Raw genomic sequence first — 61726 nt, 5'->3', positions numbered from 1 at the left:
TGATCCTTATGTGTTGACTGACCGCTCTGGTATCCTCAATGTGTTGACGACCTGCCCTCTGGTATCCTCAATGTGTGTGACGACGCGCCCTCTGGTATCCTCAATGGTGTTGACGACCGCCTCTGGTAATCCTCATGTGTTGACGAATCGCCCTCTGGTATCCTCATGTGTTTGACGACCGCCCTCTGGTATCCTCATTGGTTGACGACTGCCCTGCTGGTATCTCAATGTGTTGACGACGCCCTCCTGTAATCCTCAATGTGTTGACGACCGCCTCTGTGATCCTCAATGTGTTGGACGACGCCCTCTGGTATCCTCAATGTGTTTGATCTCTCTCTCTCCCTGTCTCTCCTCTTTCTCCCTACTCTCTCCCCTCCTCGCTCTACCTCCCTACACCACAGACACGTCAGCCAGTCCCATCAGCTACTGCCATCTCTGACAGAGCACCAAGCCAATAATTTGGCTGTGGCCCAGCCATCGATCGGGACACAAAGGGAGATTGTGTTGCCATCAATAACCCAGGAATCCTTTACAGCCAGCCGCCCCAACCATTTATGGCCTGCTTTCTTAGGAAGTGTGCCGCTATGCAATAACACACCCAGGTTCACACACACGTGCATACAAACATGCATACACCCACATACACAGGTGTACACACACACACCCAAACACATGCATACACACATGCACGTGCAGTCCGTGTACACACAGCCACATGCAGTGCAGTCCGTGTACACACAGCCACATGCAGTGCAGTCCTTGTACAGACAGCCACATGCAGTGCAGTCCGTGTACACACAGCCACATGCAGTGCAGACCGTGTACACACAGCCACATGCAGTGCAAGCACACACACACAAACACACCTCTAGTTTCCCATTTCTATGTGTGAGGTGAGAGAGGAAGCATTAAGTAAACAAACAAATGCAGTCAATCTGAGTGTTCTTTACCAAGGGAGTCTGGGTAATGAAGTAGCAGAGGCTATGATAATGTTAATGAGATCAGATGCCCAGGAAGACCTAACGAGAGCTTTGGAGTCTCAAATGCTTGGCAGATCTGAGAACGGCTGTCTTCTGTCAAGGATGTGATGCAGAAACAGAAACCAATTAGTTGGACAATAGTGTATGTGTGTGGGGTGGGTGTAGTATAGGTTGTGCATGTGTGTGCAGGTGAGTGTCTGTGTGTGCCTGCGTGCGTGCATGTCAGGGTTTCCGTTAGCCATATATTTTTTTAAAGCCGATATAAACATTAATTAACGTAACCAAATTAGAGATTAACGATTAATTTACTACTGGTGACATGTAATGGGGAATATATTTTTTTAAATGTTTCATCAAAGGGCAAACCATTCATACAATGAAACGATGAATGTACAAGTATAGACAGCTGAGCCATTGTGGAGCCATTTCCGCCTGACTGATGTGCCCAAAGTAAACTGCCTGTTGCTCAGGCCCTGGAGCCAGGATATGCATATAATTGGTACCATTGGAAAGAAAACACTTTGAAGTTTGTAGAAATGTTAAAATATTGTAGGTGAATATAACAATAGATATGGTAGGAGAAAATCCAAAGAAAAACTAACTGGATATTTGTTTTTTTTGAGAGACCATCCTCTTACAATGGCAAGTATAAGGTCATACTGAAAATTAGCTCCCTGGATGCAATTCCTATGGCTTCCACGGGGTATCAGCAGTCTATGTTCAAGGTTTCAGGCTTGTAACTTCAAAAACGAATTAGAAATAACAGTTTTAGTAGAAATACACAGTCTTGGAAATTCGTGTTTGCGTGCGCCAAGAAGACAGAACGCACCTGCTAAAATCAGTTTCCTATTGAACATACTACTTTCCGTAAGAAATATTATAGTTTGATTACATTTTAGGGTATCTGAGGAGTAAATAGAAACATATTTTGATTTGTTGAAACAAAGTTTAGGGGTAGATTTTCAGATTCCTTTCTCTACATGTTGAACGAGTGGATAACTCAAATCGATGGCGCCAACTAAACTTTTTGGGATATAAAGAAGGATTTTATCTAACAAAACGACACTACCTGTATAGYTGGGACCCTTTGGATGACAAATCAGAGGAAGATTTTCAAAAAGTATGYAACGGTGTTCCTCCTCCCCTTCATACGAAGAGGAGGAGTAGTGATTCGACCAAAATGCAGCGGGTTTTGAATACATAATGATTTATTAAATCAATCGACGAGACACGAAAACAAACACTGGGAAGGATTACAAAATAACAAAAAACGAATGTAGACTGACCTACACTATGAGTACTTACATAAAACACGAAGCACGTAGGAACAGGTACAGACTATAACAAAAGAACGAACAAACGCTACAGTCCCGTGTGGTACACAGACACGGAAGACAATCACCCACAAACAAACAGTGAGAACAACCTACCTTAATATGACTCTCAATTAGAGGAAAACGCAAAACACCTGCCTCTAATTAAGAGCCATACCAGGCAACCCAAAACCAACATAGAAACAGCAAACATAGACTGCCCACCCAAAACTCACGCCCTGACCATCACACACATACAAAACAACAGAAAACAGGTCAGGAACGTGACAAAGTAAGTGAATATTTCAGCGCTATTTGTTAATTTATGAAACCAGTGCCAGTGGAAAAATATTTTGATGTGGTGCGCCGTCCTCAAACAATCTCATTGCATGTTTTCGCTGTAAGAGCTACTGTAAAACGGACCATGCAGTTAGATTAACAGGAATTTAAGCTTTCAACCGTTATAAGACACTTACATGTACCTAAATGTTTAGTATCCATATTTTGTATGATTATTTATTCAGTTTCACCGGAAGTTGTCCCGCTACCGGGACGCCTAGCCCTAAATGCATTACCATAATCCAAATGTGATTTCTGTCATTAGGAGCACTGTGGGAGTAGGGAGGGAGTAATCTGAATATACTGCACACTGGTATTTTTCCTTTAATTCACAACCAACCACGCCCTAACGTAGAAGAATCTGGTAGTTTTCTGAAATGGCAGGTAAATTAAATTCACATTTTCCTAAGGGAAACCCTGGTGCATGTGTAAAAGACAAGCTGAAGCCTGGTGTGTCTGAGTGGATAAATTCACACAATATTTCAGGAAATGCTATTTTCAAAGAACAGCGGTCATCCTACACATTGGTGTGAGACACTACACATTCTTGTCACTTTGGTTGAATTACAGCAGCAATTTACCCAAACGGATGACCCTGTAGATCCCTCCTGGCCCAGCAAAGAATCTTTCTTTTCGTGGCGTTCTCATTGAAAATACTCTCATTTCTCAAACTGTCATGTGTCCTCCCTCTGGCACAGCCGTCGTTTGCCAAGCTGCTGAGAGAGAGACACACTTGGGCTGTGAATTCAGCTTTCAAAACAAGGTGACATTTTAGATCACTGCATACATCTGTTGGCCTATTACTTAGTTGGTTACAAACATTTATATTGGGACCCACCAAATGGAAATGTGGACATGTCATTTAACATTTCTTACTTCAGTAAAGCAAGAAACTTTGGTGAAAGGCTCCCATGTTCAAAGTGGAAAACAATGAAACATTGGAAGAAAAATGTCTGCATTCATCACTCATTCAAGTCATTCAGGACAGTATGTACCAGGGAGTAATCTGAATATACTGCACACTGGTATTTTTCCTTTAATTCACAACCAGCAGCATACCACCCTGCATACCACTGCTGGCTTGCTTCTGAAGCTAAGCAGGGTTGGTCCTGGTCAGTCCCTGGATGGGAGACCAGGTGCTGCTGGAAGTGGTGTTGGAGGGCCAGTAGGAGGCACTCTTTCCTCTGGTCTAAACAAAGATCCCAATGCCCCAGGGCAGTGATTGGGGACACTGCTCTGTGTAGGGTGCCGTCTTGCAGATTGGGACGTTAAACGTGTCCTGACTCTCTGAGGTCATTAAAGATTCCCATGGCACATATCGTAAAGAGTAGGGGTGTAACCCCGGTGTCCTGGCTAAATTCCCAATCTGGGCCCTCAACCATCACGGTCACCTAATAATCCCCAGTTTACAATTGGCTCATTCATCCCCCTCGTCTCCCCTGTAACTATTCCCCAGGTCGTTGCTGCAAAATCGAGAATGTGTTCTCAGTCAACTTACCTGGTAAAAAATAAAAAATATATATATTTTTTTTTAAAATAAAAAAATAAAAAAATACAGGTGAGTTTCCCCTGTGTCTGAGGCCATTCAAATCAGTAAAATTGAGGCTGCTGTGCTTAGCTAGAATGATGAATATGTGCCGAAAAGGCCCACTGACAGCATTTTCAGGCAAGTTTTTGCTTACCATATGTCTGGATTTGAAGAATAACTTCTGTTCTGCAAGGTTTTCCAGACACACCTGCCTCAACCTGGTGTTCCGAGTGCGCAGCAGTGTAAGGCACTGCATCTCAGTGCAGGAGGCTCACTGCAGTCCCTGGTTCAAATCCAGGCTGCATCATATTGGAGTCCCAAGGTCAGCACACAATTATCCCAGTGTTGGCTGGGTAGGCTGTCATTGCAAATTAGAATTTGTTCTAAACTGGCTTGCCTAGTTACATATTTTTTTTTTTTTTTTTACAAAAACCTCTTTTGATGAGGCCAAAACATGTCAACGTCAAGTTTCCACCACAAAGTCTTCTGCATTGGAACTAATTGATGCACTATTGCTGTAGCCCATCTGAATTGAAGCCCTCAATTATGTTTTATCATATTGTGGTAAATGCTGAGCACCCCAGAAGATTAAAGTGTCTTCCATCTGCAATGAAAAACATGTTGTTATTTAAAAATCTGTTAGGAACTCGGGTCTCTTCTAGAGCTCCGACCTGAGATCACTGACGTCATCATCAAATCAAATCAAATATATTTATAAAGCCCTTCGTACATCAGCTATATCTCAAAGTGCTGTACAGAAACCCAGCCTAAAACCTCAAACAGCAAGCAATGCAGGTGTAGAAGCACGGTGGCTAGGAAAAACTCCCTAGAAAGCCCAAACCTAGGAAGAAACCTAGAGAGAACCAGGCTATGAGGGGTGGCCAGTCCTCTTCTGGCTGTGCCGGGTGGAGATTATAACAGAACATGGCCAAGATGTTCAAATGTTCATAAATAAATTACCAGCATGGTCAATAATAATAAATCACAGTAGTTGTCGAGGGTGCAGCAAGTCAGCACCTCAGGATAATGTCAGTTGGCTTGTTCATAGCCGATCATTAAGAGTATCTCTACCGCTCCTGCGGTCTCAGAGAGTTGAAACATCAGGTCTGGACAGGGTAGCACATCCGGTGAACAGGTCAGGGTTCCATAGCCGCAGGCAGAACAGTTGAAACTGGAGCAGCAGCACAGCCAGGGTGACTGGGGACAGCAAGGAGTCATCATGCCAGGTAGTCCTGAGGCATGGTGCTAGGGCTCAGGTTCCTCCGAAGAGAGAAGAAAGAGAGAAAGAGAGAGAATTAGAGAGAGCATACTTAAATTCACACAGGACACCGGATAAGACAGGAGAAATACTCCAGATATAACAAACTGACCCTAGCCTCCCGACACATAAACTACTGCAGCATAAATACTAGAGGCTGAGACAGGAGGGTCAGGAGACACTGTGGCCCCATCCGATGATACCCCCGGACAGGGCCAAACAGGAAGGATATAACCCCACCCACTTTGCCAAAGCACAGCCCCCACACCACTAGAGGGATATCTTCAACCACCAACTTACCATCCTGAGACAAGGTCGAGTATAGCCCACAAAGATCTCCGCCACGGCACAACCCAAGGGGGGGGCGCCAACCCAGACGGGAAGATCACGTCAGTGACTCAACCCACTCAAGTGACGCACCCCTCCTAGGGACGGCATGAAAGAGCACCAGTAAGCCAGTGACTCAGCCCCTGTAATAGGGTTAGAGGCAGAGAATCCCAGTGGATTCAACCTTGTTTATTTCCCGAGTTCCCAGTTGTTTTGAAAGCACCATAAATCCAGAGAATGACAGACTTTGATGACAAAGTTTCATGACAAAATTTGCCCACGAAGGACTGCCTCGCCACCTTCCTGTTCAAGTGAGCACAGCACAACAAGGTGAGTCCAAAAATGTMTTGTATGCTGCTGCATATGCCAGGGAGATAAGTATACTGCAGCTCATAAAGTAATACTAAGTGTATGTTGTGTAGTAAGCTGTAAGTAGCCCATGTGTCTCACCCTAATAATTTGGTCCCTTTTCCCCTCATAATTTTGTGTACTGTTCAGACTTGGTGGTGTTGTGTATAGCCTGTTTTATAGAAATGTAATCATTGAATATTGTAAGAGCTTTCATTGTCTGCTTATATGCCCCCTTTATTTATCCTACGGTTCTGACTTGGTGTACAGGGAGGATACTGTAAGAGGTCACATGTTCTGAATTCTCTCGCTGTACATTTCAAAAGTCCTGAACAAATAGTTATATTGACTACGTCCGTCCTAGCTTGCTCATTAATGTCTTAATCGAAAAGACGGATTGCCTCTTATCTGCTCATTGTCCCCTTATGCCATAGTTTGTACATCTCAACTGTCAGTAGAAACCACATTTGTTTCAGCAAGTCAGCAAGTCAGCCACATCAGCTATGTGTTTTAAAAAGGCAGTAAATGAGGCTGAATGAACTGTTTAGCTGCCAGACAAGGCTCCGCTGATAGCAGTGGTGGAAAAAGTACACAATTGTCATATTTGAGTAAAAGTAAAGATAACTTCATTGAAAATAACTCAAGTAAAAATGAAAGTCACCCCAAAAAATACTACTTGAGTAAAAGTCTAAAAATATTTGATTTTAAATATACTTAAGTATCAAAAGTAAATGTATTTGCAAAAATAATTTGTAAGTCGCTCTGGATAAGAGCGTCTGCTAAATGACTTAAATGTAAATGTAAATGTAAAAATATACTTAAGTATCTAAAGTAAAAGTATAAATCATTTCAAATTGCTTATAATAAGAAAATCAGATGGCACAAATGTGTTTTTTTTTTTTACAGACAGCCAGGGGCACACTACAACACAGACATCATTTTACAGACAGCCAGGGGCACACTACGACACTCAGACATCATTTACAGACAGCCAGGGGCACACTACAACACAGACATCGTTTTACAGACAGCCAGGGGCACACTACAACACAGACATATTTTACAGACAGCCAGGGGCACACTATGACACTCAGACATCATTTACAGACAGCCAGGGGCACACTACAACACAGACATCTTTTACAGACAGCCAGGGGCACACTACAACACAGACATCATTTACAGACAGCCAGGGGCACACTACAACACTCAGACATCATTTACAAACGAAACATCAGAGGCGGTAGGGATAACCAGGGATGTTTGTGAGTGAATTGGACCTCTTTACTGTCCTGCTAAGCATTGAAAATGTAATGAGTACTTTTGGATGTTGGGGAAAATGTATAGAGTAAAAAGTACATTATTTTCTTTAGGAACGTAGTCAAGTAAAACTAGTCAAAGCTATAAATAGTAAAGTAAAGTACAGGTACCTAAAAAACGACTTAAGTAGTACTTTAAAGTATTTTTACTTAAGTACTTTACACCACTGGCTGATAGCCAGGTGTAGCAGCGGTAAGGTGTTGGAACTGCTGTAGAGACAGCTTTATGTAGGCCCTAATAGTTTGTGGGCACTGTTTGTCACCGTTATAGTGCAATTAATGTATTGTTTAGTGTTGTGTTGTATAATGACTTTGCTGGCATGCATCTTAAACAGTTTTATTTTTTTTGCCCCACCAAGATTTACATTTGCCACTGATGTAAACATAGACTAGTATGCAGTGCCTGTGCCTCAAAGTAACCCCTCACCTTCCATCGGTCAGTATGTATTAAATGACTGCCCTCTGGTGGAATTTATCTACAACTGGCCAACGTCTGAGCCACTGTAGGTGCATTATCCACAGGTGACACTAGACATGCCAGGGACAGCAAGACATATAGCAGAGTATGATAAGATATGAACTATGCACATTGTCCCATCATTCAAATAACGAAATGTCCTCCTATTCAAGGCCAGGTAAGACATACGCCAACTGACTACACATACTGTTGTATTTAAGTCCCTGGGCACTGTAAGCTCACTCTAACAACTCTCTATTGCAAGGATGGGCATCATACTGGCTCTACAAATCTGTCATGTCATGTCATCAACTTCAAGGATCCGATGCCTCAAATAATAATGGTTTGTAATGAATGCATTTTACAGTAGGCAACATACGTTTCTTGGAGAGGCAAGCTGTTATGCTCTATGGCCTTGATATTTCTCAAAGGCTGTTAATGTCATTTTTTATGTCCATAGTGGAGAATGTTGCATTGTAAATCGCAACCCTGGGGGCATGTTCTCTGCCTATGTTCTGACATGCCTGTGAGCACATCAATCAATCTTTATAAAGCCTGATTATAGAGTTGGCATTGCACAAAGGAAGTATTACTTTACACAGTGGATTCGAATTTCCCCAGAGCTGTCTGAATCCATGGCAATGTGGTGTCTTTTTAAAACGTATATAATACTGCTAAATTTWAAAATATAATTCGTATAGGTCAACATCTTGCCATTTTATGAGTACCTTAATCACATATACAGATAGGAAATATAGAAACATGAAAAATCTAGATTTAACAATATTAAAAATGAATTCCAACCTCTTACACTCCAGTATCATGTAATTATTTTTAACAATTTTCCGGTTTCATTTCAGCAGTAGAGTGAAACACGCCCACAATACTGTTTCAACGTCACTATTGGCCAAAGAGGAAGCTAATTTATGTTTTATTGGTCGATATCGTACGGGTCCTACATACTAACCAATGACATTTGTGTATGGAAGACACGATTTTTACTGCGTTGGAGGGAGGGGTACACTTGTTGTTGTACCATTGAAAGTTGGGGGTGAAAGTGGCGCTATCGGGGTGCAAAGACGTCGGATCTCCCATTCAAAAGTTGTATTCGAAGAAATCACTGGTAAGTGTAAGTGACCRGTCAACTTTTAAAAACCGTTTTGTGGCTAATAAAGAAACGATAGTGGCTGAAAATGGTAGGCAACGTTAGCGACGCAGAATCATTCACCGTCAAGCGRGTTCACATGGATTGAATAAGCCGCAGGTAGTGATATTGCTAACTTAGCTAGCCTACTCGTGTTAGCCCAAATCTGATTTCATGCATGGTGCGTTAGCTAGTTAGCTACCTTAGTCCATTAACTAACACTTGCCAAACTACAATTTCAATGTATCAAATAATAATCATAAAACTTCCAAATACGGAGTTATTTTCTGCAATTAAATGGTTCTGGTCATGAGCGTGACATGAGTGCCGCTAACTCATTCATCGATAACTGAACCTGCTGTATCTGTGCGTTAAGTATTAACGCCCCGAAAGCTCTGCAAGCTTATAACGTCAACATACTTTCGTTGATCACCAAATATGGAGTTTCGCTGAGCAACTAACTTAATTTACTCCCGTTATGGCCGGTATATACTTCCAAAAAAGGTCTAAATACAAATGTACAACCAACCAACACCGGGGGGTACTAAGCTAACGTACGGAATTGTTTTACGTTGGTCGTACCATGGCTCATTTAGCTATTTGATTTTGAATTTTAGGACCCCTTTAGGTATCCCAAAAAATCTTTGATAAAATATTGAATTTGGCCCTTACTACTATAACCCATAGAGAAGCATCGAAAAACAAATTCATAGATGGCAAATAATAATAAATCACAAGTAATAAGATATTGAAGTGTCCAATATCTAGGAGATGTAAGAAAGCTCAGGAAATATATATGTGTATGTATGTATATATATATATATATATATATATATATATATATATATATATATATAATTTTTTTACCCATTTAACCTCATATTGTTGTTGGCACAACTTCCGCTATACTTCAATTCGTTTGTATGGGTTACCTTCAGATGAGTCCCGTGACACTTGTAGGGGTCTCACGAACTCGGTCGTGTTCGTTAGTCTCCCATTTTCATAGAGTGGTTCATAAGTTTGTAGGCCAAACCGTTCATACACTACAGACATTTTGAAGGAAAAGTATTGGTGCAGGTACAGCCAACTAAGCGCATAAATAATATTGTGATATATTTTGAGTCCTCTATTAATGGCCTGTTCAAACTAGGCTTGGGTGATATACTGTACACCGGGGTATTTAGACATGCCAACGGTATGATTTCCTCTCTTAATGGGGGTTGTGGGCACCACGCCTTGCGGGGTGCATGCTACTCCACTGCTTATAAGTTAATTTATTTGGCACATCTATAGTTATGTCCAGCTCAGGGCTCAAGCTTTTAATTTGTTTTGTGAACTTTCTAGCTAAGTGGCTAGATGACAAGATCAAGCTTCTTGTCTCTKCTGTAACCAATCAATCCCTGCCTGGATCAAGATCCATGCTGCCTAAATTGTTTTGTGCATAAAWWWTTTTATMAAATAAATAATAGTGCCTCTTGTGTGTACTTCCAGTAATACCGTATACTCCGGTATGGTACAGAAACGGTATGAAAATCTGGATACTGCCCAACCCTAGTTCACACGTATCTGCCCTCATTGGCTAGAAGGGTCCCACCTGTTCTCGCCTCCTCCTGCTTGCCTTCCATCTTTGAGGACATTTATTTCCATTGTTAGAGGGGTCACTTGACTATATTGTCAATAACCACTGAGAAAGGTTTTCAAAGCTAAAGTGCTACTATTGAGTGAGCCAGACAACTAGCTAGCTATTGTGCTAACTAGTAGTTAGCGAGATAATTTGCTAATTGATATAGGTGCTAGCTAATGTTATTTAGCTGGCTGCTTAATCCCGACCTTTGCATGTTCATAAACTCAGCAAAAAAAGAAACGTCCTCACTGTCAACTGCGTTTTATTTTCAGCAAACTTAACATGTGTAAATGTTTGTATGAACATAAGATTCAACAACTGAGACATAAACTGAACAAGTTCTACAGACATGTGACTAACAGAAATTGAATAATGTGTCCCTGAACAAAGGGGGGGGGGGGGTCAAAATCAAAAATAACAGTCAGTATCTGGTGTGGCCACCAGCTGCATTAAGTACTGCAGTGCATCTCCTCATGGTTTGCCAGTTCTTGCTGTGAGATGTTACCCCACTCTTCCACCAAGGCACCTGCATGTTCCCGAACATTTCTGGGGGGAATGGCCCTAGCCCTCACCCTCTGATCCAACAGGTCCCAGACGTGCTCAATGGGATTGAGATCCGGGCTCTTCGCTGGCCATGGCAGAACACTGACATTCCTGTCTTGCAGGAAATCACGCACAGAACGAGCAGTATGGCTCATGGCATTGTCATGTCAGGATGAGCCTGCAGGAACGGTACCACATGAGGGAGGAGGATGTCTTCCCTGTAACGCACAGCGTTGAGATTGCCTGCTGACAACAAGCTCAGTCCGATGATGCTGTGACACACCACCCCAGACCATGACGGATCCTCCAGCTCCAAACTGATCCMGCTCCAGAGTACAGGCCTCGGTGTAACGCTCAATCCTTCGACGATAAACGCGAATCCGACCATCACCCCTGGTGAGACAAAACCGYGACTCGTCAGTGAAGAGCACTTTTTGCCAGTCTTGTCTAGTCCAGCGACGATGGGTTTGTGCTCATAGGCAACGCTGTTGCCGGTGATGKCTGGTGAGGACCTGCCTTACAACAGGCCTACAAGCCCTCAGTCCAGGCTCTCTCAGCCTATTGCGGACAGTCTGAGCACTGATGGAGGGATTGTGCATTCCTGGTGTAACTCGGGCAGTTGTTGTTGCCATCTTGTACCTGTCCTGCAGGTGTGATGTTCAGATGTACCGATCCTGTGCAGGTGTTGTTACACGTGGTCTGCCACTGCGAGGACGATCAGCTGTCCATCCTGTAGTGCTGTCTTAGGCGTCTCACAGTACGGTCATTGCAATTTATTGCCCTGGCCACATCTGCAGTCCTYATGCCTCCTTGCAGCATGCCTAAGGCACGTTCACGCAGATGAGCAGGGACCCTGGGCATCTTTCTTTTGGTGTTTTTCAGATTCAGTAGAAGGGCCTCTTTAGTGTCCTAAGTTTTCATAACTGTGACCTTAATTGCCTACCTTCTGTAAGCTGTTAGTGTCTTAACGATCGTTCCACAGGTGAATGTTCATTAATTGTTCACAATGAAGAACTGAAGTTATTTGGATTTTTATGAATTAATGGGATGGTTCTTTTTTTGCTGAGTTTAAATCTACCCTACTCCAAAATAACGACACGCTACTTTCAAAATAGTTTTTGATAACCTGTTGAATTCAAACAGCTCTCCGTTTAGCACGGGCATTGCGCTAACCCTTATTCATGACTTAAATTCCATTGCTTTCAAAGTTGTATTGTCACATATACCAGATAGGTGCAGTGAAATGTGTTGTTTTACAGGGTCAGCCATAGTACAGTGTCCCTGGAGCAAATTGGGATTAAATGCCTTGCTCAAGGGCACATCGACAGATTTGTCAGCTCAGGTATTCGAACCAGCGACCTTTCGGTTACTGGCCCAAGGCTCTAACCGCTGTGTTTACCTGCCACCCTATACATTACATTTACGGATAGCCAGGGGCACACTCCAACACTCACACATCTTTACAAAAAGCATTTGTGTTTAGTGAGTCCACCAAATCAGTAGTAGTAGGGATGACCAGGGATAATCTCCTGATAAGTGTGTGAATTGGACCATTTTACTGTCCTGCTAAGCATTCAAAATGTAACGAGTGCTTTTGGGTGTCGGAGAAAATGTATGGAGTAAAATGTACATTATTTTCGTGATGAATGTAGTGGAGTAAAAGTTGTCAGAAATAAAAAAAATAGTGAAGTACAAATGGGAACATAAGTAGCTGACTGGACCACCTGAAAACTTGGCATTTTTATGTTGTGCCCAGACCAGCCTGAGATATTCCTTCATCCCCTGATCCATTACTGTCCCTGATCCATTACTGTCCCTGATCCATTGTGAAACGATGCCTGTTGTTAGATATACGTGGACAGCTGGGAGCGGGGCATTTTGATGTCTGCCTGTGTGCTTTGTTTCAGTTGGAATGCAAGGCATCTTGTTGCAGCATTTCTTCAGTCAGTGCGGTCACTGTTATGGCAGATGGGTTTTGTGAATATGGACCATTTATACCTGGAAATGACTGAACCGAGTAGGCTAAACTTCCTCTTGACCCTTGTTTGGCCTCAGGCAGTTTGAAAAGCTAAAGAATCATACCTACAATTCTGTAGCCTAATTGGAGCAATGCATGATATTGTTTCCTGTAGAGCGGTTGCTGAACCATGACTAATCAATTACTCTGAGAACTTTGTTAAACATTCCATAGAAGCCATATATTATGCTGAGTAATGTTTGACCTTATTAACATGTAGCTTTAGGCTTTATGGACAGAGTGCAAAAGACAATTTGAAGTAAACTATTGTCTCATCGCAAACAATATCGGCATAGTTTTCCCGCCCAAAATTCTCCCCTTGCCGCTCCAGCTGGCAGAAAAGGGACTGGGGTGGGGTGTGTAAAGTCTTAGCTAATCCACAAACGTCCTCCGCTCAGTTTTGTACTACATCTGACTAGGGCTGGGCGATATATCAATAATTATCGAGGTAATTACTTCCCTCAATATTGATATAAAAACGTTTAGATTCATTTCGATAATGTCGATATAGAATAATTAGATACTGCAGTCCATTTCACCTCTGTGACGCAGCAGGAACGTGCGGAGAAGTGACAATATGCACGTGGAGAGGTATACGCCCACTAAAAACCACTTAGCACCTCGAGTGATGGAGGAGCCATTATTGACCACTAAATGAGTGATGTAGGCGATAACAGTGGCAGTGATAGCCATGGAGAAGGAGCAGCTTCCAGCAAAGAAATGATTGATTAAAAAGGCTTAAACTATTTCAGTAATTTGGAAGTTGTTTGGCATTTTGAAGTCCGACAGAGAGCAGAGAAATGTTCGGTGCAAATTGTGCCGTAAACAGGTGGCTACGAAGTCTGGTAATCATATCGCCCAGCCCTACATCTGACTGTCTGAGAAACAGGATGCGTTTGCTTGCCACTTCCATAACCAGTGAGGGTTGCTGTTTGTGTTTTTCAGCCTCTGCTATAGGGTGAATTAACAATCAGCAGTAGCAAAAGCATACCTTACACATTGTCTGATTTTGATATTTTAGCACAAAAGTGCTTTATGTGTTTTAGCTGCCCTAAACCTTTGCCAGAATTATTGTATGATTTGTTGGTTATTTTAGTCTTTATCATGTTTCATTAAAACCCATTCTTTATAAAACAGCTTTTTTTATAGAGAGAGAGCCTACATTTGGCTTTGGTAGTCATTCGTTCAAGTCTAAATCGAGCTTTGCGTCACAAGCTTCTTTGGAGCATAAAATTCATTATTCCACAGGATTTCCTCCAATAGCCTAAATAATATTTTATTTTGGTAATAGGCCAAACTAACAAAGTAGCCTAATTCCTCTGAGCTTTATTCAAGACATATGCTTAAGGGTTGCAATCACAGTTGTGCTGTTCAGGTGATCAGATCATTCAACGCCTAGAGAAGTGTTTAACAACCATCTCAGTAACACGTTAACACACCATTCTAGAAAGCGTACAGTATTATATAAAKCCATTATTGCATGGAACTCCGTTCCATCTCATATTGCTCAAATAAACAGCAAACCAGGTTTCAAAAAACAGATAAAGCAACACCTCACAACACCTCTCCCCTAGTTCACCTAGATGGTGTGTGTAGGCTACTTGTGCCAAAAAAAAAAAAAAAAGTTCTGTCCTTGAGCTGTTCTTGTCTATTTAATGTTCTGTATTATGTATTGTGTTTCATGTTCTGTGTGGACCCCAGGAAGAGTAGCTGCTGCTTTTGCAACAGCTCATGGGGATCCTCATGAAATACCAAATAAAGCCCTATCCTATGATATATTGGCCTAGCAAACTTATCATATAGCCTAGCGACTGCTGTCTGCTTTAGCCTAAAGCGTGACTTCCATAAGGACGGGTAGCAACATCACCACGTTTTAAACCCTCTCAGATGTCCTCTACAGATGATCAGGCAGTTTGCCATGGTGCAGCAACATGCTGAGTCAGCTAAAGGGCCACCTGGAATCGCTTCAGACAGCAGCAGCACACACCAGAGCCTCATTGTTCAGACTGCGATGAGCAGCTTGTGTTGCCCTCTGGATAGGCCTAGATAGGTTGACTGAACACTTTAATCTGTGAACCAGCCTTTGGGCTACCTCAGAACCACCGTATATAGATCTGTATAGCTCTATGGCTACCTTGTTCATAGACAGCTAAAGTCCATATCCACCAACTTACGATGGGCTATTCTTTGGGTGCTGACCTTTCTTTTCTTTTTCTTTTTTCAGCACCCAAAGAATAGCCCACAATTACACAGACCAATGCTGAAATCAGTGGACCAATGTCGTGTGTAATTACAGGCTGTTCTTTGGATGCTGAAATCAGTCGTTTTTGATAACTTCATTTTGTTACGTCGGCGCTCCTGTCCACCCACTCTAGTCGCCGCTCAACTCCATCGTACATTGTGGAGTTGAGTTGTTCAATGTCAAACTGTTACATTAGGTGATGCATGTTGGTAATGCTGGGAAGTGTCCCTAAAGCATGTCTGTGACATTAGGTGATGAATCCTGGGAAGTGTCCCTAAAGCATGTCAAACTGTGACATTAGGTGATGAATCCTGGGAAGTGTCCCTAAAGCATGTCAAACTGACATTAGGTGATGAATCCTGGGAAGTGTCCCTAAAGCATGTCAAACTGACATTAGGTGATGAATCCTGGGAAGGGTCCCTAAAGCAGAAGACTAGCCTTAGCCTACATGCTATAGTAGCCATTTTTCAGATTTTTACTTGTTTTCAATATTGCCATTCCAAGATTAAATTTTTTCACTTAACTCATTTCCTGTCTGGGAGAAATGATTTGTATATGACCTGATTTGTATATGACCTGTACTGCTGCTATGTAAATCATCACCTAGCAGTTCCTGTTGCACCCAACCTTTCTGTCTGGGAAACAAGTGTTTTGAACTGAACTGCCCCGGTTCTATGGCTGCTCTCTGTTAGCACACACACTTCCTGCTCCGGTTTTATTTTTCTTATTGATATCCGGAGAGTAGAAGACTGTAAGGCTTTTTGTTGAAATCTAAGAGGGAGGTTCCAGTGTGTTGTGTGGAAGGAAGTGGTCCTAGAAATGTGGAGAAATGGACAAACATTCGGCCTACTACTTACAATAGTAGCCTATTTTAAAATAAAATGACACATTCTGCAATGAAGTTCAAGCCAGAGCTGAGACATGAATCATGTTGGGAAAAAGTARGCCTATACTGAACTCATATCAATTTGTACATATCTGTGGTTGAAAACGCCTTTAAACAGTCTTTGTCATAAGTCTATTTATAGAGCCTATTTCTCTGTAAGCCTCTGAATGTTTTCAAATGACAGTTTCCTTATCCTAGTCATAGACCTAGGCTTGCCTTCCAATCCATCTCCCCTGCCGTATACACAGGAACTGTTCAGTCGTTAGTCCCTTGTGTTTTAAATTATGACATGTCAATGATGACCCAAAACCCTGGTTTATTCAGGCATGTCAGTTAGCCCTGCACTGCCAAATAATGTCAAACAGTTCACTCGTTAGCTTCCGTATGATTTTAATAGACGGGTCAGTGATATAGCCTAGACATAATCCTGGAGAGTTAGCTCGCTGCCGCCTGTTTTCCTCTGGTTGCCTGCGTGGCTGCCTGTCTGAGCTCCGCAGCGTGCTCATTGATTTCAGCAGCTGCTGGAAAAGGAGGGAGATTTCTGCTGTTTTGGTCCATGAGAACAGTCTGGAATAGGAGGGCGATTCCTGCTGTTTTGGTCCATGAGAACAGTCTGGAATAGGAGGGCGATTCCTGCTGTTTTGGTCCATGGCAACAGTCTGGAATAGGAGGGAGATTTCTCCTGTTTTGGTTCATGGGAACAGTCTGTGAAAGCACTGGGGATATTATTTGGGCAGGAAAGAAGCGCAGTCACGCTTTTGAGTACTATAGCTTTAGTAACAGAGTGGAGCCAAAAAAGACCAGGGATCAGGAGCAGCATTCAGGAATTGATCTAGTGAGCGAGCGTGCTCGCTTTGACAGCAGTGTGAAAGAGGTCCTGAAACTAACTACAGCGTTAAGAAGAAATCATAACATGACCACAGAGATCCTAATTCTAGGAACATGACACTCATTAAGCGTTATTGTTTGACTCTTTTGCAGATATCTTGTTATGTTTTGATTTGACTCCTCCCTCATACTTTTTCTATGACTTCTATTATAACCTGGGTGATTCGAAGCCCTGAGTGTTGCTTGGCTGACATGGGTATGACAAAACATTTATTTTTACTCTAATTATGTTGGTAACCAGTTTAGCATTAAGGCACCACAAGGATTTGTAATGTATGGCCAATATACCACGGCTAAAGGCTGTGTCCTAGCACTCCGCGTTGCGTTGTGCCGTGGTATATCAGACCGTATACCCACGTCTGTAAACACTATTTTGATGCAAAATGGTGCCGACAGAGATGGTCGCCTCGCTGCCAGTCCTTAGGAAACAATGTAGTATTTCGATTTTTTATGTATTATTTCTAACATTGTTACCCCAGGAATTCTAAAGTCTTATTACATACAGCCTGGAAGAACTATTGGATATAAGAGCGACGTCAACTTACCAACATTACGATCAGGAATACGACTTTCCCGAAGCGGATCCTCTGTTGGTACCACCACCCAGGACATGGATCTAATCCCAGAAGCCGATCCTAAACAACGGCTCCGCACACGGAGCGGCCTCCTGGTCAGGCTCCGTAGACGTGCACATCGCCCACCGCTCCCGAGTATACTACTCGCCAATGTCCAGTCTCTTGACAACAAGGTAGACGAAATTTGAGCAAGGGTTGCCTTCCAGAGAGACATCAGAGATTGTAACATTCTCTGTTTCACGGAAGCATGGCTCTCTCGGGATATGTTGTCGGAATCGGTTCAGCCACCGGGCTTCTCCATGCATCGCGCTGACAGAGATAAACACCTCTCTGGGAAGAGGAAGGGCGGTGGTGTATGCGTCATGATTAACGACTCATTGTGTAATCATAACAACATACAGGAACTCAAGTCCTTCTGCTCACCCGACCTAGAATTCTTTACAACCAAATGCTGGTCATTTTACCTCCCAAGAGAATTCTCGTCAGTTATCGTCACAGCTGTGTACATTCCCCCACAATCAGACACCACAACGGCCCTCGAGGAACTAAACTGGACTTGATGTAAACTGATAACCATATATCCTGAGGCTGCATTTATTGTATCTGGGGATTTTAACAAAGCAAATTTGAGAACAAGGCTACCTAAATTCTATCAGCATATTGACTGCAGTACTYGCAGGGGTAATACACTTGATCACTGCTACTCTAACTTCCACGATGCATACAAAGCCCTCCCCCGCCCTCCCTTCAGCAAATCCGACCACGGCGCCATCTTGCTCCTACCGTCTCATAGGCAGAAACTCAAACAGGATGTACCAGTAAATCGAACCATTCAACGCTGGCCTGACCAATCAGATCCACGCTTCAAGATTTTGATCATGCGGACTGGGATATGTTCCGGTCAGCCTCGGAGAACAACATCGATCTATACGCTAACTCTGTGAGTGAGTTTATAAGGAAGTGCATTGGAGATGTGACTGACTTAAAATCTACCCTAACCAGAAACCGTGGATGGACGGCGGCATTCGCACAAAACTGAAAGCCCGAACCACCGCATTTAACCATGGAAAGAGGTCTGGGAATATTGCTCAATATGAACAGTGTAGTTATTCCCTCCGCAAGGCAATCAAACAAGTGTAATGCCGGTACAGGGACAAAGTGGAGTCGCAATTCAACGACCCAGAGACAAGACGTATGTGGCATGGTCTACAGGAAATCATAGACTACAAAAAGAAATCCAGCCACGTCACGGACACCGTCACGCTTCCAGAAAAACTAAACACCTTCTTTGCCCGCTTTGAGGATAATACAGTGCCACCGTCGTAGCCCGCTAACAAGGACTCTCCCCCCCCCCCCTTGCCTTCTCTGTGGTTGACGTGAGTAAAACATTTAAATGTGTTAACCCTCGCAAGGCTCCTGGCCCAGACGGCATTCCTAGCCGCGTCCTCAGAGCATGCGCAGACCAGCTGGCTTGTGTTTTTACGGACATATTGAATTGCTCCCTATCCCAGTCTGTTGTCCCCACATGCTTCAAGATGGCCACCATTGTTCCTGTACTCAAGAAGGCAAAGATAACTGAACTAAATGACTACTTCCCGTAGCACTCACTTCTGTCATCATGAAGTGCTTCGAGAGACTAGTCAAGGATCATATCACCTCCACCTTACCGGCCACTCTAGACCCACTTCAGTTTGCATACCGCCCCACCAGGCCCACAGACGATGCTATCGCCATCACACTGCCCTATCCCATCTAGACAAGAGGAATGCCTATGTAAGAATGCTGTTCATTGACTACAGCTAAGCATTCAACACCATAGTACCCTCCAAGCTCATCAAGCTGGAGGCCCTGGGTCTCAACCCCGCCCTGTGCAATTGGATCCTGGACTTTGAGGGGCCGCCCCCAGGTGATGAAGGTAGGAAACAACATCTCCACTCCGCTGACACCGCAAACCTGGGGCCCCACAAGGGTGCGTGCTCAGCCCTCTCCTGTACTCCCTGTTCACCCATGACTGCGTGACCATGCACGTCTCCAACTCAATCATCAAGTTTGCTGACGACACAACAGTAGTGGGCTTGATTACCAACAACGACGAGACAGCCTAGGTGAGGGCCCTCGGAGTGTGGTGTCAGGAAAACAACCTCTCACTCAACAAAACAAAGGAGATGATCGTGGACTTCTGGAAACAGCAGAGGGAGCACCCCCCCGCATTGACGGATATGCAGTGGAGAAGTTTTAAGTTCCTCAGCATATGCATCACAGACAAACTGAAATGGTCCACCCACACAGACCGTGTGGTGAAGAAGGCGGCTGAAGAAATTTGGCTCGTCACCCAAAACCCTGACAAACTTTTAGATGCACAATTGAGAGCAGCCTGTAGGGCTGTATCATAGCCTGGTACTGCAACTGCACCGCCCTCAGCTGCATGGCTCTCCAGAGGGTGGTGTGGTCTGCAAGACGCATCACCCGATGTCACAGGAAGGCCAAAAAGATCGTCAAGGACAACAACTACCCGTGCCACTGCCAGTTCACCCCGCTATCATCCAGAAGGCGAGGTCAGTACAGGTGCATCAGAGCAGGGACCGAGAGACTGTTTTTCAGTCTCTATCTCAAGGCCATCAGACTGTTAAACAGCAATCACTAACATAGAGTGGCTGCTGCCTACATACAGACTCAAATCTCTTGCCACTTTAATAAATGGATCACTAGTCACTTTAAACATTGCCACTTTAATAATGTTTACTTATCTTACTCATCTCATATGTATATACTGTATTTTTTACCATCTATTGCACCTTGCCTATGCCGCACGGCCATCGCTAATCCATATTTGTATATATACATATTCTCATTCACCCCTTTAGATTTGTGTGTATTAGGTAATTGTTGGGTAATTGTTAGATATTACTTCATGGTCGGAACTAGAAGCACAAGTATTTCGCTATACTCGCATTAACATCTGCTAACCATGTGTATGTGACCAATACATTTGATTTGCTTAAACAGCCTTTAGCCGTGATATATTGGCCATATACCAGACCCCCTCGGGCCTGATTGCTTAAATATACACTACCATTCAAAAGTTTGGGGCACTTAGACATTTCCCTGTTTTTGAAGGAAAAGCTAATTTTATGTAAATTATAAAATAACATCAAATTGATCARAAATACAGTGTAGACATTGTTAATGTTGTAAATGACTATTGTAGCTAGAAATGGCAGATTTTTATTTTATGGAATATCTACGTAGCCGTACAGAGACCTATTATCAGCAACCATCACTCCTGTGTTCCAATGGCACGTTGTGTTAGCTAATCCAAGTTTATCATTTTAAAAGGCTAATTGATCATTAGAAAACCCTTTTGTAATTATGTTAGCACAGCTGAAAACTGTTGTGCTGATTTAAAGAAGCAATAATGTTGACGTTGAGACTGGTGTTTTTGCTGGTACTAATTTAATGAAGCTGCCTGTTGAGGAATTGTGAGGCTTCTGTTTCTCAAACTAGACACTCTAATGTACTTGTCCTCTTGCTCAGTTGTGCACCGGAGCCTCCCACTCCTCTTTCTATTCTGGTTAGAGCCAGTTTGCACTGTTCTGTGAAGGGAGTAGTACACAGCGTTGTATGAGATTTTCATTTTGTTGGCAATTTCTCACCTGGAATAGCCTTCATTTCTCAGAACAAGAATAGACTGACGAGTTTCAGAAGAAAGTTCTTTGTTTCTGGCCATTTTGAGCCTGTAATTGAACCCACAAATGCTGATACTCAACTAGTCTAAAGAATGCCCGTTTTATTCTTTATTGAGCACAGTTTTCAGCTGTGCTAACATAATTGCAAAAGGGTTTTCTAGTGATCAATTAGCCTTTTAAAATGATAAACTTGGATTAGCTAATACAACGTACCATTGGAACACAGGAGTGATGGTTGCTGATAATGGGCCTCTGTACGCCTATGTAGATATTACATAAAAAATCAGCCGTTTCCAGCTAGAATATCATATACAAGATTAACGATGTCTACACTGTATTTCTGATCAATTTGATATTTTAATGGACCAAGGACATTTCTAAGTGACCCCAAACCTTTGAACGGTAATGTATATAACTCTGTGTTGCTGAGGACAACCTGCTGGCCAGCAGCCGCAGTGCAAAAACGATGAATTYGGACCATTTGAGGAGGAAGTAATGAGGTGAGGATGCCTAGATATGTTTGACAGCCTGATATGGACCACAGCCAAACGRCAGGTCCGTTACCTCCTCCATAACCATGTGTCTCTGAACCATAAGTAGACAGGCAGGAGTCGGGACCTGTGACATCAGACCTAGGCTATATCTCATTTAGACAACACCCTGTGATGGTCATTCATTGTCCCCTCAGACCATACTGTACTAGTAATATACAGTGATGCGAAGTGGTTTCAGTCGCTGTCGCTTACATTTGAGTATTTTAGCAGACGCTCATATCCAGAGCGACTTACAGTAGTGAGTGCATACTGTTTCGTACTGCTAAAACCAGATGGGTACAGTACTTTATTCATCCCTGATGGGAAATGTCATCACAAGTCAGATTGGTCTGATTATTACATGGGCCACACATTATCTACTGGGAGTAGATCCACCATGTTAAATCACAATGTTATGGCTTCACATCTAATCGAAAGCTTACAACAAATAGGCCTAACATTTCTCTGCTTATGTTGGGCCTAGCTAGCATAGCCATAGTAGCCCCCACACAAGAAGATGCCTAATAGTGTAGATGCCTCTCCCCCCTCACACACATACTGAGACATGGCTCCTTTGTATCGCAGTGCGTTTGACATTCAAACACCACCAGAACAGAGGTGCTATTGAGGTCCATGTTGGAGGAATTCTACGCCTGGAGTCCCACGCGGTAATAAACTGGTAGTAAGGGTGGGTACGGCAGGCCAGTGCACTCCTCTCTGTCCTATCTGGCTCTGAATACCACAGCAACCCTCAGTCTCTCTGTCACTGGCTGGGCTGACTGACTAAGGAACTCTTTACTTCTTGTCTCTCCCCACACACGGCGTGCTTTCATTTTAAGGCTGGCACCGTTTTGGTAAACAAAGTTCTTCAAAAAATAGTTGGCCGATGTCTAAAATTAAAATGTTCCTTTTGATGCCAATTAGGATTTGTTTCAAACTAATGGGCGATTCACAATATACACTGAGTATACTAATATTGAGTTGCACCCCCCCTTTGCCCTCAGAACAGCCACAATTTGTTGGGGCGTGGGCTCTACGAGGTGTCAAGGGATGCTGGCCCATGTTGACTCCAATGCTTCAAGTTGTGTCATGTTGGCTGGATGTCCTTTGGGTGGTGGACCTTTCTTGATACACGTGAGAAAATGTTGAACGTGGAAAAACCCAGCAGCATTGCAGTTCTTGACCCAAACCGGTGTGCCTAGCACCTACTACCATACCCCATTGAAAGGCACTTAAATATTTTGTCTTGCCCATTCACCATTTGAATGGCACACATTCACAGTCCATGTCTCAAGGCTTACAAATCATTTTTTAACCTGTCTCCTCCCTTTCATCTACACTGGTTGAAGTGGATTTAACAGGATACATTTTTAAGGGATCATAGCTTTCACCTGGATTCATCTGGTCAGTCTTTCATGGAAAGAGCAGGTCTTCTTAATGTTTTGTACACTGTTCTCTCAATTACAATTAAAGGTCAAATACAGTGCATTTCGAACAGTCAGCAGTCTCTCAAGCACAAGCCCACGTGCCAATGAATAGCCAACTAATCTTTATATTTAGCCACCTTGGATCTTTTTGCTAGATAACAAGGTATAACAGTTGAGTTAACACACCCTTCTGTCTGTCTCCAACTGTTTGAACAGCAGGCTAGCCTGTCCACTTTGTTTAGATGTTGAAATCAAATGGCTTACCTTATTTCTCAGAATGAGAACAAGTTGCCAATTCCTTATATAATTGTTTTATGCTTATTGCACATTTGATAAAATGCAGACTAGACAGCTAAACTCAGCAGAAAAAGAAACATCCTCTCACTGTCAACTGTGTTTATTTACAGCAAACTTCACGTGTAAATATTTGTATGAACATAACAAGATTCAACAACTGAGACATAAACTGAACAAGTTCCACAGACATGTGACTAACAGAAATTGAATAATGTGTCCCTGAACAAAGGGGGGGGGGTCAAAATCAAAAGTAACAGTCAGTATCTGGTGTGGCCACCAGCTGCATTATGTACTGCAGTGCATCTCCTCTTCATGGACTGCACCAGATTTGCCCGTTCTTGCTGTGAGATGTTACCCCACTCTTCCACCAAGGCACCTGCAAGTTCCCAGACATTTCTGGGGGGAATGGCCCTAGTCCTCACCCTCCGATCCAACAGGTCCCAGACGTGCTCAATGGGATTGAGATCCGAGCTCTTCGCTGGCCATGGGAGAACACTGACATTCCTGTCTTGCAGGAAATCACGCACAGAACGAGCAGCATGGCTGGTGGCATTGTCATGCTGGAGGGTCATGTCAGGATGAGCCTGCAGGAACGGTACCACATGAGGGAGGAGGATGTCTTCCCTGTAACGCACAGCGTTGAGATTGCCTGCAATGACAACAAGCTCAGTCCGATGATGCTGTGACACACCACCCCAGACCATGATGGACCCTCCACATCCAAATCGATCCCGCTCCAGAGTACAGGCCTCGGTGTAACGCTCATTCCTTCAACGATAAACGCGAATCCGACCATCACCCGTGGTGAGACAACTGCGACTTGTCAGTGAATAGCACTTTTTTGCCAGTCCAGCGACGATGTGTTTGTGCCCATAGGCAACGTTGTTGCCGCTGATGTCTGGTTGTCTACCTGCATACAACAGGCCTACAAGCCCTCGTCCCTCAGTGTATTGCGGACAGTCTGAGCACTGATGAAGGGATTGTGTATTCCTGGTGTAACTCGGGCAGTTGTTGTTGCCATCCTGTACCTGTCCTGCAGGTGTGATGTTCAGATGTACCGATCCTGTGCAGGTGTTGTTACACGTGGTCTGCCACTGCGAGGACGATCAGCTGTCCCTCCTGTCTCCCTGTAGCGCTGTCTTAGGCGTCTCACAGTACGGACATTGCAATTTATTGCCCTGGCCACATCTGCAGTCCTTATGTGTCCTTGCAGCATGCCTACGGCACGTTCACGCAGATGAGCAGGGACCCTGGGCATCTTTCTTCCTGTGTTTTTCAGAGTCAGTAGAAAGGCCTCTTTTTAGTGTCCTAAGTTTTCATAACTGTGACCTTAATTGCCTACCGTCTGTAAGTTGTTAGTGTCTTAACGACCGTTCCACAGGTGAATGTTCATGAATTGTCTATGGTTCATTGAACAAGCATGGGAAACAGTGTTTGAACCCTTTACAATGAAGATCTGTGAAGTTATTTGGATTTTTATGAATTATCTTTGAAAGACAGGGTCCTGACAAAGGGCATTTAAAAAAATCTTTTTTTGTTTAGTATAAGTCTTTGGCAAAAAAATGCTGCTAGCGGTAGCGCAATGCCCCTTGTGACAACCTGAGCATTCATTTTCCAGAATGGATGTTCATTGATAACCTTTCTGTATTTGATTATCAATACATTTCAAGAGATTTCTAAAAACATGTTTTCACTGTCATTATGGGTGTGTGTGTGTGTGTGTGTGTGTGTGTGTGTGTGTAGGTGGGTGAAGAAAAAATATATTATATATATATTTCATCCATTTTGAATTCAGGCTGTAACACAACAAAATCTCTATGAATGCTTTCTGTAGGTGCTGTATATGGCATTGTTCTACTTATAAGTAAGGCTTATGTCCAGTAAAAGGTGGAGACCACTGTTTTTAAAGGTTACCGTAATAGAGGATGAGTAGGATAGGCATTGTCGCACAGACCCCGAAACACACTTGCCTTGCTACATTATCAGGTCTACAGTACTCTACTACTGTTGTACTACAGTGAGTAGTATTTGTTGCTGTCCTCACGTAACATTCACCTCTGAGGTTAGACATGTAAACCAAGGCCAGATGTTAGGCCTACGTAGTTGCTAAAAAAAGGACTGTTATGGTTCTTCTGTCATTATGAAGCTAAAACTCCATGAAATTTGATCCTGATTGGGGGATTTGGCTTTGAGGGTGGTTTACGTTTTGGGTTCTTAGAATGGGCCAAACATGGAATTTAACTTACTGGGGATTCGGGGCATGAATTCCCCTCCAACATAGATCTACTCAMTGTATGTGATGGTTGTCCAAAGACAAGATGTTTGAATATGGTCTGAATARTAGTTGTTGCTCTTGCCCAGCCTTCTATGAAACTCTCCCGAACAGAAGGTATTTTTAACTAGTGTTGATTTTATGTGATCTTCCTTGGCCTTATAACAGGTTTTGTAGCCTTGGTTTGAAAAAGTGAAAAATACTTGATATTGTGTGTGTCTTGCTAGATGCCACTTCCATTTCTTCAGTAGTGGGGGAATATACAGCGTTTCATAACACCAATTGAATACAGCCACGGGTAATTACACTGACCAAGTTATGTCATCTGAATACTCCTGACCGCCACTTCCTCTTTCATCCATTTAAGACTGTCCATACTGAAACACAACATATCTTCTGTGTCTCTGTGTAGGGTGTTCATCCATAACATGATTCATTCAATAGAGAAATGCACGAGAAAAACAATTAGTCCAAGTGCTATGTCTCTACCATTTTATATAGTTTAAAAGTTAGAAGATTTACTCAGAATTTAGCATGATTAGAGTGAATAGAATGTCATTACGGCCATAGTCAAGAAGTGTTTGCTGTCACTGCTCCCTCGGCAGAAGGCCGATAACTTTGAACATCAACTGACAGTTAGCTAGTGGCTGCAGGTTTGTGTGATTTACATAGGCTTTTTCTAAATTAAATCTGCGGAATACAAATCAAAATTGTGTGTATATAGATCTCGCTCTCTCAAAGCTAACGGACCAAAATGTATTGTTGAATACCTGATTCCTTAATAACGCACGGTTATCCACATGGTAGAATTCAATGGCAATAGTTCATCCTTTCATGTTCTATGTTTTGAGGTGCTTTTGAAAGAAACATTACTGACATTGTTGAATTAGTTTTTCATAATAGCAACCTAGGACTGATGGTTTGGTTAGCTAAACTAGCAAGTCTGTTTGTTTGCTTACCAAGGCAACTACTGTTACTATCTAGTATATTTGCCAGCTACTTCAGTGGATGTTGAACACATTTCTAATGGCRMATGTGTTAAATTATAGCCATGGTATTAAAGGGATAATCAGCGCGGGGCTCCATGCGTTCTCTGGAAAGTAATACATCTCTGTGGAAGGTCATTTCCACCCCTTGCTCATCGTGGGACACACCTTCCACGTCATTCATTMTTTTCCTAGAACTCATAGCCCCTTGTTGATTATCCCTTACATACAGTTGAAGTCGGAAGTTTACATACACCTTAGCCAAATACATTCAAACTCCGTTTTTCACAATTCCTGACATTTAATCCTAGTTAAAATGTCCCTGTCTTAGGTCAGTTAGGATCACCACTTTATTTTAATAATGTGAAATGTCAGAATAATAGTAGAGTGATTTATTTCAGCTTTTATTTCTTTCATCACATTCCCAGTGGGTCAGAAGTTTACATGCACTCAATTAGTATTAGTTAGCATTGCCTTTAAATTGTTTAACTTGGGTCAAATGTTTCGGATAGCCTTACACACGCTGAATTTTGGTCCATTCCTCCTGACAGAGGACTGTAACTGAGTCAGGTTTGTCATTGTCCATTTGGAAGACCCATTTGCAATCCAGCTTTAACTTCTTGACTGATGTCTTGAGATGTTGCTTCAATATATCCACATAATTGTCCTCCCTCATGATGCCATCTGTTTTGTGAAGTGCACCAGTCCCTCCTGCAGCAAAGCACCCCCACAACATGATGCTGCCACCCCCGTGCTTCACGGTTGGGATGGTGTTCTTCGGCTTGCAAGCCTCCCCCTTTTTCCTCCAAACATAACGATGGTCATTATGGCCAAACGGTTCTATTTTTGTTTCATCAGACCAGAGGACATTTCTCCAAAAAGTACGGTTTTGGAGCAGTGGCTTCTTCCTTGCTGAGCGTCCTTTCAGGTTATGTCGATATAGGACTCGTTTTACTGTGGATATAGATACTTTTGTACCTGTTTCCTCCAGCATCTTCACAAGGTCCTTTGCTGCTGTTCTGGGATTGATTTGCACTTTTGGCACCAAAGTATGTTCATCCCTAGGAGACAGAACGCATCTCCTTCCTGAGCGGTATGATGGTTGCGTGATCCCATGGTGTTTATACTTGCGTACTATTGTTTGTACAGCTGAACGTGGTACCTTAAGGCATTTGGAAATTGCTCCCAAGGATGAACCAGACTTGTGGAGGTCTACAATTGTTTTTTTTTGAGGTCTTGGCTGATTTCTTTTGATTTTTCCCATGATGTCAAGCAAAGAGGCACTGAGTTTGAAGGTAGGCCTTGAAATACATCCACAGGTACACCTCTAATTGACTCAAATTATGTCTTCTAAAGACATGACATTTTCTGGAATTTTCCAAGCTGTTTAAAGGCACAGTCAACTTGGTGTATGTTAACTTCTGACCTACTGCAATTGTGATACAGTGAAATAATCTGTCTGTAAACAATTGTTGGAAAAATTACTTGTCATGCACAAAGTAGATGTMCTAACCAACTTGCCAAAACTATAGTTTGTTTAACAAGAAATKTGTGGAGTGGTTGAAACACTTAGGTTGGAGTCATTAAAACTTGTTTATGTAAACTTCCRRCTTCAACTGTATCTACYYTCCACAATAAAAATCTGTTCCAGTTTTCACTGAGTTTCTGAGTCTTCCCCTTTTTAAGTTGCCATAGAAACTGCCCCTCTCAACATTGATTTACCAGGGCTAGAGGAATAGATAGCCACAGATCTGGAGATGAAAATGGCGAGAGTAGCAAGTTGATTTTGATTGGTCCAAAGCACAGAAATGCCTCCTAATGTTACTACCTTCCCAACGCCGAAATATGGGAGAGATGCAACCAAGAACTGCGCGGTCTAAACTAGCAAACGCCGCAACAAACTAACGTTCTTATTCAATCAACACTGTTAAGTACAAGCAGTTTAAGGTTGTAATATTGTAGAGAACAATTGAATGATAAATTGTATGTGATTCATAATGACATCGGCTAAAGAACTAGCTTTACTAGGTGTAGACATTCATTTAGTAGCTCCCTCTTGAAATGAATCGTATTTCACTACTGGTCCCTTGTGGCTCAGTCGGTAAAGCATGACGTTTGCAACGCCAGGGTTGTGGGTTCAATTCCCACGGGGGACCAGTACGAAAATGTAAATACTCTGCTGTAARTCCTGCTAAATTACTATAATGTCAAATGTAGATTCTAGAGCTGTAAGTGAATGCCCCACACGGTGTGCTTTAACTTTAAGGCCTGYGCTGTTTGGTAAACAAAGGGGGGAGAAGTCTAAAATGCCAATGGCATGACCCTTTAACTTTTAGTCGGTTTTCATCAGATCTCTCTCACGGACTACAGAACCACATGTGGGGGCTACAGTCAGTGGAGGTGTATGAGTTCAGCACCAGTMTTTTCATTTAAGTGCTAGTGGAGTATGTGTAGCTGAGTGGCCTACAGAGGAGGCCTAGGCTATGTGGCGGTTGGTCGGTCAGTCAGAAGCAAGGCAACCATGGTGGTTGGGTGGGTAGGCAGGTTCCCCTCCCCAAATCATGAATAAATACGATYTTTTTCTAATCTGGAAAACTCAATTGAAATGGAATTGACCCTAAACACCTACTAATCCCCAGCTTCCGAAYGGCTCAGAATATGTTCTCTGTCAATGTGTCTGGTAAACCAGTGGTCAAATAAAAAATGTTCCTGACGATAAATTGTGCTTTCACACTAAATCTAATCTACTCTTTCAGTGGACTGAGAGGAGACGGGCTAGACTTCCATGCTGTTTCAATGCAGTTTTGAGATTTGCTAGATGGCCTGGCTGTGAGCTGATCACGCGATGCTATGGCAGATGTCATCTCGCTCTTTTACTACACCACAGGGGAAACACTCCCCCCCCCAACACAAACACATACACACACATACATCTAGGAATCCTGAGGCAGCAGGGAGGTAGCAGCACATGGGGCTTTCCTCCACTGTCTCTTTCTCCTCATGAATTGGATTCCCAGGTCAAATCAGTTAGATCGTCAACAACAGACTGCCTGGCTGATATGCTATTCATTCAGGTCATTAGTATGGCCAATATTTAACGTACATTTTCACATTTGCTATGACTATGGTAATAAAGTCCTGCCATGTCTCAAGAAATCGTCTTCTTGACTCTGACAGAGCCTTTTTAAGTACTTACTAGACCTAGACGACACAGCCCCAGCCGTTCTCTCTCGAAGTCTGTCTCACACATTCACTCTAGATCCTCACTGAACGTGACAGAGAAAGATGTTCCTCAATTGTCTCTTCTGCTTCTGGGATGACTGAAAGGAAGTTCCCCCTGGTCTGAATTAGAAGCAAGATAAGAGGGGTTCTGTCTGGCTGGCTTAGAACACCTACAGTCGAATCAGAATTGAGTAGAATATCTGACTGAATGTCCTGCTTCTATTTCAATGAGTAGTGTGGTCTTGGGTGTTTTCTTATGTAAATGTTGGATAGGAATCCATTGGTCTGTGAATGTCATCTCTCACAGAAGCGGGTGACTTGTCTTACAGGATGGCACCGACTCTTCGGTCTCTACAGAATTTCACAGCAGTCGTTGAAAATACTGTTAGCAGGAATCCTGGCCACAAGTGACAGTTCACTTAACACCAATGAACCTTCCCTTTTTGCTAACAGTCACTGTGGCAGTGAGGAAGCCCTGTGGGGTTCCACTACAGAAGTACCATCTGCATGTGCTTCCCCCCCTGTCCAACAACCYGTGGTATCCATGGCAACAGTTTAGTGGCCAGACGGCAGGAGGCTGCAGGCGGTTAGCAAGTGGTGTGTTCAGAAGGACTGAGGAGACTAGATGGATYGCGTTGTCCATAATTCCTGACAGGATAGGATACCTGAAAGTTAGAGGTCAAGGGAAACACCCATTCTTCACCGTGACACTACCACAGCTCCAAACTGACCGATCAATCAGCATCGCATTATCACCAGACTCACATACACGCGGGAAGTCTTCCTCCATGTTGACACTCCATCACATTTTTATCTAGATAGTAGCCTTTCTTGTGATGTAGCCTACACCCTGCACAGCACTAGTCTGTATGTCTAAGCAGGAAGCAGGCTTTTCCTGTAGACGCCACTTCATCATGCTATGAGCAACATCACATCATGCTATGAGCAACATCACCACATCACTGTTAAGGGACGGGCCATGTTTCGGCCTCCATTGAATGACCAAAGCCTTTCAGAGACCCTCTGATGGAGAGAGACAATATCCTATCTCTTCTGACGGGGTGCAACACTGGTGCTTGTGTTATTACTGTATTAGGTTCACTGGGCTGGAAAATTCCACTCTGCTCGAAAAAACATGTTTATTTTCTAGAACTCTGTATGCGTCCCAAATGTCTCCCTATTTAGTGCAGGGCTCTATGGACCTGGTCAAATGTAGTGCACTAAAAAGGGAATAGGATGCCATTTGGGACGCTACTAATGTCTCTTGCTGATTCCAGTACCTTCTGTGTCTGTCAGCGGAAACGCAGACTGAATCTCTCCATTATCATTCCAGAAAGAGTGAGTGAGAGAGAGAGGAAGAGAGGCTGTTTGGTCAGTGAAGTGTATCACGTGCGGTGAGTAGTGGGGTGTGTAGCTTGGAGAAGAGAAGACCACTCGTGTTAAGCCATGGGTGATCCTTGTGTGTGTCATGATACCAGGTTTAGTATCTAAATGATGCCACTCAGGGACGTCACTAGAGATTCATGGACAGGGAGGCTAAGCCTCTTTTAGGGGGGTTTGGGCATACTCCCCCAGGATTTGTTTTAAAGCACCCAAAATGTCTTTTCATCRTGTATTTTTAGAGTAACAATGGGTGTAAAATCTCTTATTTTTGGTCAAGGTTGGCTAAAAGTGTACCTGTCTCATAGTTTGTGTTAGACACTGATCTGATATGACTTACTTAAATAAAGATTATATAATAGATAATATATAAGATATTAAAGTCCCCTCTGTMCCCATCCATCCAACACCAACAAAAGGCACAAAAATGGCTGTACGATCAAGCCAAAATACTTTTTGGAATGTTATTTTGAGAGAGAGAGAAATGTGAAGACATGCAGGTCATATTATACCATTAGCTAAAAATGTTATTTAAATTTCACCCTTTTGTTAATTGTTGCTCAAAATTAACCCAATAATTCAGACCCATGGAACATCTTAAACAGTATCATCCACAATGGGGCAAAACTAAATTCAACTAATGAGCTAAATAACATTTTAAAAACTGAAAAAGAATTAGGAATAAAATCTGATTTAAARAAGGTAAGATCCCAAACAAATATTACAGAACTGCTCCTCCTGCTTCTCTCTTTTGATGCTTATTTTGTGGGTGGACACATCAAAGTGTACATCCTATTTTTAAAGGTGGCAAAGCTGTCAATAACACTATTGTGACTTAGTGGCCCAAGCACTTCACCCTCAATGCACATGGCTGCAAGCCTTTTCTGACCCATTGTCTTACGCAACCAGGAGTGCAGCCGGCGCAGTGCACTAAAGGACCTTTCACAGGAGCAGCTGATCACAGGATTGGCGAGGGCAACCTGAACATATCATCCAGGAGGTTATGCACAGCAAGCATATCTTTGGGAGGACATCCAGCCTCTCTTTTCTGGGCAAGAAAGTTTCTGGCCACCAACACCTATTCTGTTTTAACATCCATGCCGTAGTGCTTGGCAAACTCAGTTCAGCATGATGTTTCTAGGAAGTGTTTTGAGCAGACCTGCATCTACAGTTGAGAATTGMTGGTCAAGCTCACAAACCATCATGTCCAGGCAGGGGAGCAACAACTCTGTTTTTATTGTTTGGGAACATGAAAATTCTGTGCCTAAACCCAAGGAGGTCTCCACCACAATCTCCCATTTTTCCTTTGTTTGCACTTTCTTGCTGCATCTGCCTCTGGAATATTGTGAACTTCAGTGATTTGGTTCGGTCATAAAGTTCTGTGGCAAATGCATCTGTGCGTTTGCTTATCAGTGTGTCACATACAGCTTGTTTGCCAAAACAAGCTTCTGCCAGGTCTACAGTCTCTTTCTGGAGGAACTTATGAAGTCCCTCAGTTACAGAAAGAAGGKACTGAAACATCAGTAGCAAATACACGGTGGAGAACTTATGAAGCTTTGCTCTCAGACCAACAGCCATGGGGGATCCAATGGCAGATAGACAATCAAAAATAGCAGTTAGTGTCCAGGACTGCATTTATGGACCRCAACTGGCATGCMCMGCGAGTGTTTGAGAGTTGTACAAGTTCAGCTGATGCTATTCCAAGTWTGTACTGAGCTTCGTTGAACTTGTGGTGGTTAACTAGGGATGTAGTGAAAAACGAATATACATTCTCTAAGAAACTGAAACTCAGCAGCCTCCAGAATAGCCMTGCAAGTATGACACAACACCAAATTAAGCTCATGAGTAAAGCTATGTACATAAATAGCCTCCTGATGCAGCACTCTGAAATGTGCTGCACACCTYCTTTAGATCCAGTCATGACAGCTGCACCATCATAGGTCTGTGCAACGCACTTTAGGTCTGCTACCCCTCTCATTTGAAGCTGCTGTTGCAACTCATTTGCTATCGATTGGGCATCAAATGACTTGATTTCTGCTAGTACTAGTAAACGCTCCTTAACTGTCCCCTCTGTTACATACCTAACGCGAACTGTTCAGACTGCCCATCCCTGGCCTCATCCGCCAYAATGACATACATTCCAGACTTTGACATCAGAGACCATGGTGTCCATAATCTCTTGAGCACAGCATTCGATCATGTCGTTCTGAGATTCTGGAGAGAGATGTCGCATTTGATGGAGTATTGTACCTTTGCAGGAAAGGGTCAAACTCCTTCAAAAGCTCCATACATTCAAGAAAGTTCCCTCTATTTGTGCTYTCACTAGATTCCTCATTGACACGGAAAGAGAGTCCCTGTCTTCCTAACATTGAGGTGACCGCAACAATTCTCCTCAGATACTCCCTTCTCTCTGCAATATCACTAGCATGGGCAGATGTTAAAATCTTAGCAATGTTCCCATGACTGCTAGTTGCCTGGTAGCTTTGCCATGCCACAACACTGTCTCTGTGTGTTTGTGCCATTTCATGTTAACTGAAGATAAACAACGCTTTTCCCCCCCACTTTTTACAGCCATTACTGACAATAATCAAATTTAATGTTTTTGCCAAAAACTCCACATGGAAAGCAGAAAGCTGTGTTTTTGTGGACAGAGTACTCTACCCAATTTGTATTTCTCAAACCAGCAGTGCTGAAATGCCCTTTTCTGTGTACCAAAACGTTTGTGTGGGTAGCTATTCAGCTTCACTTGTCTGGGCCCAGTGTCTTTGTCACCTAAATCGCTCTCATTTCTGGAAGGAGTTGCTGCAGCGGCTTGATTACTTTCTCTCTCTGGATCTGTTTGTTGTTGTTGTTCTCTCTCTCGCTCGCGCTCTCTCGCGCTCGCGCTCTCTCCTGAATGAAAGCAATTGAGTATGAAAAGATATGTGCATGATGTTACGTCATCTTACTCATTTATAGCCTGGCATAGATGGCAAAACTATATTAAATACAAAGTTATGTGGCGATGATATCTAGTTGTGTTGAATTTAAAAGACACCGTTAGTTAGCTCGCAACGTCTATTACACTGTAACTTGACTCACATAAAAACGTATTGGTTAACAAAGCTTTGATGATGACCGAAGTCTATAGTAGTGAATACTCTCTCTCTCTCTCTCTCTGTTCTAACTTACCACAAATTCACATCGTAGCCTATCTGCATGAATCTGTCCTGTCAGAGACTTTTCCTGTCAGTTTACTGTTAGCTAGCAGTCTACTGCCACAGCAGGAGCTAACGTTAACCAAAATGTTAGCTACAAGTAGAYCTAACTCTCACTAGCGTGTGCGACAGAGGATGCCCCCAGGTCCTAGTGCCCGACCGTTAAGAAGTTTAAGATGCGATGGAACGGTTGACGGGGAAAAGCTCACACAGAAAATATATTGACTGATATATTGATTTATTTAGGGGGGGGTTAATTAATATTCCAGGCCTAGCAACGTCCCTGATATCACTGCAAAAAATGAAATCATATTAGCCAAAGTCTAATATGGCACATGATCCAGACAGATAAACTCAGCTACTGTTCAATCGTCGGGCATGTTTTGAATTCAATATCATTACATTAGACATTTTCTACATCAGCCATGTATGCATTCATGAATCAGTTATATAATACATTTTACTTAGATTTGTAAAAATAAACTACATAACAACATAATGGTAATAATTTATTTGAATGGTAAATCTCTATTGATAAACTGGTTAAATCAAGAAGTAGCCTAGGTCTATTCACAATACAGGTGAATGCATATTCAATAGAAGTGTGTGCATGCATTGAGTTATTGAGCTTGTTTTGGCTGATTTCATCRGGCTACAGATGACATACAATTTGTTTCCCTTCCATTTGGGACTTATTTTATTGAACTGATCAACAACATGAAGGAAGCTTATTTTCTAAAAGTGTGCGCTGTCTATTTAACCAGTGATGGCTTCATTCAGGAGGCAGTCAGTTTGCTGAGGCAATAGATGGGTTAGCTGACAACGTCACTAAAACGATGTGCACGCTTCCATGGGCCAGAAGTCAGCATGTTGTGATGGCCAGATTGTCATTCTTGTAGCAAACTGCCATGTGGGGAATCGTAAGTGACTCGTTTCACTTTGTTTCACTTTGTTTCATCATGTTCTTGATACCATGTCCTGTTTTGACTGATTTCATATCTATGCTAATATTGCAAAACATTTTCTAGCTAGCTAACCAACATCTGTAACAATGTATTTGAGACAACAAGTGCTCATTTTGCAAATGCATTTGTTTTCAATCATTATTGAAGACAATATAACTTACATGTTGTCAACAATCTAAGCCAACCCCATCTGTTTTGCCTCATAGTTGCGCACAGGTCGGTTTTGTTGCAACCAACCTGACTATAGATAGTTATCTTTATGGCTGCAATCCCGCTAACGGGATCGATATGACAACAGCCAGTGAAAGTGCAGGGCGCCAAATTCAAACAACAGAAATCTCATAATTAAAATTCCTCAAACATACATGTGTGCTTATATAATTTTAAAGGTAATCTTGTTTTTAATCCCACCAAAGTGTCCGATTTCAAATATTATTTTCAGCGAAAGCACTACAAACGATTGTTAGGTCACCACCAAACCACAATAAGAACAGCCATTTTTCCAGCGAATATTGCCAGTCACAAAAAAGCAGAAATAGAGATAAAATGAATCACTAACCTTTGATCTTCATCAGATGACACTCATAGGACTTCATGTTACACAATACATGTTTTGTTTGATAAAGTTCATATTTATATAAAAAAAACATGAGTTTACATTGGCGCGTTACATTCACTAGTTCCAAAAACATCAAGTGATTTTGCATAGCCACATCGTTTCAACAGAAATACTCATCATAAATGTAGATGATAATACAAGTTATACACATGGAATTATAGATATACCTCTCCTTAATGCAACCTCTGTGTCAGATTTAAAAAAAACTTTACTGAAAAAGCAAACCATGCAATAATCTGAGACRGAGCTCAGAAATATAATTAAATTAGCCACCATTTTGGAGTCAACAGAAACCAGAAAATACATGATAAATGTTTCCTTACCTTTGATGAACTTCATCAGAATGCAGTCCTAGGAATCCCAGGTCCACAATAAATGCTTGATTTGTTCGATAATGTCCGTTATTTATGTCCAATTAGCTACTTTGGTTAGCGCGTTTGGTAAACAATTCCAAAGTCACAAAGCGCGTCCACTATAACGTGACGAAATGTCCAAAAGTTCCGTAACAGTCAGTAGAAACATGTCAAACGATGTACTGAATCAATCTTTAGAATGTTGTTAACATACATCTTGAATAAMGTWCCAACCGGAGAATTACATTGACTTCAGTTGAGCGATGGAACGGAGCTGCCTCTCACGTGAACGCGCGTGTTCAATGCGTGGGCACCTCATGGCAGTGGTGAATCATTCCTGTCTCCTTCAGCCCCCCTTCACATTAGTCATCAGACAAAGTTCTATTGACTGTTGACATCTAGTGGAAGCCGTAGGAAGTGAAAACTCAATCATATCTCGCTGTAATTTCAATGAGAGCTTGGTGAAAAGTTTTTGCCTGCCATATGAGTTCTGTTATACTCACAGACATAATTCAAACAGTTTTAGAAACGTCAGAGTGTTTTCTATCCAATACTAATAATAATATGCATATATTAGCAACTGACTGAGGAGCAGGCTGTTTACTCTGGGCACCTCTGTGCACCTTTCATCCAAGCTACTCAATACTGCCCCTGCAGCCATAAGAAGTTATACTCTGATTGGTTCGAGCCCTGAATGTTGATTGGCTGACAGCTGTGGTATATCAGACCGTATACCACGGGTATGACAAAACATTTTTTACTAGTCTAATTACGTTGGTAACCAGTTTTTATAATAGCAATAAGGAACCTAGGGGCTTGGTATACTGTATGGCCAATATACCATGGCTAAGGGCGTTGCGTCATGCCTAAGAACAACCCTTAGCCGTGGTATATTGGACGTATACCACACCTCCTAGGGCCTTATTGCTTAAATAACCTTTGAAAGTGATGTGAGAGAGACCGATTTAAAAAAATATATATATATATATATACAGTGGGGAGAACAAGTATTTGATACACTGCCGATTTTGCAGGTTTTCCTACTTACAAAGCATGTAGAGGTCTGTAATTTTTATCATAGGTACACTTCAACTGTGAGAGACGGAATCTAAAACCAAAATCCAGGAATCACATTGTATGTATTTTTAAATAATTATTTGCATTTTATTGCATGACAAAGTATTTGATCACCTACCAACCAGTAAGAATTCCGGCTCTCACAGACCTGTTAGTTTTTCTTTAAGAAGCCCTCCTGTTCTCCACTCATTACCGTATTAACTGCACCTGTTTGAACTCGTTACCTGTATAAAAGACACCTGTCCACACACTCAATCAAACAGATTCCAACCTCTCCACAATGGCCAAGACCAGAGAGCTGTGTAAGGACATCAGGGATAAAATTGTAGACCTGCACAAGGCTGGGATGGGCTACAGGACAATAGGCAAGCAGCTGGTGAGAAGGAAACAACTGTTGGCGCAATTATTAGAAAATGGAAGAAGTTCAAGATGACGGTCAATCACCCTCGTCTGGGGCTCCATGCAAGATTTCACCTCGTGGGGCATCAATGATCATGAGGAAGGTGAGGGATCAGCCCAGAACTACACGGCAGGACCTGGTCAATGACCTGAAGAGAGCTGGGACCACAGTCTCAAAGAAAAACATTAGTACACACTACGCCGTCATGGATTAAATCCTGCAGCGCACGCAAGGTCCCCCTGCTAAGCCAGTGCATGTCCAGGCCTGTCTGAAGTTTGCCAATGACCATCTGGATGATCCAGAGGAGGAATGGGAGAAGGTCATGTGGTCTGATGAGACAAAAATAGAGCTTTTTGGTCTAACTCCACTCGCCGTGTTTGGAGGAAGAAGAAGTATGAGTACAACCCCAAGAACACCATCCCAACCGTGAAGCATGGAGGTGGAAACATCATTCTTTGGGGATGCTTTTCTGCAAAGGGGACAGGGACGACTGCACCGTATTGAGGGGAGGATGGATGGGGCCATGTATCGCGAGATCTTGGCCAACAACCTCCTTCCCTCAGTAAGAGCATTGAAGATGGGTGTGGCTGGGTCTTCCAGCATGACAACGACACGAAGCACACAGCCATGGCAACTAAGGAGTGGCTCCGTAAGAAGCATCTCAAGGTCCTGGGATGGCCTAGCCAGTCTCCCGACCTGAACCCAATAGGAAATCTTTGGAGGGAGCTGAAACTCCGTATTGCCCAGCGACAGCCCCGAAACCTGAAGGATCTGGAGAAGATCTGTAGGGAGGAGTGGGCCAAAATCCCTGCTGCAGTGTGTGCAAACCTAGTCAAGAACTACAGGAAACGTATGATCTCTGTAATTGCAAACAAAGGTTTCTGTACCAAATATTAAGTTCTGCTTTTCTGATGTATCAAATACTTATGTCATGCAATAAAATGCAAATTAATTACTTAAAAATCATACAATGTGATTTTCTGGATTTTTGTTTTAGATTCCGTCTCTCACAGTTGAAGTGTACCTATGATAAAAATGACAGACCTCTACATGCTTTGTAAGTAGGAAAACCTGCAAAATCGGCAGTGTATCAAATACTTGTTCTCCCCACTGTATATATGTGTTTTTAAAGTGAACGAGTACCGTTTTGCTGGCAATTAGCTTTGAAATGGGCTTATTTTCTTTCTGGTTTCATACACGCTATAAGAGACACATCTGCTACGCTAATAGACAGTTGATCCGTAGACATTTGACAGAAGTACCGAAAGGAACAAAATACTAGTACCAAACCGTTTTTCTGAAGTTTTGGTATACTGTGCAACAACACGTCTGTGTGTGTGAAAAAAGGACCAGTCGTGTTGAACCATGGGATCCTCCTGCGCTCCACTATGACCATATAAGGAGTGCTGCTCAGCTCCACCACTACAACAATCCCCATGGACCAGACCAGCCCTCCCCATCCATCCCTCCATTCATCCTCTCTTCCCTCGCTCCACAGCCAGGCAGGTTTGGTGGAGTGAGGAATATTTTCTGTGACGGATGGGAATTGACATAGAAGAGAAGATATGTCTCTTTCTGTCCACTCCAGAGTGATAAAGGTGTTTTGTGACCCACCAGAGCATTGGAGGCTAGGGGGCTGTCATTAGGACCAGAGGCCCTAAAGCAGAGCTATAATCTGGGCCTTCTTAGAAGAGGAGCTGGTCTAAGGGAAACCCAGTAGAGTGAGTGTGTGTGTGTGCGCGTGCACTTGAGTGAACAATGCAAGTCAACAAAGGATTGGTGTTTTCTGTCATCAGTGAAACCAGGTCAGCACGTCTCTCCTTGGTGGGCTGTGTGGACAGTCTTCAGGGTTGTCCAGTTGATTGCAGCTCTTTTCTGGTGACTTCATTTCCCTGCCTACACATTGGCACACAGTGTGGAGAAAATGGTTGCTTGACAAATGTCAGCTGCATAACATATAAATGGCCTTTGTGGGTATTGAGTTTTTATTTTATTTTATTTTTTACATTTTGTACTTCCATATTTAGCTACTCCTGCACATCTGTCTTTTAGTCTAGCCTGATTTCCATTAAAATTCCTCAATATTACATTTGTCAGATCTGATGGTGAACAAGACAGTCATGGAAATCAGAATCTTGATCTTTCCTGGCACATTTACTGCTGTGTGTTACTAGTCTAGATGCACAACACTGTCATAACACTAAGGCTGGGACCAGTATCACGATGCCCGTTAGTATTGTGGCAAGGAAACAAGAACACAACACTGTCATAACACTAGCTGGGACCAGTATCACGATGCCCGTTAATATCGGGCAAGGAAACAAGAACACAACACTGTCATAACACTAGGGCTGGACCAGTATCACGATGCCCGTTAATATCGTGGCAAGGAAACAAGAACACAACACTGTCATAACACTAGGGCTGGGACCAGTATCACGATGCCCGTATATCGTGGCAAGGAAACAAGAACACAACACTGTCATAACACTAAGGCTGGGACCAGTATCACGATGCCCGTTAATATCGTGGCAAGGAAACAAGAACACAACACTGTCATAACACTAGGGCTGGGACCAGTATCACGATGCCCCGTTAATAACGTGGCAAGGAAACAAGAACACAACACAAAGCGGATTTAACTTATTCAGGAAAACAGCCCTAATGTTGAAAACAAACGTCATGTTGTCATCCAGAGTCACATTTGATTTATTTTCCAATCTATAGCACACAGTTTTATGTACAGAAGGTTTTTAAAGGACAAACGTGTCTGCTTCATGTTTTCCTTTTTGCCATGGAAAAAATATTGCCATACTGGTATCAGCACTGCCCTACGCAACACAGGACCTTTTGTTTTGAAGTGTCTTTTTACAGTAAGCCTATGCCATGCCTCTTTTTACAGTAAGCCTATGCCATGCCTCTTTTTACAGTAAGCCATACAGGCCTGCAGTATGTGGGACAAATACAGAGTGACATTGTTGCTCTACACATTTGAGTCATTGCTCTGTGGCAGTCCCTGTAGTGGTGATAGGCCTTGTCGTGTGTGTGTGGGCACGTGTGCTCCTGCCCTGCGGTCTGGGTTTTCAGGGGGTTAGAACTTGGAAGATGTCTCTGCTGGATATTTAATAGCCCAGTTAACATGGGACAGCCGAGAGATGCGTTATTAATTATCGTCCTTCCGCCTGCCGCTTTGTTGTTTTAGAATGGCGCTATGACTTTCACTCCTGAATAATTTAGGTACGTGTTCAACCCAGGAGAAAGTTGATAAACGGAATGCTAGTACTGTTCGTTCGTTGGGACACACAGACATACACACCTAGTCAGAGGCACAACGAGAASAATATGTGGTCATACGTACCCTTCACTGTTGATCTAACGCTCATTGACAGTGCTTACTTTTAGATGTTCCGAGCTCTGTACACGGCAAGACAATGAGATGGAGTGTTCTGGATTGTTTTTCAGAAACCAAGAAGAAGTGGGTGCTCTAGAAGGGAAGCAACGTCCTCCTCCAGATACGGTACAGTAACACATTTCTTCATCACATTGTGTAGACATGCCTGGATTCATAGTGTCAGAAGTAGGTATGCAGATCTAGGACCTGTTGTGCCTTTCAGAAAGATGACATGGTGTCCTAGATTAGCACTGCTACTCTGAGGCTTGGTGAAACCTGGCCCTAACCACACCACCGCACTTTACTCATTCAGTGATGCCTAACAACCCTGTAACAATGCTACTGTGGTGATCATGATAACATGGTACTTACCATGTCTAAGATTAGCCTCTATTTGTTATTTAAAATACAGGACTTTCTCTTTCAGTCTGTTGCCATGTTGTCACAGCTTTAGGGTAATGAAGACCGAAACATGTTTATGAGGTGGTTGATCAGACCCAGGTGAAGCTTACTCCTGCAGTAAAACCCACTTCAGAGTCCATGTAATGTTTAAGGCCAGGGTCAGGTTCAGTAGAGCAGTTTTGCAACAGTAGAATATAAATCTAGGTTCTTATTGCACAAGTTTACTGTTGCACATCCTCAGTTTTATAACACAACATGGGAGTAGGACTTAATGTTGGTCTGGGCAACCACCTTTCAGGGTTTAGTTACTAACTTAAGACCGTTATGAAGTATGTGCACCAAAATGATTTCCTGGTTTCAACCCAGAGCAGAATATGTTGTGGTTTGTTTTCTCTGGACTCGCTCTTTTCCCCAATGGAGGTTGTTTCARATCTTAACGCAGCAAGATATGCCGTTTTAGCATGCTGCTCGTTTGGACTTTAATTGCACTGAGCGAGTTTAATTACAAAGCACAATGCGTGAAGCATTTATCCCCGTTTCCACAACAGGAAAGTATTGTGGAACGTATTCAGCACCTCTTTACTGAGGACAACAACTCACTGAAGTAAAACAACCATTTAGACTTTACATTTAAACAGACTTAAAGCAGTATTCATTTCTGTCTTTCTAAAATACTTAACTTTAAAATATAGGTTATGATGTTACACAATGGCTCTTTTCATAAAGCTGGTGAAATAAGACCTCTTTATTGAGGTATTATGTTTCCAGGTTGACCCAGTCCAAGACAGGAATCAGAGAGATTCAATCATTGGTTTTCAGGTTCAAACACGCAGATAAATGGTTATGAAAGTGGAACCAAGCCGTTCTGAATCCCCCTACTCTACATATGTACCATTCTGTCAGTGAGAGGCTTCTTAGGGTTACACTGGGAAGGCCTAGTCTGGTAGCAGGAGGTCTTCTGAAGACTACCACAGACACATCCTGACCGCCAAGGAGTCGTCATTCATTATTACTGTCAGCTCACGGCAGAGGGGGAGGGAGAGTGTGTGTTTAAACATGTCATATTCCTGGATTTTTCAAAGGAATTTGAATAGGAACATGTTTGTTTGTAGTCAGTGTTCCTGACATTAGGTCTTCTATGCAGAACATTTCAGGTCATTTTGAGGCCAATTTCCATTGGTATTTATTGTGCTACCAGCTTCTTTTTACCCCTGTTTATATGTACACCTTCCTCCGCCACTCCAGTATCCCTGCACATTGGAATAATGGTACAGCCACTGACCTGTATGTAACTTTATTGGATTCTCATTCGATAAGAATCTATTTTAACACTTTTATTCTGCATTGTTGGGAAAGAGCTTGCAAGTAAGCATTTCACTGTACTGTTTTACACCTGCTRTATCCTGTTCATGTGACAAACGAGAAACTAGGCACCATAAAGGTGATTAATAGTACACTAATAATACAGGTAGTCAGCACATTGTTGTTACTATGGTGATACCCACTATTCCCCTCTCCTTCTCTGAATTATTAGCTTGTGCTTGTTTAGACTGGCCCTGGACTTGTTGACTCTTCATTTGTCTGTGCGACACATGAGACTGAGACAGGAAACGCTAGGGAATATCCACTGTCTAACTGATAACCAGCCAGCCAAGCCAAGGCAGAAACCCCATTGTGTTCCACGTCCTCCTCTGCCTCTACCAGGCCTCGCTGGGATGACTGCAGGGCTCTSCAACTCTAGTCCCAGAGAGGAAACAGAGGGTACGGGCTTTTGTTCCAGCCCGGCACTAACACGACTGATTCCTCTAATCATGTTCTCAGGAATCTCTACAACTGAGACCATGATTGGATGAATGAAGGTGTGGATGGTGGAGAGAAGGAAACCTAGTGGTATACTCTAGTATAGCCTGCCCTATTCACGGAAGGACTGGATTGTACTGGGAATAAGCACCATGATGCAACACCACCCCCTAGCAGCAAAAGTGGTGCTCTGTTTGTGAATTGTAGTGCGATGGCTCATGCAGATATGTGCATTTCGTTTTTTATTTCCATATTTTCTGTGGATTACATTCCCAGGAATATGTGAGGGGCTAAAGATGGCAAATGGAGTATTGACCGGTTGACTTACTTCAGAAAGTATCTAGACCCCTTGACTTATTCCACATTGTGTTGTTACAGCCTGAATGCACCCATCTACACACACTACCTCATAATGACAAAGTGAAAACATGTTTGTGAAAAAAAATTGTGAATTTCTTTTTCCAAATATATTGAAAGAAATGAATACAGAGAACTCTTGACATAAGTACTCACACYGCTTTGCTATGACACTCCAAATTGAGCTCAGGTGCATCCAATTTCCTTTGGTCATCCTTGATGTCACTACAGCTTGATTGGAGTTCACCTGTGACCAATTCAATTGTTTGGACATGATTTAGAAAAACACACCTGTCTATATAAGGTCCACAGTTGAGTGTATGTCATAGCAGAAACTATAGTCCAAGGAACTGTCCATAGATCTCCTAGATAGAATTGTGATTAGGGATATATCTGGGGAAGGGGATGAATCCATTTCCAGAGTGATGAAAGTTTCCAAGAGCACAGTGGGAAATTGAAAAAATATGGAACGRCCCAGACTCTGGGCGACTGAGCAACCAGGCAAGAAGGACCTTAGTCAGGGAGTTGACCAAGAACCCAATTACCACTCTGACAGAAWTACAGAGTTCCTTGGCTGAGATGGGAGAAGTATGTGAAMGATTCTGTGGTCTTATGAGACAAACTTTGGCCTGAATGCGAATAACTATTCTGGAGAAAACCAGGCACACAGCTCATCRTCCATCTAATACCATCCCTACCAAGAAGCATGGCGTTGGCAGCATCATGGTATGGGGATGCTTTTCGGAGGTAGAGACTGGGAGACTGGTAAGGATAGAGGGAACAATGAATGGAGCCAAATCCTTGATGAGAACCTGTTTCAGAGTGCAAACAAAGATTTATGTTCCAACAGGGCAATGACCCCAAGCATACAGCCAAATCACAGCTGGAATGGCTTCAAAACAAGAATGTGAACGTCTGAGTGGCCAAGCCGAAACCCAGATTTGAATCCCATTGAAAAATCCCCAAATCCAGATGTTCAAAACTGATCCAGACATACCCAAGACGACTCAAATCTTTAATTGCCGCCCAAGGTGCTTCTACAAAGTATTGACCCTCGGGGGTGTGAATACTTCTGTAAACAACATATTTAATTTTCAATACATTTGAAAAAATTAAGAAACATGTTTTCAGTTTGTCAATATGCAATATTGTATTTGGATGCGTGAGGATTAAACGTGTTTTAATCCATTTTGAATTCAGGCTGTAACATAACAACATGTGAAATAAGTCAAGGGGTGTGAATAGTTTCTGAAGGCWGTGTAGGTGTGCATTCTGTAAGTGTTAGCCTATCACTGTAAAGATCTAACCGTAAGAAATGAGGGAGACGTGTGCTGTGATGATCATATGCTGAGCAGACTGTAACCGTGGCTCTTTGTATCACCAATCTAACGGTCAGGAATCTGGAAAGAGCAGCATTAATATGTGACTGTACTGTGTACATTCTCTAGAATTCAACACCTGGATATGTACAATATAGAAAATTATATCTGTTTTACTGACACCCTTAGCTTATGGACCAATCAAAACACCGGCATAAGTAGACACACAGCCTATAGGCCAATTGTGATCATCTCCCTAAATCTGGCACTCATTTACTCTCCCCGTTCTGTTTGGTCCAGCAGGGACCGCATCAAATCACCCTCTTAAAGCAGTAATCATGTTCACTAGCCTCTGATGTAGCTAGKCCGCTGTGTAATTATGTGTTATAGTGACCACCCGCTAAGCATTGCTTAAGGTAGCCTATCCTCTGGAAATTACTACCGTCTTGTTGCCTCCAATAAAACGGTTTAAAGAGTAGTTCAACCGGCGTTTAAGACTTAACTAGCCCTTTCTGGGATYTTAAAGGACTTTATCTTCTAAATACTTGATCAGAATAATGTGATTCTACCCTCTGTTTCATTTCCTTAGGCCTTTAAATACACATGCACAGCCACACACACACTGTGAGACATGGAGGAGCCACTGCTATTCCATTACACAGGCCTTGTACATGCATTCCATGAACACCTAACCACCCAATTTAGACTAGCTAAATCACATCACTAGGCCTATATCTTGATGTTGTGTAGAGGACACCCTCGGTTAATACTGGAATGTTACCACACGCAATGAGAGAACCTAATACTGGAACGTTGACACGCGCACTGAGAGAACCTAATAGTGGAACGTTGACACGCGCACTGAGAGAACCTAATAGTGGAACGTTGACACGCGCACTGAGAGAACCTAATAGTGGAACGTTGACACGCGCACTGTGAGAGCAGGATTTCCCAAACTCTGTCCTTGGGACTGCGGGGCACTACACAGCTCATGCAAACTATCAAAGCTTGATGATTAGTTGATTTATGTGTAGTGCTAGGGGGCAAAAACCAAAACGTGTCCCAAGGACAAAGTTTGTGAAACCCTGGGTTGGAGAATGTTAGTGGACTGAATGTTTGACAGCAGCCTTTAGCAGAGTGTCTCTGTGAGGGATCCAATATTACCAGTCCTGCCTCTGAGATGTAGTCACTTTCACTTTATTGTCACTGTGGGTATCCAAGTCTCTCTAAAAGGGAGAAACAAGTTGAAATAACCTTTTGTTGGTGTGCTATTGTGAAATGTATTCAAAGGGGATTACAAATAAATGCATTCTCTTTTTAATCCTTGAATGTTATTTCTACTGTAGTTGTTCTCTTGAATCATTTGACACCATAGCATTTGTGAATATATTTAAATGTATCTAATAGTATTTATTTGTGTTTTTACCATTTTTGATCAGGTTTGCTGGAATGGGTAATCTTCTAAAAGTCCTTACAAGGGAAATAGAGAACTATCCACATTTTTTCCTGGACTTTGAAAGTAAGTCTGAAGGAGGAGTGTGCAGGAGTTTGACTGAAGGTGTGACCATGAAACGCTTCCCCTAGTCAGTGGTTTATATCTATGGGTCCCCTCTGGACATAAAGCTGTGTAGGTGTCTGTCTGTACCTGTCTCTATCTCTCTAATACACCACACCTCTTTCTCTCTCTTTCTTCTCTTGCTTTCCTCTCTTTCAGAAACCAAATGGGGAATCTGTTAAAAGTGCTCACTTGCACTGAACTTGAGCAGGGACCAAACTTTTTCCTTGACTTTGAAAGTGAGCACTGYTTTTGCCTGGCCTGTGTTCTTCTTCCTTCTCTAGAGCTTTACTTCTGTAGAGCTCCTTTACTAACCAGGGTTTGGGGACAGTTCCATTTCAATAAGCTTCCAATTGCACAACCGAGAAGTAACGGTTATTTTCAATTAGGATAATTTTTTAATTGGCCGAATTGAACTGGAATTAATTCTGACCCTGTTACTAAGCTACCTGCATGCTTCATAGTCTATGCTCCTAGAACAGCCCATTGCTTRCCTATTGTCTWTCGTCTACTCAAGAGACATCTGTTTCAAGCAGTTTTTTTGTTATGCAACATTTCCTCATGTCTAATGGCAGCAAATTATGCATTATCAACAAAAAAACTAAAACTGATGTTATCCTATTTGATGTTGAATATGTCCTGATGATGTCCTGACCTTTTCAGTGCTGTGCTTTTCCTGATTTAGTTGTCCTGGAGTAGAAAGCAGAACTAGGTCCAGATGTAGTTAGAGCTAACATAGTGATCGTAAACCATAGTCATGTTATTGTAACTCGTGTAACATCTGGATGTGGCTAGGCTGTATGTCCGTTGCTTCATTGCCTTGCACTCTTCCTACACATGCTATAGGCTAGAGACAGCAGCTGAACTGTTAACATAATAAAATATACTCTTGGCTTAAAAAATGACACAGAGAAATGGGGGAAGCACTCACGCCAAGCCTATTCCTTAGTAGTAGCCTATTCCACACACGCCAAGCCTATTCCTTAGTAGTAGCCTATTCCACTCACGCCAAGCATATCCCTATAGTAGTAGCCTATCCTCTACAGCCGATATTCTTTTACCTATTGTAGTAGCCTATTCCCACACCACGCCAAGCATATTCCTTAGTAGTAGCCTATTCCACTCACGCCAAGCCATTCCTTAGTAGTAGCCTATTCACACACGCCAAGCATATTCCTTAGTAGTAGCTATTCCACGCACGCCAAGCATATTCCTTAGTAGTAGCCTATTCCTTAGTAGTAGCCTATTCACTCACGCCAAGCCTATTCCTTAGTAGTAGCCTATTCCACTCACGCCAAGCATATTCCTTAGTAGTAGCCTATTCCACTCACGCAAAGCCTATTCCTTAGTAGTAGCCTATTCCACTCACGCCAAGCATATTCCTTAGTAGTAGCCTAATTCACTCTCGTTGTCATAGCGCCATCACTTATTTTCTTCCATAGAGAAAGGGAATGTTTTACACTGCATTTACTCTCATAGTATTTTGACATCAACTGATGTTCTATGTTTAGTCTGTCGGGAAATAATGTAGGTAACTGACTGACTGTATGTTGTGTTTAGCTGCAGCTTCTAATATGAAAATGCCTTGAGTATGATTAAGAGTTTGCCGTCTAAAGGGCAGAGCTATAAGCCACTGCCTTCTGTAGCCTTGTAGGGAGCAGCAGGTCGTGCTGCTATTATACTGGCAGATGCCATGCTGCTCTTCTGTTTACCACAGTAGCCTTTCCCTGTCTCCTCGTGCTTAGATTATCTTTGAACCTAGAGATATTCATGTTAATGTCATGCTTGCTGAATGTTTTACAACACTAAAGTATATTGTATCATGCTATTTGTTGCTGAGATTCTATTCTAAGCCTTAGAAGTTGTATTACTGTGTAAGAAAATGCCCTAAGTATAACATGCATGATTGTTTTTTGACAACCAAATATAGGCATACACATAGTTCCCAATTCCTGTTAAAGGACAGTTTGTATCACATAATCATTGAAAACCAAATGGTCAGAATGTGTATGAGTTTAATGTCCAGTACAGTGTTGTTGTGTTGTCTAATCAGCCTGCTAGCTAGCCAGGCTAACTGTTGTTGTGTTGTCTATATGCAGCCTGCTAGCTAGCCAGGCTAACTGTTGTTGTGTTGTCTATATGCTGCCTGCTAGCTAGCCAGGCTAACTGTTGTTGTGTTGTCTATATGCTGCCTGCTAGCTAGCCAGGCTAACTGTTGTTGTGGTGTGTGTCAGATGCACAGCCCACAGACTGTGAGAGAGATGTATGGAACCAGGTGAACGCGGTGCTCCAGGATTCTGAGAGCATCCTCTCTGGCCTACAGGCCTACAAGGGAGCCGGACAGGAGATACGAGAGGTATGTATATCTGCTGGATATGCTTTCACGCACACAGTCGTAGGCACAGGCTATGCATATTCACACTCACAAATGTGCGTGCACACACACACACGCACTCAAACAAACCTATAAATGTAAAGCTCAATTGATGATTTCATACCAGGCATCTCAGAATTGTTTCCATTACCCATTTTTTTTATATTCCATATAGATGATGTATATTTAACCATGGTGTCTGTCACTGTTTCCGCCCAGGCCATTCAGAACCCCAATGACATGATCCTACAGGAGAGAGCCTGGAACTCAGTCTGTCCCTTAGTCATACGACTCAAAAAGTTGTACTGCTTCTCGCTGAGACTAGGTAAGTCTAACCTTTATCCCTCCACGTAGAAGCACTTAGCGCGGCGGGGGACGACATTTTAATTACTATCAAAAGCCAATCAATCAAATGTTGGTGTACTATTATTAGTATATTATATATTTTTTTGTGTAATCTTTTTCACATTGGAGACATGAAACATGTTTTTTTTTTTTTATATATATATAAAAATGTTTACAACCATAACATTTTCCTTCAGGTGTTTGAAGAGGGCCCTCCATAGCCTGCTGGAGATCCTGGCGTGTTTAAATCTTAACTCGTGTTTGTAATGTATTAACTGTGTTTCTTCTCCTGTAGAGAGGGCCCTTCAGAGCCTGCTGGAGTCCCTGACATGCCCCTCGTACACCCCCACCCAGCACCTAGAGAAGGAGCAGGCTCTGGCCAAACAGTTTGCTGAGATCCTTCACTTTACCCTGCGCTTCGACGAACTCAAGGTCAGACACACACACACACACACACACACACACACACACATCATTTCAAACTGTTAATTTCTGTACACAAGTGCAAAGTTAGCACCTATTTTATTCCCTCTTGACAAATAACAGTTCCCATGTTGTCTGTTGGAACTAAATTAATGTCCTCTTAACTTTCAGATGAGAATTCCTGCCATCCAGAATGACTTCAGTTATTACAGGAGGACCATCAGCCGAAACAGGATAAACAACATGAATGTGAGTCAGAGGGAACTGTTATGTCGGTCTAGGGTTGCAAAAAATCATCTAACTTTACCAATCTTCCAACAGGGATTTCTGAAAAACCTGGTAATTTTTGGAAAGTTACCAGAATTTTGTGACCCTAGTCATGTMTGTTTTAGTCTGAATGTGACAGAATAGCTTGTCTGTGTTTGGCCTGGTTATCAGTCCTCTGTTGACATCCACTCTCCTCTGCCTTGAAGCTAAAGATGGATMAGATGTTGACCCTCTTCCTGTTTTGTCTTTAGTTGGATATAGAGAGAGAGGTCAACAATGAGATGGCCAACAGAATGTCACTGTTCTACGCAGAGGCGACGCCCATGCTGAAGACCTTAAGCACAGCTACGACAAACTTCGTAACAGAGGTAAGAGACTTCCTCCTTATTGTTAGCTGCTCTGTGAAAATAGTTGATCGTTGTAAGTTAAGTCTGGTTCCGTCATTTCTTCATCATTTTCAGTCTGATGATGGTTTGTGTTACCTTGTTATATCTCCAGAACAAGACATTACCCCTGGAGAACACCACTGACGTTCTCAGTACAATGGCCAGTGTCTGCAAAGTCATGCTGGAGACACCGTGAGTTGACTTGATTTACTTTACCTGTAGACCTTTAGCAGAGTGACTATATCCAGAGTGAGTCTGTCTGTCAATGCCACGCTATAAACAACTGTTCAACGTGTGCTGTGAATTGGCGTGCGTGTGTGTGCGTATCTCTCTCCCTCCAGAGACTACACGTGCCGGTTCAACAGTGAGGACACGCTGCTGTTCTGTATGAGAGTGATGGTTGGAGTCATCATCCTGTACGACCACGTCCATCCCAACGGAGCCTTCAACAAGTCCTCCAAGATAGACGTGAGAACCTCCTCTCTCACCTATACTGATACTACTGGGCTGTTTACAGGGGACGGTAACCTCGAGGTTACAGAAGGCTCCCAGTTCAAATCSCAGTGCTGAGGAGTTGGTTAAAGCAGGAAACAAATTCCCATCCCGTATGGAATAATAAACTACAGCTTCAACACATACAGTGGCTACTGAAAGCCTGACGTTAGCATCATGTGTACCTCGCTGTCATGCCAATGGAAAATGTGTGTGAATGTCTGTTTGAATGTTTTACACGTGTATCCAGAGTAATTGTGCATTTTTGTGTTTTTCATCAGATGAAGGGATGCATAAAGGTCCTCAAAGAACAGCCAGCAGATAATGTTGAAGGTCTCCTGAACGCCCTCAAGTAAGTCTCTATCCTCGCTTTAGTTTAGTACTTCTCTGATGAGACGGTACTTCTCTGATGAGACGGTACTTCTCTGATGTCTCACCTTATTCAGTTGAAATGCCAGATGATTTATAAATGGTATTGTGGTAGGAGTGCTCCTTAGCTTCCAATATTACTGAATGGTAGAGGGTGCTCTCTGGATAGCTCCCACAGCAATACAGCAAACAATCCCAAGGCACTGCTGTATATCTTTTTTTTAAACTTTATTAAATTGGCTTATTTTGGTAAAGGTTCAAATCAACCGCCAGATAGGTGTTTCAGCCCTATGCCTTCATCCTGCTTTGTCTTTCAGGTTCACCACCAAACACCTGCACGACGAGTCCACTCCAAAAAACATCCGCTCCATGCTTCAGTAACGTTTTTATATGAAGAGGATCAATGTACTGACCTCAACGAAAGATGTATATGTTTACATAATTTAAAAGACTGGATGTTAATACTTGTGTATTTACATAGTCATTCCCTGCAACTTACTGAAACTTATAGAACGTACATCTTTTACTCTGAAAAATGATTTGCCTTTCTCTGTTATTATGTTAACATACCTTTCAGCCTTACAAACTGAGCTTGGCAAGTAGCGTTTGGAGAAACAAGCACTCTGGTTGGTTCCTGTGACCTGAGCCAAGCACTCTGGTTGGTTCCTGTGACCTGAGCCAAGCACTCTGGTTGGTTCCTGTGACCTGAGCCAAGCACTCTGGTTGGTTCCTGTGAGTGAGCGGGCGAATGAAAGGAGCTTCATCTGTGGTTTGTGTCAACAAAACATGAATTCCAAATCAACTCCTATCCTGGGGTGTATTAATTAGTCGGATTCCGTTTACTGCAGCAACTAAACGGAAACAAACAGAGCAGACGGAACCAAACGTGGAGGGACCTACCTGCATGTGTCCAATAGAAACTCTTGTTTCTGTTGCAAAACGTTTTCCGATTGAAATAAACGTTTTCCGTTGCAAAAATTTTGCTAAGGAATCCGACTAATGAATACACCCCATGTTCCAGATCGGTTTGTCCTGTCTTCCCAACTCTTGTGGATGGCAAGGTGAAGATTGTTCAACCACCTCTCCTATCTACAAGAGTGCCTAGGGAGTAGTGGCTGGTTTGGAATTTAGCAAGGGAAGCGTTGAGGGGGAAAAGTGATGGCTTTCACATAACGTGTTCTCAGTAAGTTGGTGGACTTTGTGCTTTGTTGGCAAGAAAATGACAAAAGGCAGTACGTGCCATAAGAAATAAACAGATCAACCAAATGTTTATTTGGATTGGGACACAGTGTGATTTTAGTAATTTATTTTTCATGAGGGGTTTTTCTTGTCTGTATTTGGGGCTCTGTATCTAACAGAAATCTATTGTTCAAAAAAGCAGCTTTAAATAAAAACTGTCAGGTTATATTTAAGTGACACGGAGTGGCAAAAACAATTCCTTCCACCGCTTTTGTGATCTCTACTCCTGTAGTAGGATGGCGGTGATGATGATGAACCTTCTCTCCTAGTCATTCTACTTTATACTGTAAGACCAGTCAGACTGTTGTCCCATTCTCTACCCCTATAGAGTACCACAGTATGAGTCATAACACCCATAAAACCTAGCGGTTAAATAAGGAAATGGTTCCAATTGTTTTTCCACCATTCATTTTAGAAACACTTAAAATAAGGGCTGTCTTTCATGTAGGCTTACCCTGGTATGAGGTTTTGATAACAGTGTAAATCTCTCTAGGACAAGGTGACTTTTATCAATATATTCGCCTCTATTTAATCCCCCAAAATTAAATGCTAATTAGTTGCTATCATAAAGAACTACAAATGCCATGATGATCTGGACCAGACTGCCAATGAGGCCAGACTGCCAATGAGGCAAAGGTAAGAATCTCTGGATTAACTATCTGTTAGCTAAATTTAGTAATAAATAAATTGGCTACTGTCTTTTGAACGTTTTAAATTGACCGGTGGTGTACAAATACTTTAAAGTACTACTTAAGTCGTTTTTGGGGTATCTACTTTACTATTTATATTTGACAACTTTTAATTTTACTTCACTACATTCCTAAAGAAAATAATGTACTTTTTACTCCATACATTTTCCCTGACGCCCAAAAGTACTCCTTACATTTTGAATGCTTAGCAGGATAGGAAATTTGTCCAATTCACACACTTATCAAGAAAACATACCTGGTCCTCCCTACTGCCTCTGATCTGGCGAACTCACTAAACACGAATAGTTCGTTTGGAAATTATGTCTAAGTTTGGAGAGTGCCCCTGGCTGTCCGTTAAAAAAAATATATAGAATTGTGCCGTCTGGTTTGCTTAATATAAGGAATTTGAAATGATTTATACTTTTACTTTGATACTTAAGTATATTTAAAACCAAATACTTTCAGACTTTTCCTTACGTATTTTACTGGGTGACTCACTTTTTAATTTTCTATTAAGGTTTCTTTACTTTTACTCAAGTATGACAATTGGGTACTTTTTCCACCACTGAAATTGACACAATACCTCTGAGCAAAGGTGTCAGCTAGAGATGACGTGCAGGAGTTTGTAGGGATTTGTAGTCTTGTATGATGTCTATTTTGATGCTAATTAGCATTTCTAATCTGAGAGTAAATAGAGCTGAATATATTGATTAAAGTCACCTTGTCCAAGAACGGTTTTCACGGTTATCAAAACCCCACACCAGGGTGAGCCTACACGAAAGGCCGCTCTTATTTTAAGTGTTTCTAAAATCGCCTATGGGAAAAATGAATGGTGGGAAAACGATTGGAACCATTTCCTTGTTTGACCTCTAGGTTCTATGGATGTTATGACACCTACGCTGTGGGACTCTATACCTGAAGTGTACACTCGTTCCCTCCCCCATTGGTTTGGTGTATTGAGTACAGGGAGTTCTCATACCTGTCCATGCCATGAARGGGTGTGAACAAGTACACACTTTGCGAAGTAGGGTTGGGAATTGGACTGCGGTGAAAAATAAATCCCTGAAAATCTATAATTTCAGCATACAAAGTGCCATTCTGAAGAATAAAGCCTTGTCTCTATTTTTTTTAAACTTTCATCCAGAATACAAAGATATTTGTGTCACCTGATTTTGTTTGGAATGACTCTGATTTAAATCTGGAGTCTTGATTCGATGTTAGATGAAATATATAAATGTCAGACTGTTGTTAAACCTGTGTAACATCTGTTTTCTTTTGAGCTGTTCTTTGTGTAGACCATTGTTTCATGCTAACGAACGTTGACCAAAGGGGCATTATAGGAGTATTCTCTAAACTCATTCAGCTTGTATACAATGGTGTATGTATGTATATTTGACTTGGTTCAGTGGTCAATTGAATTAATATCATTATTAACTGGAGAACAATATTGGAAAGTTATGTACAAAACGGCAGGATTGTGAGTTGCGTCTGTAATGAAAATACATGGTGTTCTATGAATTGCAGAAAACCGTTGTTTGGTGATCTGACTTAACATATAGGTCAGACAATCGCATGTTAGGATTAATCACTTGTAGAAATCCTGTGGTGTGCTGCGGTCTCGATCCTGTCTGTCCAGGCGAACGTGGAATTTAAGCTGTTTTAGGATGGACTACCTTTTTGGGTTACCGTACCACCGACTGCTCTGTCCGGACTACCACTAAAGTACCCCCTCATGTGCATTTACCAGTAAGCCTATGGTGTAATGGGTCTTCACAAGTACCCCCTATGGATAGTCCTAGTACCCCCATGGGTCCTAGTACCCCTGGTTGGGAACCACTAGACTAATAGGCCATTATGTTGAGCAGCATCCAAACAATTAGCCTGCTCCTGCCAATTCCATTTCTGCGTTYACATAGGAAGCCCAATTCTGATCTTTTGTCCAATTATTGTCAAAGGATCTGAACTGATTGGTCAAAGATCCAATTATTGTCAAAAGGATTCTGAACTGATTGGTTGATTATTGAAAAAAGATCAGAATAAGGCTGCCTGTCTGAACGCAGCCAATGAGTGACAGGGAGTTGGCATGACGTGACAAACAGACTGACTACTAAATACTAGCTAAGCTTCTGCAAATGTATCATGTTCACATTTTTCCTTATCAGAGAAAGACAACCTAGGACCATTTTTAAAATGGGCTTTTTCACTAAACTAAAGTAGCTTGTGCCTTTTACTTGTCGCTAAGTCAGCAATATAGACACCAACCTCAGATAATTATGAATTAAATGTATTTAATTAGACAGTAAATAGGATTTACAGTGCTAATGTGAAATGAGACAAGGGCTATAGATTTTGAAATCCAGGCAAAATCAAAATATCTAGCTATATATTACCGTATCAATTTTGATACTTCATACACACTCTGCATCTGTGTACTCATCGTGTACTCATCGTGTACTCATCGTGTACTCATCTGTGTACTCATCGTTACTCATCGTGTACTCACGTTACTCATCGTGTACTCATCGTGTACTCATCGTGTACCATCGTGTACTCATCGTGTACTCATCGTGTACTCATCTGTGTACTCATCTGTGTACTCATCTGTGTACTCATCGTAAACATAAAATACTAGTCACAAACATTTGCTGAACGACCATAAAATGTCCACCGTGGATTTTAACATTCATGTTWATTTTCTATATTTTCTGGTAATCCATAATACATTGACAATTGAGACTTACTTTTTGTGTGAAGGACACTTTGTATGTGCAATGAATGAATACTGTACATGGACAAGACATTCAGCTAAATGTACAGTATGATATTGATACATATACTGAGGTTGTTTCAAAGGTTTAATTCCAAAACCAATTCTGTCACCTCTCAGTATTGATCTCCAAAATGCCCTTTCAGCCCAATATATGCTATTATGATTCTTGTGTGTTGATTGCAAGCTGTATTGAATATTATTGAGATATTTGAATATAAAGAAGAAAAAAGTGAACTGACAACTGTTTCATAGTTTGGAACGCTGGTTCAATGTTTCTATATGGCTTGTGCTTTATATTGAATGGGTGTGTGAACTGAAAATAAAACTGGTACATTTCCTGCACCTGGGTTTGTTCTAGTGAATATTGTATTTACGTTTTCCAGACGTAGCCATATGTTTAWATATTATGTATTTCTGTCATAATGAAACTTAGTGGAATTGAAGGTAAACATGATTTGATGTAAATCCCATGTCAAGAGTACACTATCAGTCCATCGTCCCAGTACTGTGTTGGTTGAACAGTTTCTTTTCTGATTCTCCCTCCTCCCCATTGCCTGTGTGGTGTACTGCAGTGCTGTTTGGCGGCTGAGTACTGCAGTACTTAAGTGCTCCACAGGGTGGCGATATGAGGATCCACCACAGGAAGCTGGTAGTTGTGGTGTTGCTAAAACCCCCAAAACATGTACGTGAATGATATGTGATACAGTAGATGCACAATAAGAAAGAAAGCTTTGATTGAGTAAGAATGTAATGTCACATGTTGCCTTGGACAGAGAGACTTCACCACAGAGACAAAGGATTCTTATTTGATGGAGAGCTCTATCATTCTGGTATAGTTCCACCAAGAATGTGCATTGAAGGAGTTGGTCTTACTAGGCGTGGTCCTGTGTCCTCTGTGATGAAAGGAAGGAGGGAACAAAGGAATGAAGGAAGGAGCTAAAGAAGGCAGAAGGAAGGGTGGAAGGAAAGATGCATTTTAAACATKCAGGTCATAGTGTTTCGTACTGGTGTGATCCTGTGTGTCCTCGTTGATGCCCTCAGTCCTTCCTGTCTGAGCCTGGGCACAGCTGACCTCACTGGAATCAGGACGTATCCCGTATTGGTTAGACCGAGACAAGATACTCCAGGCTCTGTGTGGCCCGCTGTGGGCGGAAAAGATTCTGCTGCTCTGTTCCAGAACTTGGACTCGAGTCCAAGGACACTATATATTTTTGGTGGACTGGATGATGTACTGTATGGTGTACTGTACTGTATGGTGGACTGTAAGGTGGACTGTATGTACTGTATGGTGTACTGTAAGGTGGACTGTATGTACTGTATGGTGTACTGTAAGGTGGACTGTATGTACTGTATGGTGTACTGTAAAATGTGCTGTGCTGTATGGTGTACTGCAAGCTGTATAGTGTACTACAAGCTGTATGGTGTACTGCAAGCTGTACTGTATGGTGTACTGGACTGTACTGTATGGTGTACAGCATGGTGTACTGTATGGTGTAATGTACGGTGTACTGGACTATGTGGTGTGCTGAACTGCATGGTGGACTGTATGATGTACTGGACTGTACGGTGGACTGTGTGGTGTACTGTACTGTATGGTGTACTGTACGGTGTGCTGTATGGTGTACTGTACTGTATGGTGTGCTGTACTGTATGGTGGACTGTACTGTACGGTGTACTGTATGGTGGACTGTACTGTATGGCTTACTGTACAGTGTGGTGTACTGGACTGTATGGTGTACTGGACTGTATGGCGTACTGGACTGTATGGTGTACTGTGCTGTATGGTTTTACTGTATGGTGTACTGTGTGGCGTACTGTATGGTGTACTGTGTGGCGTACTGTATGGTGTACTGTATGTCTACATGTTATAGTGTCTGTATTGTCCGTGTCTAAGTTGTCAAATGAGAGAATTAGTCAACTACTTTTATTGTATTATTTACAAATATATTTAGGTGTTTTATCTTTTAGTTTGGTATTTCTGTAGACGGAAACACTTAGAATTTTCCTCTACCCCTCCCCTGAAGCAGCATCAGTGTTTTGCTACTCACTCACACACACACACACACACACACACAGTCCCCTGGGTAGTGTATTAACATACATTTCCATATGAAGTCTGTTCCATATGCATGATGCCTCTTGGTGTGTGGGTTGGTTCGTCTATCCTTGTGGGGGACCTAAAATAACCWAAATTCCCCACAAGGATAGTAAAACAAGGAAAATTCTCTCTTGTGGGGTCATTTCCTATGCCATCATGAGGACAAAAGCTATTTTAAGCTTAGGGGTTAGGGTTACGGTTAGAATCAGGGTTAGGAGTTAGGTTTAGGGTTATGGGTTAGGGAAAATAGGATTTTCAATGGAAATTCATTTTAGGTCCCCACGAGGATAGAAGAACAAAACTGTGTTTGTCACATTCTATTAAGAGGTGCTTACTAGGGACTTGGTCTTGTGTAGTTTATAAATGGCTGCAGACAGCTCTTCTTTGTGTTGATTGGCTTGGCCTTGTGTAGTTTATAGTTTGATGCAGACAGCTCTTCTTTGCTTTGCCTTGTGTAGTTTATAGTTTGATGCACAGACATTTTCTTCTTGTGTTATTGGCTTGGCCTTGTGTAGTTTATAGTTTGATGCAGACAATTTTCTTTGTGTTGATTGGCTTGGCCTTGTGTAGTTTATAGTTTGATGCAGACAATTTTCTTCTTTGTGTTGATTGGCTTGGCCTCATGTAGTTTATAATTGGATTTCGACAGCTCTTTATTCTTTGTATTGTCCGGCTTGGCCTGGTTGGTGGTGATCACCCCGCTGTTCTTTGCTTAGATCATGTCACAGGAACACCAGGTCAAGTTACATGGGAATTCTTAGCCTAATTAATCCGATGTGCTGATTGTTCAATTCAATACAACTGTATTTATCCCAGGCCACTGGGGCAGTGCATTATAGGTTGTGCTTTCATTTGGGAATGAATGCAATGGTATGGTAAATACTTTGTATGTTAAGACTGATGTAAATTTCACTATACACACACAAACTACCAGAGGAAGTGTTCTTACGTCATGCTCTATGGGGTCCAGGTTCTCCAGATAGTTCAATCTCAGTGTCACCGGGGTGTCTGTACCCCTCCAAGGGGGCAGCCCCTTCAGCTGGGACCCCCTCGTGGTGCTGCCATCGCCCATCTCTCACTGGACAGGGGGTGCGGAACGCACCTCTCTGAGGATACTTTCTTATTGGTCTAAGGTCACAGTGTTTATGGACGTCACCTCTGGGATGATGAACTACTGCTTTGAGGGAGTCTGAACACACACACATTGTCACAGGAACTGTGTCTGTTCCTTACAGGTCATTTTAAACACTGTCCAGGCCCCCAGTCACTCACCTTAGGTTTGCTGATGTGGAGCTCCAGTACTGTCTCTCTGTAGTGTCTCTTCCAGACTCCCTGTTCAAACGGTGTCGTGGCAAAGTTGATGCACCAGTCCAGTCTGAGACACTTGGGCATACACAGCTGGTCCAATTCAACTATACCCTCCCAGTGCCAACTCATCTGCCAACACAGGTATACAGATACCACTAACATGGGGTATGGCATAATACAGTATATTAAAGTGTGGTTTCGTATGTATTCGTCATAAATCTCCTGTGATGATCTGAAGGATCAGGTTACAGTGGGTCCGCTCGACAGCGTGCTCTCTCTCTTGTGAGGGGGAGAGCGGGAAGTCGGCTGTTTTATGGCGGTTGGAAAATATGCTGCCTCTGTGCTCTGTAGTGTTTGAGATTGGAATGTAAACTGTGGAACACAGAGAGACACTTGGACATCAAAAGTTTGAATAATTAAACAAATGTATATTTTTGAGAATGTGGTAATGGTCCGTGGACACTTAAGGGACAGTCATGTGGAGTGTGTTTCATTTGGTGATCTCATGAAGTACAGGAAACACACATTACTGTGTCTCTGGTTGTGTACACTTCTCAATTCTGGGGTTTGCATCTAAATGTTATGAAACGTGTATATATTTACATATGAAACTATTTGTGAAAAGATGAAATGTGATGTTAGCCTTCTAAATGAGAGTATGGATTTTCATATAAAGTTTACCTAGTTAGTGGCCACGCCCCCGTGAGTACGGACATTTACATTGTCGTCATAGAGCCACCCCTTCTTCCACAGAGTATAAAACCACTTCCAACAAATTTACATCAGTTCAGAAAACATGAAGCGGTAGCTGCAGTTGAAGTCSGAAGTTTACATACATTTAGGTTGGAGTCATTAAAACTCGTTTTTCAACCACTTCACAAATTTCTTGTTAACAAACTACAGTTTTGGCAAGTCGGTTAGGACATCTACTTTGTGCATGACCACAGTCAATTTTTCCAACAATTGTTTACAGACAGATTATTTCTCTCATAATTCACTGTATCACAATTCCAGTGGTCAGAAGTTACATACACTAAGTTGACTGTGCCTCTAAACAGCTTGGAAAATTCCAGAAAATGATGTAATGGCTTTAGAAGCTTCTATGAGGCTAATTGACATAATTTGAGTCAATTGGAGGTGACCTTGGATGTATTTCAAAGGCCTACCTTCAAACTCAGTGCCTCTTGCTTGACATCATGGGAAAATCAAAAGAAATCAGCCAAGACCTCAGAAAAAGTCTGTTCATCCTTGGGAGCAATTTCCAAACGCCTGAAGGTACCAGGTTCATCTGTACAAAACAATAGTACGCAAGTATAAACACCATGGGACCACGCAGCCATCATACCACTGAGAAAGAGACGTGTTCTGTCTCCTAGAGATGAACGTACTTTGGTGCGAAAAGTGCAATCAATCCCAGAACAACAGCAAAGGACCTTGTGAAGATGCTGGAGGAAACAGGTACAAAAGTATCTATTTCCGCAGTAAACTAGTCCATATCGACATAAGCTGAAAGGCTGCTCAGCAAGGAAGAAGCCACTGCTCCAAAACTGCCATAAAAAAGCCAGACTACGCGTTTGGAACTGCACATGGACAAAGATTGTACTTTTTGGAGAAATGTCTTCTGGTCTGATGAAACAAAATAGAAGCTTTGGACATAATGACCATAGTTATGTTTGGAGGAAAAGGGGATGCTTGCAAGCCGAAGAAACCCATCCCAACTGTGAAGCACGGGTGGCAGCATCATGTTGTGGGGTGCTTTGCTGCAGGAGGACTGGTACACTTCACAAAATAGATGGCATCATGAGGGAGGAAAATATTGTGGATATATTTAAGCAACATCTCAAACATCAGTCAGGAAGTTAAAGCTTGGTTGAAAATGGGTCTTCCAAATGGACAATGACCCCAAGCATACTTCCAAAGTTGTGGCAAAATGGCTTAAG

The 61726-nt window shown here is 42.3% G+C and overlaps 1 protein-coding gene across 5 annotated transcripts; it reads left to right on the top strand.

Moving 5' to 3' along the window:
- Positions 1-8860: 8860 nt before the first annotated feature.
- On the top strand, positions 8861-53098 carry fam49a (family with sequence similarity 49 member A). Of its 5 annotated transcripts, none has more exons than XM_070446459.1 (13): positions 8861-8992; positions 41665-41719; positions 46911-46990; positions 47186-47265; positions 49261-49382; positions 49620-49725; positions 50041-50177; positions 50340-50417; positions 50687-50803; positions 50934-51013; positions 51163-51289; positions 51595-51665; positions 52000-53098. In XM_070446459.1, exons 4-13 carry the CDS (start codon positions 47193-47195, stop codon positions 52061-52063), a joined length of 975 nt encoding a protein of 324 aa, XP_070302560.1. In that variant the 5' UTR covers positions 8861-8992; positions 41665-41719; positions 46911-46990; positions 47186-47192; the 3' UTR covers positions 52064-53098. The 5 variants fall into 5 exon arrangements, with proteins under 5 accessions (XP_070302560.1, XP_070302561.1, XP_023855987.1 ...); XM_070446460.1 differs by having other exon boundaries at positions 8861-8998; XM_024000219.2 differs by lacking the exon at positions 46911-46990.
- The last annotated feature ends 8628 nt before the right edge of the window (positions 53099-61726 follow it).

Source organism: Salvelinus sp. IW2-2015, linkage group LG14, assembly GCF_002910315.2.
Source record: "Salvelinus sp. IW2-2015 linkage group LG14, ASM291031v2, whole genome shotgun sequence".
NCBI classification, from domain to species: domain Eukaryota; kingdom Metazoa; phylum Chordata; class Actinopteri; order Salmoniformes; family Salmonidae; genus Salvelinus; species Salvelinus sp. IW2-2015.
The sequence above is the reverse complement of the archived record's forward strand: the minus strand, read 5'-3'. Positions and strand labels throughout refer to the sequence as shown.

Excerpts from the sequence above, each read along its gene's own strand:
- fam49a (XM_024000219.2), top strand. The coding sequence starts at position 47,193 with ATGGGGAATCTGTTAAAAGTGCTCACTTGCACTGAACTTGAGCAGGGA. Across the intron at positions 51,290-51,594 it reads ACAAGTCCTCCAAGATAGAC|ATGAAGGGATGCATAAAGGT; the intron begins GTGAGAACCTCC and ends GTTTTTCATCAG. Across the intron at positions 51,666-51,999 it reads GGTCTCCTGAACGCCCTCAA|GTTCACCACCAAACACCTGC; the intron begins GTAAGTCTCTAT and ends TTTGTCTTTCAG.